The sequence below is a fragment of the Pecten maximus genome, chromosome 5 (genome assembly GCF_902652985.1).
Source record: "Pecten maximus chromosome 5, xPecMax1.1, whole genome shotgun sequence".
In the NCBI taxonomy this organism is placed as follows: domain Eukaryota; kingdom Metazoa; phylum Mollusca; class Bivalvia; order Pectinida; family Pectinidae; genus Pecten; species Pecten maximus.
In genome coordinates, this window is record NC_047019.1 from 43,918,275 (window position 1) to 43,974,845 (window position 56,571).

Here is a 56,571-nt window from a genome sequence, read left to right on the forward strand (position 1 = left end):
CATAGAAGTGTCCTATAATATAGTCATTCACCCGCTATCCAGTATTATCCAACTGAAAACTTGACCCAAATAAGGGGGGAAAGCAGTTTCCAGAAGGTTAATTTAGATAGCTTTTCTTCTGTTACAGAATACACGCCGCTGATTATGAAAAACCAAAAATAAATTATGTTGCAAGCGTGTCCCGGTTAAACCCTAAATTGACTATTTCAGACTCCTGAAGGTTTTATTACATGGGTCGGGGCAGTGTGATACGTCTCTGGTTAGCGGTGTTGACTCGAACCAGATTTTTACTGATAGGAAGAACCATCCTTCCTAGATTTCAGTAATTAGGGCTTTTCACCAATGGTGAAAAGACCTATTGTTTTCGTTATGTTTCTTATTCTTATTATTCTTCTGACGTTTTTGTAGCGTATTAATCTTTTGATTGATAAAGATTAGGCAAATTGTCTTCCACGCATGTTGTTGGCCAAAGTATGAACATATGTCAAAAACTTTTATAAGTAGGTCAAGAATCCAATATGGCCGCTATGACGTAATTCCTTTAAAGTTTAAAATGACCATAACTCAAAAAGTATTTAAGATACAAAGGTAATGTTATAATATTGTGGTACATTACGTCTACGGCTAACTTCTATATAATTACAACTTTAAGGTCAGAGGTCAAATAAAAAAGCTCGCTAGGGGTCAGGTTTGTCTATTTAAAAAAAAAAAAATTAATTTTTAATTTAAAAAAAAAAAAAAAAAAATCATAGTATGATGCCGTAAGTCATTCTGATGATTTTGATATGTTTAATTTTTTTTGGTTATATTTGTCGTTAACGCGGTACGCCATTTTGATATTTTTGTTTTATTTGGTATGCCCACAACTCACATTTTCTTCTCAAATTCCACCAGTGCGATTCAGCGCAAACTTTGACAAAATGACTATGATATGATACTGATCAAGTCTTGTTATCATGGGGGTGGGCCAAAATCCAATATGGTCGCCATGACGTCATGTATTGAAAAATTTAAAATGGCCATAACTCAAAAAGGATTCATTTTACAGAGGTCACGTAATTCTGTTAGTTGTAGATAATGCCTGGCGCTAGCTTTTACTCACCAAAAGTTTTAAGGTCAGAGGTCAGATAAAAAAAATTTAGTTATGAGATCAAAGGTCACCAAATTTCCAACTTTTTGATTTTTAAAATATTTTTACATAGATTAATGCCGTATATCATTCTGATGATTTTGGTATCTTCAGTTTATCTTTATCACTTCCGGTTCAAGTGATACGCCATTTTGAACATTTTCATTATTGGGTAATCGTAAATAAATCTTTAAACGACATCTTCTAAAAAACCAAGAGGCCCAGGGACTTGATATTTGGCCTGTAAAATGCTTGGGTGAATGGCTACCAAGTTTGTTCTAACGAATGACCTTGATCTAAATTCAAGGTCACGGGTGTCAAATTGGCTAAAATCTTGAAACGACTTCTGAATAACCAAGAGGCCCAGGGCGTTGATATTCGGTCTGTACCATGCTTGAATAAAGGCCTAACAAGTTTGTTTAAATGAATGACCTTTATCTACATTCAGGTTCAAAAAGAGTAAAATACAGAGAACAGACTAAACAAGGTTTCTCAGGTTTTTCGCTGTACATTTTACCACAGTATGATAATTGGGTTTGTTGTACATTTTACCACAGTATGATAATTGGGTTTGCTGTACATTTTACCACAGTATGATAATTGTTTTGTTGTTGATTTGTACACGGTATGAACATTTTTTGTTGTTGTTGTACATTTGTACACAGTATAATTGTTTTGATGTTGTATATTTGTACACAGCATCATAACTGTTTTTTGTTGTATATTTGTACACAGTATAACTGTTTTTGTTGTAGATTTGTACACAGTATAATTGTTTTTGTTGTATATTTGTACACAGTATAATTGTTTTTGTTGTATATTTGTACACAGTATGATCTTTGTTTTGATGTACATGTACATTTGTACATGGCATGATGATTATTTTTGTTGTACATGTGTACCCAGTATGACAATTGGTTTTTGTTCATTTGTACACAGTATTATAATTGTTTTGATGTTGTATATTTTTACACAGTACAATAATTGTTTTTTGTACATTTGTACACAGTAAGATAATTGGTTTTCCAGTTTTTTTTATTTTGTGGCAAGCAATGTACAGAAATAGAATACAAAGTGAGCTCGACTCATAAACAGAAGACAGTAACAGAGTTTTATCTTTTTATTTTAAAAAGTTTTATGACAATATCATTATAAGATATCACCTCAACTTTGCACATGTAGTTGTTCCAATAAAAGGAGATAACACAGAACTACGTATTTGTTTAACATTATACATGTACATTATAAAAGTCACTAATTGGACAATTTAAGCTTGCTGACCATACAACATAATTTCCATCTATCTTAAAGTAATATATAACTGTACATATCATTTTTAATAAAACTATATATAAATACCAGTTTTAATTTTTTTTTTCTCCACAAATCTGTTCTTAGGAAGCAATAGGTTTAGCTCAACAAAGCCTGCAATCAATGTCAAGATGCCACAGCACCTATGATTTTGATCATTAAATATAAAAGTATTGTGGCAATAGGACCAAACATAATGTTTTAAACAATGTTTTAAATGGTAGGCTAACAAAAGAACTGCTCCTGAATTTGAAGTCCTGGAAATCTTGTGGGTCAACTAATTGTACCTCAAGAATCTTTCATTTACCTTATATCACCAAATCTAAGTTTTATTTCCATCTGTTAATACCATTTCTTGAGTATTATTTTGATATAAATCTCTGCATTTCTCACACCTATCATCTTGGACACATAGCATGTCGGCCCCCATCTACAGGAATCGAAGCACCTGTCACAAAAGAGGAATTGTCGGAGGCAAGGAATGCAATGATATTGGCGACCTCTTCTGGCTGACCTGGTCTGCCCATGGCATGGGTCTCCCGGGATCGCTCAATGAACTATAATGTATAGATTAAAAAAAACGTGATGAAATATTCCTCTACAACTGTACAGGGGAAATTTTGCAAAATAGATAACATACATTTATTTTACTATGTTTGTTTTTCTTGCCTAGCCTACTTGTGTAGAGTGTGTTTAGTCATGTCTATCATTCTTCTTTGATCCTATTCAAGTCTATAATTATAAGACAGTATATAAATAGTTTGTATGAAATAGCTGGTATACTTCCAAATTCCTATACAGTTTTGTATCATTAAACCTCAAACAATAGACCACTTTCACATTCGAGTGCGCATGTGCGATATCAGTTATCCCCCTTTGCAAAATTTTGCCGAGGGGGCAGCCTGAAGTGTCAAAATACGGTCGTTAACGAGATTGGTAATTCCGCTGCAGTATCGTTCATCCGACGTTGTCAGCCTAAAATTTTAGTGAAAGTTGTAAGAAATATCATCAAGGAAGGTCATTGTTATATTCAGTAATGACATGCTTGAGGGGATACGTATACCTGGAGCTGTCAAAACCGTGCAGAGACGCTGACATGTAAACAGCACCAGCAACAGTAATCCGCCATTGTCATCGTCACATTTTAGTAAGAGTTGAACTATTAATAGTCCAGGATAATCGTATGTATATAGAGACATGTCTTTCTTTCTTCCATTAACGTAAACGATGTCGTTTTTCACTCGAGATTGGTTTGTCAACAAACTGTCGGCAAATACATGGACTACATCATTAAAAAATGTGCCGGAGAAATACTGTCACGAGCAACTTAACGTTTGATAAAGACTCTCTGAGAGCTTTTAAAAGTTTAAAAGCATTTAAGTATTTTAAAGACGGATATGTGCAAAAGTTAAAGACAGCTACTGTAAAAGATGATGCGGTATCACCCGACAGCATATTTCTGTGCAAGGCTCAAGTCATGGCATCAATGGCCCGTAAACATTACACCGTGTTTACATGTATCAGCTCCTCTTCTGGACTTGTTCTTGGCGGATCATGTGAATGTGTCGCCGGGTATGTATAATGAAATAAATAATTTTGTATTCGTAATCGTGTTGACCTTTTCAAATTAAAATGTTACATGCCTGTAGTAACTACTGATAATGTATGTGTATAGATAAGCACTTCCACACACATTGTGACACCTGTCAGGTTGTGTATATGGGCTTGACTTTTTACTCAAATACACTCAAATATACTCAAATACACTCAAATACACAAAAAAATACTCAAATACAAATAAAATTCACTTCTATAACATCAATTTGTATGTGATGTGATTATTGATTTGTAAATATTACGACATAAGGCCTGATAAAAAACAAAACCAAACCAACAACTTTGCAAGGGAGGTAACTCCTTTTCCTATACAACCTACCATACCTATTGAAAACATCAGTCTGGTTTTCTTTAATGTTTTTTAAGGCCTGACTCTTTCCTACAAATATATTTGATTATTATTATTTTTTAAGGATCTTAGTCTGCCTGTCTCTTTCTACTAAATATATAAAATATAACATGTATTATTGTTACTCAATCAAAATACTCTAGATTTCAATACATAAACCATAAAATGCTATGTATGCAAAGAATAATTTACTCATGCACAAATATTTTTTTTAGTTGAGTAAATAGACTTTTTGTCAGGTTATAGTCACTTTCAGCATTAAACAGAATCATCATGGATTAAAGGAAAAGTTTCCGTTCGTCCTTGTCCGTGTCACTATACTCAAAATATAACAATACATGTACTAATGACTGTGTTCAATGCACTATTGTTCACGTGTTTTATTGTATAGATTTTAATTCCCCTTATCTCTCTATATATATCTGTGTAAATTTATTTGTGCTTATCATATCTATTCCGATGCCGATGGCAAAAGATAATCAAATTTCCAGGAGGCATCAGAAGCGAACGGAGAGAGCTAACCATGGCACAGGATGTGATGAACTTTAGAAACAGCAGAGTGTTTTGATAAGTGAAAAGTTTGAACTTCGTCTCTCTCTCTCTCTCTCTCTTTCTCTCTCTCTAATATGTAAATATATGTCATCTTGTAAAAATAAATGTATTATATGTATGTAAAATTATATAGGGAAAGTGTTTAATATAAGTTTGATAACTTGTGCCCAATTCCCATGTATAAATTAAGATACAATAAAATATGTTTAAATCAAAATGTGTTTTATCATTTTCTCTTGCATTAATGACAAGATTTTTATTAGAATGAACGAAAACATTTGTCCAGTCTCATCTATTTTCATGGCATATTGTAGCACAATTTTCCTCTGTAAATTATTTAGATTGAAATTTTCTTCAGATCTGATGGGCAAATTTCCTTCTTCTATTTCAAATTAGTTATAGGTTTTTGTCCAACTTTGGTCTGAGCTGTCTTTGAGCCATGTAAAGCCGCCAATTTAAGGAAATTAATTATGACTTCATATAATGTGTTCTGTGACCTATGGAGCCCTTAGTGTTGAGCCCAATAGGAAAAAATCCTTAAGATTTTCCTTTAATGTAGGAATGACATGGTTTTTCTTAATCAGGTCCATACAGGTGCCCTATAGTAATCACTCTGTCTGTTTGTTTGTTTGTCTGCCCATCCACAATAGTTCCTTAACTTTCATACTTATTGATCATGGCCAACTCCTGACCAAGACAAAGCTAGGTCACTTTGGGTGAGAGGTCAGGGTCATTTGGATCAAAAGGTGAAGGACAATGTAGATCTTTGACAATAATTCTGTCTGTTTGTGGGAAGGAAAAAGCTAACGTGTGTTTTATAGTATACTGTATTTATATTTCCATTAGCACAGAAAACTGTGATTATAACTGATAAAATGAATACTTTAAAGTCCTTCCAGTCAAATCTAAAGCAGGTCAGCATTTTCTAAAGCCTAAGTTGAGTATAGGCTACACGTTCTTCAAATGTATAGTTTCATATAAAATATGAAATTCCAAAAATAGAATGAAACCTTTAAACATTTTTATAATTTTTGTAGAGACCAGTAGTCTTTCCCATATTTTCCAGTCCTTATTAAAGAAGTTCAGATGATTTCCCCTTTTACTGGTTGCAATATCTTGGAGTGTGGTATGTTTCTTTGATGTAATTTTTCAAAGCTGATAAAGACAGACTCTTTTCCTGGCACAGGGCTCGAACTTAAAGGTAGCCCGATAGTCTGGGACTAGTAGATTTTCTACCCGGGCTAGTGGTTTGAAATTCCGGTAGCCAAACGGACTAGTGGAAATCTTGTAGAACTTTATTTGATTAAAATGTTGTGGCATCTTGTGTTATATATGTATTTTCATCAAAATCAAACAATACTTCCCATTTCCTTTTTCCAGTAGATTCTATATTATTTTTACACAGACAGTTATAAAATTAACTTGCTCCTCTTTTCTGTTTGAAAAAAAAATCTAAGTTGGCAGGTATGTAAGATAGTTTTATGAATTCAGTGGAGATATCTTCTTTGGAAAAATTCTTTTTTATAGCACTTTTGACACTTTGATAAGTGAGAAAGTTAGTATGAATATTGAATTTCTCCATTAATTCTGTATAGCTGTAAAATCTACCATTGCTATTTTCTTTGACTATAATTTGTTTTATATAAATCCTTTTCTATACCAATCTATATAAAAAATGCTCTTATTTTTATTGTTACTAAAATAAAAGATTGTAAATGTTTCATTTTCAGATCGCTTTCACTACAATTCTTAATAATTACATCTCTTTTTATCTTGTCTGATGAACTTTTCCATAAGAAATAATAAATTTCTGAATTCAGTCTCTTAATGAATATCACCAGGATTTGGTAAAGTAATAAAAAGATGATTTAACAACTTTATGAACAGATGATTTAACAACTTTATGAACAGATGATTTTTGCAAATATATATACATGTGTATACATGTTATAAGTATATTGAGGCAAAATGCAACCTCTCAAATAAAATTGAATAAAATTCATGTATTGCATTTTTTGTTTTTTTTTGCTTTTAGTTTGTTTTTAGATGATATGCCTACTTCACACAGAAAAAAAATCATCTAAATATATAAATGTACACATATATATTAATATACAATCCTGGTGTATTTCTGTTTTTGATAGGAAATTAAAAGTTAAAACAAAGATATGCGTTAAGCCTTTACCTAATTATGGAAAACGTTAAACATACATGTTTAGTGCACTTGAAGTAGAATCCTTGAAGTTTACTTATAAGAAGTAAAACCATCTTATGGACCATACTATTCAATCATATCATCACAGAGTAAATTTTGAAATTTTGAAGCCCATATGAATCAACACCTGATGGTCTTAACTTATTTCTCCTTGAACTGTTTAAGGGTCTCCATAGAATCTATATGAAATATTTTGCTTGTATTATGCCTCTTTTATCAGTTTAATGTTGTTTTTGTTTCTTTTTTATGTTAACAAATTTTGGGATATTGTGGTATACTATATATAAATTAAGGTTTAAATTATTATGAGTTTATCACATATATTCTTATTTTGGCAAAATGTGCTATAATTGTAGAGAGCATATGTTCTTAACATTGCTCATGTTATATTTTAATGTAATTATGATATATTTGATGTACTTAATATTAATTGCGCGAGGTGCAAAAGAAGAGTAACAAGCTGAGTCCCTGATACAATATTTTTAATTCATACTCATCTTTAAACTTGAGTTTTTATACTGCTGTTAAATGACCAGTTTAAGATAGTTCATTTTATATCTGGTTTAATTAGGTCTTAGGAAATTAAATCTTCAGTATATCTCACAGGTAAAAATTGGAGGTTATAGGACCCCCCTCCCCCTCACCCATCTCTCTCCACCTGCTAACACAGGTGTGACACCCTTTCATTACCTGGACAGTTCAGTTATAGCCTTAGGGGGACTCTTTCAATACACTGGTCAATTAGTGTAAGTTACACAGGCGTGTCAATCATGTCCCCAGGTGTGAAAAATTGCTCTACAAATATTGTAGAAATAACATCCATATCTGTGAAAGTAATGAGGGGGGTGGAGTAATTTATAAAATTTAACTAAAATATGGTAAATTAATATTGTCCAGTAAATAAAACCAAACAATATATCACACAGAAACTTGATCTTATTAAGTAGTAAACCATGGCCATATTATAATGCTCATAATCTAATTACTCATCACCAAGTTAAGGTAATAACATAAATTGAAGTTATACAACACAACTAATATGACTTTCAACATTCTTACATATAATAGTTGTTGTATGTTTTAAGTATTTATTTATATAAAAAATGAAAATCTATATTATGGAATGAAGATTTTTTGCCATCATCAGATGGAAGTACATCAACAATTCCTATTTATCTTTTAGTCTGATCAGGAAAACAAAATGGCTTTAAGCCAGCCAGCCAGCCCACCATCAGTTTCAACAGTTTAATCTGTTATTGATACATTTCCAAAAGTTTTTCTTAAGATCTTAGACTTCAAATTTAGGTTTCCAATATAATCAAATGAATAATAAGTAATAGGGAAAAGAAGGGAAAAGTAGAAAAGAGATCAATCTCAATGGCAGACACCAAGATCCCCTGGAAACTCTTGCTATACAGCTGATGGTTTATGATTATTTCTGATGATTTTTTTTAGAATGGATATTATTCATCAGTCTGATCTTAAACAATGATGAAATCCTGCTAAAGTTACACGGATATGTTGATTTCATTTGGAAGTTAATTCTAATAATCCACCTATTGCTCTTGAGATATAATCTAAATTTGATATCATTCATTCTAAAGTTGGTCACATATCTCTTTATACTACAGGTATTTTACAGTAATAATTATATTCATATGTAATGCTATCCACTCAGTGATTGAGATTACAGTAGACTACACTCGCTTTGTGGATATTGACAACTTGGTTATCATATTAACATACTACATGTAATTTAATTTTAAAGTTATAACTGAAATTTTATGACAGCATGGCACAAAATATCATCTGGAAACTTTTTAACAGTTTATCGAAAAATTATTACGGAAAATATTAATTCATTGCCTTGACTTCAATTTTCAATGAATTAATTACTCAAAGATTGAAATATGGATTTGTGAGGGGGAAAAAAATCAATAAAAATGAATTATTTTACATAATACCACAAATTTGACAACAATTTTATACAGAGAATCAAATACAGTATAGAAATTCTTGTATTAAATATTAATTATAGCTATCTAGTATAAGTATTTTTGCATTTGTGAGTAGATAATCCGGATTTCAGTTTTCCTGCTCCTTTTTATTTTATTCGCGCCCAATGCGTAAACAAAAATTGGGTCGTGAATGGGGTAGGCCTATTTTGATTATCATTTTAAAATACTTCTTGAGAAAATAAATAAAAAATATTTTACATGTGACTTCTATATATACAAAAGAATATTATTTTGGGTCCATTATATCATAAAAATATTCATTTCAGGTCCGTTATCGACCATTTCGACAATTCAACTCTGACGGCAATGGGGTCGTAAATCGGATATTTTGACAATTATTTCAAAATACTTCTAGTGAAAATTAATTTAAGATATTTGACATATGACCTCTACAGACACCAAAGAATACCATATTGAGTCCATTCTCTTATGAAAATATCGATTTCGGGTCCATTATCGGCCATTTCTGTAATTCAACTCGGACGACAATCGGACCGTGAATCGCGAATGATTAAAACATTGATTTAAACTACTTCTCGGTCAAATAAACCACTAATGTTTTGCATATGATACAGTTGAGCATTTCAGAACAAATATTTGGCTCTGTTCTCTGAAAATAATGCTAATTTAAGCCCCATTTCCCAACGTTTTGATAATTCCAAGTCAATTTCAGTAAAGCCTAAATATCCCAACCGATCCGGGTATCATAGTTCGCAAGATCGTAGCCTGATCGCTTATTAACGACCATGTTACGCACAAAATAAGGTTATATGTGTGAAATACATTTGTATTTGAGTATATTTTTGTGTATTTGAGTATATTTTATGTGTATTTGAGTATATTTGAGTGTATTTGAGTAAAAAGTCAAGCCGTGTGTATATATATCCAAATTAGCCTATCACCTGTACACTATACAGGGAGTGTTCCTTTGGCACCTGTGTGATGTTAGTATACACCTAAATTTAACACACACACCCTCCTTCATAAACAAAGGAAAAATTCAGTTAGACTTGAAATGTGAATACCTGTACATTTATTTAATACTAATCATTATATTTTATTTTTATAACAGTTTTGCCACCTAATGCAAATAAGACATTATTTATTATGCATATAAAATAATATATTAAATTAATCATATATTTTTCACTTTCTGATTACATTTTGTTTTCATTATAGGAAAGGAGAAGCCTGTAACCATGTTGCGGCAGTACTGTTCGCCCTTGATGATTTTGTGTCAGAAGGCTTAAATAATGTACCAGATGATGTCACATGTACGGATAGGCTTAAGCAGTGGAACAAACCCTCAGAAAGAGTTGTTCAAGCAAAGACAGTAGCTGATATAAAAGTACATAAGTAAGGAGTTACAATTTTAAATTTTACAATAAAAGTGTGTGAAATGTACACATTTCCACTGTCAGCTGTCAATACTTATGACCACTTGCATTGTGCCCCAGTTGTCCGAGCCTAGAAATCCTTCATGGTTTTTAGTTGTTTTTTGTAAAATTTCAAATTCCACAGGGGGGGGGGGGGGGGGGGGGGGGGTGGGGAGGGGTGGGGTGGGGGGGGGGGGGGGTGGGGGGGGTGAAAAAAACCAACAAATTAAGTGGTGGGGGGGGACCACCAAAAACAAAAACCCAAACCCCCCCCCCCCCCTTCCCCGCCCCCCCCCCCCCCCCCCCCCCCCCCACCACTCCCAGATGTGTTTTGTTTACACATTTGCATAGGAAATATATATAAAGAGCTTTATTTTACAATTATACAAGGATTTTCATAATGTAACCAACATATATTGTTTTACAGGCCCAAGTTTGGCTCTAAGGAGAGACCCAAGATGACAAAAACCGATCCACGACATCCAGCAGACAGAACTGTGAACTCAGAGGCCAGAAAGCAGCTATTTGACAGTATAAAGAAAATCCTGCCTCAATGCGGTTTCGGAAAATATGGTGTTCCAAAGGTTTCTGCTAGCATATTAAGTGAAAGTCCATCAAAAAGTACAATCAGTACACATTTCATTAATGTACATCCTCCAAGTTTGAAAGATATCAAAGACGCATGTGAGGATTTTAAGAAAAAACTGCATGTTTCTGATGAAGACATTAAAGAAATTGATTCCAAAACTATGTCTCAATCAAAATCAGCCTTATGGCACCAGGTCCGATCAGTTAGAATCACTGCATCAAATTTTCATTCTGTGGTTAAAAGGAGGTCGACAACAAATCCAACATGTTTGTTAAAAAAGCTACTTGGTTATGGAAGCTCTGTGAAAAAAGCAGCCATGAAGTTTGGGCTTGATGCCGAAGGTCAGGCTATCGAGCGATATCTCGCAGATTTACAAAACAAAACGGGAAATCGTTGTTTAGCGAAGGAAGTTGGATTTCGAATTCACAAGGAACATCCCTTTTTAGGAGCATCCGCAGACCGCATTCTGGAAGATCCCGTTTGAGGAATGGTAGTAATCGAGCTAAAAAATCCCTTGTCAACATGGGACAAAACTATTCATGAAGCTTGCAAAGTTTTACCGTGCCTGAAATTTGATGAAAATGCACAGGTCACCCTTAATAGGAAACATGCATATTACACACAAGTTATCGGACAAATGGCGGTGTATGGAATATCCCTGTGTGATTTTGTCTTGTGTACAAAGAATGAAATATTTGTGGAAACTGTAGATTTTGATGAAGATCTCTGGATGGAGTATCTTCCAAAACTTGAATATTTCTATAACAATGCTGTCCTTCCAGAAATTGTATATCCTTCAGTGATATATGGCAATGAGCCATTAGTGTTGGAGTAATCAATTTATATTTCTTACATATTCATAGTGTTAGAATGACTTTAACAATCCAGAACTGAGCATATATAGCATATGTTTTGTATTGTAACATGTTCAGTAATATCTCTTTACATGGACTATTTTTCATTATTACTGATGAGAATAGAGGATTTATTTGTGGAAAATGCAGTTTTGTTTCTAAAACCCTTGCTATTTTAAATGAATTGTAAATACTGTAATTATCCATGTAAAGAAAGTTCACTGTACACATGTATAGCAGTCAGATGATTGAAGTGTTTACCAGAAATGTAAATATTAAAAAAACACTTAAGAATTTTATGAATCATTTATAATTCGCAAAGCTTAGTATCAGCAAAACATACAGAGATATAATATAAATATTCAAATTTTGATGAATATTGTAAAGCCTGACCTTGGTTCTCAGTAACTGTAATAGCGACAATCAATATTGACAGAATATGAAATATTATTAGAGTTTATAATGCTGGTAGTACATTTACTGCATATATATATAGAATTTCCTTGTACATGTATATATTGATTATGAACACTAAATATTCACATTAAATATTATTTTGAAGTAACATTTGTGTTTGATTTAGATGTGCAACACACAAATCATGGATCACTTATAATGTCTTCTAGTTTTAACATTTCATCCAAGATTTTCATTTGTTCATTAGATATATAAAAAACATTCCTAAATGAATGAATTCAATCACAACTGGTTTTAATTATGGGAGTTTGAAAAATTGTTAAAATAGCACATGTCAAGAATATGTCTTCTACTAGATCATGGAGAGATAGTGGTATAGTTCCCTGAAGAATCTGGAAAGATTTTATTCTCTGTATAGCCCTTTCCACATGAATTCTAACTTCGGCAATCCTACGAGTTTCTTCAACTTGTTCTGGTGTCAACTGTCCATCCTTTGCGTGGAGAAATGGGGGAATGTTGAGTTGCACTCCTTTAGGATTTAGTAAGTCCGCTATATCAAAGCCACGGTCAGCCATTACACAGTCCCCAGAAACAAGTTCACCGACAATACCACACTCTCTAGTTATCTTTTTGTCAGAAGCACACCCCCCATATAAGTTTGAAAGAAAGCAAACAGTTCCATCTGGAGTTATTCCTACTAGTGCCTTATAGGTGTTGTTATGTTTGTAATTAGACCAAGTCTGTCGCTGAGCTTTCAAAGATGATGGTTTTTCAACATGGATTTCAGTGCAATCAATTATCACTCTAGTATTTGGATACCTAGAAAACTGAGGAGGTAGATTTTGCTGTATCTCACGCAAAGAGGGAAACCGCATTAGTTCTGACAATTCCAATCTGAGGAAGCGAACCCATGTGGAAAATATTTTAGAGAAATGGGCCTCTGATATGCCTAAGCGTTGAGAAATATCCGTAAGGAGAAGTTTTACACGTAATCGCACCAATACAGCAAAAAACTCATTTTCCAAACTTATTTTCCTGTTTTTCCCTGGTTTTACTTTCAAATCACTACTGTTATTTGAAACCGACACATTCCCACGATCATATCTCAAATTCTGAGCTTTCCCTTTTAGGTACTGAAACAGGGAATCAAAAACACCTTTGTTTGGTAGTCCTGTCCAGAACTGCACACTTTTATCATTTGTCAACATGGACTTAGCTGTAAATGATGAGGGTTGATTTACAATCTGGTCCTCAAGCCTGTGTATATGTTTCTTGAGTGTTTGTATATATGAATCTTTCTGCTTAAGTAAAACGGAGTCACTTAATACATTGCTACATGTCTGTGATGATACATCTGATGTCACAATTTTTGGGACTTGTGTTCCAGCTTCACAGATGGTGGATGGGCGTTGTCCATTATAAGGTGCATGTGCACTTGTCCAGCTCGCATTGTATGCATGGTCTTGACTATCAATAAAGTAGGATTCCTCGGGTATTTCGGTCAAGGGAACTGGAAACTGAAAATACAAAAATAAGTTTACCTCAATATGACAGAACAAAGTCTTAAATGTTCAGAAATATACCTTAATAAGTAACAGAAGCCTAGCAGGTTTAATATGTACCACCCCCCACCTTTGCAAACTATAAACAAAATGTGTAAAAGAGGAACGAAGCATTTCAAAAAAATTCTTATGACGACTGTTATAATTGCCCCCCCCCCCCCCCCCCCCCCCCCCCCCCCCCCCCCCCCCCCTTGATAAAAATCCCAAAGTTGCAACCCCACCCCCCTTGATAAAAAAATTTGGATCCACCCCTGCATAGAGATAAAGTGGTAAATTCTTGAACATATGAAACATCTTGATAATTAATTCATTGATGTTAGAATAGTAAGATAAATATTTAAAAATATTATCATTCAACAATTACAAGGCTGTAAGATAGTAGTCATGTTAGTTATGTAACATAAACTATATTAATATAATTGATTGATGGTGTTTAATGGTTCTACTAATTAATATTGTGTGTACTTTGTTAAAATTAAAAGCAACAGAGTGAACATATATATGCCAGCTTTGTAGTCTTTTTTCATAAACAATAACTGGGTGTTGTGAAGTGTAACGTGATTATAATTACCTGTTTTGCGGTCTCGGGTAACGGAATTTGAACTTCACTTCCAATGTCAGGTACCTGGTATGGGGCCAGGCGCCGCCGGCATCTTTTCCCAGGTGTTGTAACATTAGCCGATACACTATGTCCTTTCTCAACTGAAGTCGTCCATTCTGAGATCTTTTTACTGGTAGAAGATGTTCTGCATTTAGCACTTATCTCACGTTTGTGCAGTTTAAGAGTAGGCACAAAGTCAACATGTTTGGAGTCTTTCGACGGTTTACCTGTGACAAAATGGACTGAACACACCTTCGTGTGCTCAGTAATTCTTAAAGTTTTTTCGTCACGCTGACTGGCAACTTTCCACAATCTTCTCCGATGTGCATTTACAGGGAATCTAAAAAACGATACTACTGAATTCTTTGATCTACGGTTACTACATCCATACACAGAACAATGATCATGACCGCCCATTACATAGGCCTGGCCTCTGCCATACTTTTTCGCTTGCCCCCTCAAATGCAAGTAACGGATAGTCACGCGAGATTTCGTTCAGCGTCCCTGTCGTAGTATAGGTTACGGCGCATGCGTACTTTAATGTGAAAGTGGTCTATTCAAATACCATGCTCGGGCAAACAGCCAAAAAATAATCTAATCTTTTTTTTGTATGTGTGTTCTTTTAACAACACAATTTAATGGCACTTTCTAGCTAAGATGATCTTGAAGGTATTCAGCAATCCTGTCAGCTTACTGAACCTTATGTTCAGTAGTTATCGGGGTAATCAGAAACCCTGATCCTGAATATAAGATTATCAGATTTAAACTTTCATATTGTGACAGGGCTGGTGATGCTGTCATATGGCGGCTAGTTATGACACAGCTGTTAGTGATTGTTGTTTTACAATGTAGTATCACATATGACGCTAGTAAAGGAACTGGTAAATGAGTAAACAACTTTCAAAAGTTATGAAGCCCAAGAACAACAATGAAACACAATACACAAGCAGTTTGCATGCATGTGTTTTGACTACAAATGTGACCTTTCGCTGGCCTTGACATACCTTTGCATAAGCCTCCTCGTCTAGGCCACCTCTCTTCTGTAACTCGGTGATAATTACACCAGGACTGAAAAGTCACAGCAATTCAATAAATATTAATGTTGAAATGTATTGCAATATAGAAAAAGAACAAAAAAACAAAAACCCCAAAAAAACAAAAAAAAACAACAGGAAAATAATACCTTGATTAGAAGGTACACTTGAACGATACTGGTAACCTTTGATAGAAAAACAAGCACTAGCATGCACTTCTGATAAGAAAGCATTGTGTGAAGTTTGAGCTTGACATGTTCACTTGAAGTCGATTTATTGTTTGAAAATGATGAACCTACTGGAGGAATCTGTCCAAGGGATCTTGTTACTATTGAGCAAAAACAATCATTTACAGTGACTTTGACCTTCGACCTTTCACATAAAAAAGCAACTCCGAGCAAGATTTGTTGATAATAGCACTGTGTGAAGTCCAAGCTAATTTGATTGTTCCATGGAATCTTTTAGTTAATGAGCAGAGACCAATTTTATATATATAGTAAGTGGCCTTGACTTTTGACCTTTCGAACAAAGAAATCCAAACCAAGCACTCATGACAGCTGCATACAAAGTTTGAGTTTTAGTCGTTAACTTGAACATGAGTTATTGTCTGGGAACCGTTCTTTTTTTAAAATAAGTGTAACCATCACCTTTGACCTTTTGACACTTAATGAAAATCCAAGCATGTAGCGTGTGAAGGTTGAATTTGATTGGTCCACCTGAATTTTGAGTTATTGTCCAGAAATGGTGAAGGGATCGATAGACAGAATGATACAGTGATGGATGGACAGCAACATTACAGTATCTCCTTCACGTCTTCCATCAGGGAATGATAAACATTTCTGTTTTACACATCAATGGTTTACAGAATTGGTTTTACCAACAGTAGATATTTACATTGTATCAATACTTCCCAAGCTACTACATTTGTAATTTATCTTACATAATGTTATTTCCCTAAGACATGTCTTGTCTTCAAACTTACTTGACACTGTTCACTCTTACTTGTTTAGGAGCAAGTTCTGAAATGAAGTGGGTGAAGATTTAAAATAATTTGAATTTACTTGAAATTAAATGACGATAGCAATTGAAAGTAGTCTTCTGCTTGCATGTTTACAATATTTAATATTTTCTTCATGAAATCATTAATATACATTATACATATATTTATAGGTACTATTATTACCATTTTTTTAATTGCATATTAACATAATATTATTATATCTTAACTTATATATCACCAATTATCTTGATTTATAAATGTAATTTTGTATATCATACCAGGATTTATCATAGAATATGGAATATTAGTACATCTTTACAGATTATCATAACAAAACATCAAACTTTTTCATCCTACAACTATATCTTTGGAATTATTACACAGTTACCTAGAGCAACACATCTTGTGAGCTGATCCAGAGCAGTCTTTGACATGTTGTAAGCCAGTACGTTTGGAAACTGAAATATTGGTATATTGATATCAGATGTTTAAATACTTTTTAAAACATTTTATCTAAAAAAAGTCCTCTCTGCCCCTAGGAGGGCACCTGTTCAGTGACAGCTATTTTCAGTAAATAATTCAAGTTTACACAGTACTTACAGAACGAATTCCATTCACACTGGATACATTGACAATATTTCCCTGAGATTTGATCAAGTGGGGAGCAGCAAGCATTGTCATGTAATAGACGGATCTGTATGTAAATGAAAATAAACGTTGAGCAGTTCAAGGGAGATAACTGGCAAATATATTGTATGATTGAACATTTCTGTGACATTGACTTCATGTCATTGTTTTTTTTCAATTAAAATTCGTTTTATTTTTGCATTTTCTTCAAAAAAACTTGGCTTTTATTTTGATCTCATAACAGAGCTACATGTAAACTTTGACAGAGTTTTATTTTGATCTCATAACAGAGTTATATGTAAACATTGACAGAGTTTAATATATGTAAACTTTGCCAGAGTTATGACTCCTATGGGATCATATTTTGGATAGGGATTCCTTTATACATGTATTTGTTTTCATTATATGGGTATCATATACATTGGTATTATCTATTGAAGAACAACATATTTTAGGTGAAACATTTAAATCTTAGTTTGAAACATTTCTATAAGAAATATTTGAAGACAGAATATCCTGAATATATACACAACTACAAGAAATCCAAACTGTAACTAATAAAAAAATCTAAACACTTTCAAAATAAACTATCATTCGGTGAACATTAGCCTTAATTTAGTAAATAATATCCTGTATCAGAATACTGTCAACAATTGATTAAAATAACAAATAACTTTATACAGTTACTTCAATGTGATACATGAAGAAAGGATTTCAAAACTCAAAATTGGTTACCCACCTTACATTTACATTAAAGACCCTATCATACTGTTGAAGGGATGTTGATTCAATACTGCCTAACTCTATGATCCCTGCACAGTTAACCTGGTAAGAATATTAAACGGCACCTAATTATTAATACAAAGTAAAAACATGCATAAATACAAGCAGAGACTTATTCTCCAAATATGTATGGTTGTATACAATATATATGTTATATATCCATGTATACAATGTATGTATGGGCGTATACAATATATGTGGGCCCGGGTAAGGCACACCTGAAATATAACTTGAGCTGACCTATACACAGCTTATTTTGTTCTCTGATATTAGATACATTTGTATATATACATGTATATGATTAATAACGTAATATGTCAAACATTTAAATTTTTAATTTAACCCCACTTAAACATAATGAGTAGGTTAAGAATTGTAAGTTGATTGTTCATGTTAGACAATTTTATTGGAAAGATTCATGTATGAAAGTTTGTAATCAATAACATATAGAATATGTCTGCTAACAGGACATCTCTGCAGGAAATTTATATTTCAATTAATATCATATCAATGAACACATTTAAGGTATCCTGGTGCTATTGTTATTTACTCGGGAATAACATAAAAATATTCTTAACAATTTACAAACCAAAATGTTAAGCTTTCCATAGTGGTCCACGGTTTTATCAAAGATTCTTTTGACATCCTCCTCTTTCGCAAGATCGCCAGGAACAAGGAAAGGCTAAAATATGAAGAAAATGATATACAGTTAATCTTGTTAAAAAAGAGTTAACTAAAAGACAATCCAACCTTCAACCGTTTAACAAATATGGAGTATGTAACCTAGTTTTACCTATTCATAATATTATAAGTTTGTTTTCAAAACTTTTTTGAAATATGATCAAAGCATTGAGAGGCTATATATATATATAGCAACCAAACAGCTACATGTATATTGGAGTATGTTAGGTCAAACAAAGAGGTTTGTGCAAGATTCAGTGAATTTAATTGACAGCAACTTAAATCACAACCATATCTTATTGTACATGATAGACCTGTCCTCCTTATCAAGAGGCTCATTTGTATCCATAAAACTAAGTAAAGATTTCAAAGTCACATAGACTGTTACAGCTCTAGCTTTCATTATTGTAATAAAGTTAGCACAACACTTACTTTATCCCCCTCCAAACATTCCTGTCCAACTTTCTGAAGATTGTCTTCTTTGCGTCCTGTAAGGGCTAATTTTGCTCCAAGTTTTGAAAACAAAACAGCAGTAGCTGCCCCGATACCAGAACTGGCACCTGTGTTGAATTATAAAAAGAAGATGTAATCAATATGAAGACTATATTGAACCATCTTCATATTCATTATCAAAATTGACAACTGCAAATACCCTGAAATTTACAAACTGTGTTGAAGTAGCAGGTAAATAAAAAAGCTTAAATCAATATTTTCAAATTATCATTGTATTTATTATGCAAACAATCGATTAGGAATCCTAAGTTTAGAAAGCCCTCCCAAACTGAGATTACTGGTTTGGTTACTAAAATTTCAATGATTCATTGTTCTGGTGACTAAAATTCTTGTTACAATTTAATGTACTCTGAGGCAGAGAAAATTAAACATGTTTTATTTAAGAAAATCTCTAAGTTAGGACAAAGACATTTGGATTTTTAGGGTTGGTGAAATGAATTAAACATATGAATTATAATATGGAAAATAACTTAAATGTACATTGATAGGTCCCCATTTATTGTTAGACTTCATTCTATCTCTAGTATCAATATTGTATCATATACTTTTATTATAGTACATTGTATTGTTTTGATTATTCAATTTAGTTTTTGTAATAGTTCCCTTTCTGTTCATGTTTGATCAATCATTGATTGTTTGAAAGAGCGTGATCATCTAACTATCATGACATTTAAGGTGTTTCCAATCACTATTAATACCCCATAAACAGCAATAGTGACCACGGGGCCAATGTTACATGTCACTTGCAATAAGATTTTGCATTTAACTTGTCCATATTTCACTTTGTATATCCACACCTTATGTTTGTTACATATAATTTGTAAATTAATAATGTAAATAAAACTAAAACCCTATATACCAAATAGAACTTAATTTTAAATAAGTTGTATTACAGCTTTCTTGGGATATCCTGCAGTATGACATTATGTAGAGCCAATTATAATAGCCATTACAAAACACTAAGTTTTAATCCCTGTGCTAAAGTACTACATGATAATTAATTCCGAACATAATGTGTGATATGTTAAGTTATACCTACTGTAAATATATACTATGTAATTGATATGTGATGTGATTACCTACAAATGTACTGTAAATACATACAATGCCACAGTTATCAGACAATTTATATATAATTATATATAAGATGAAGTGCTGCTATGATGGAAAATCAGTGTCTCTTTTACAGTCAAATCTAAAGTAAACTTTAGCAGTGGCATTTTTGTCAGAATGTGGATCTTAAACATCGGATTGTACTCCAAAAATACAAAGAAATACTTCAAAACAATCATGTATGTACATGTAATTTTCTAGACAATTGGAGCATATGTCCTTTATTATAATTTTACAATTACATACAAGTATCTACTGAATTCATTAAAGTTTGGAACTTGGGGATTTCTCTCTCAACTGCGATTTCCGAAACTGTCTTATCTCATACCAAAATACAGATGTTTTGTACATATTGAATGATATTGTAAGTGTGCATATTATTTATAAATGGCCTCCCGAAAATGTCATTCATGCATGAATACTCGGTAGCTTTTCCAATTCTAAGATAATTGAGAGGACGCGTATACACTATTCATCGGAGTAAATATAAGACATTCTTAATGTTACCTTTTGTTTCTAGGTGGTTCTGAACGTGTTGCAATGGACTACTTGTAACTAATCAAGCTAACAATGCTTTCTCGATAAAATGACCTAATGTGGTTACGCCAAGCCGGTTCAAACAGTTCACTGCTTGAAGAAGCAATAATACCTTACAGATTAAATTTCCATTGTTCCGGAAGTGTGGTTATTTGCTTGACCAGCAGACATTTGCGTGACTTCTTGTTATTCGTTCATACCTGTTATAAGTGCCACTTTCCCCGCGAGACTTCCAACGGAGGCGGCCATTTTGTTCTCCTGCGTGACGCGTTAATACCAAACTAAAATAAGAAACGACAAGGATATCAAATCCGCGAAAAAATGTGAGAGATTGTAGTTGAATTAAAATTCTACATAATTGCAAAATTAATAAAATAATAATATTAAAAAAATAAAAGTTAAGTATATTGCATTTGCGTTGCGTTTCATATTTTAAAATAAATGTGTTGCAACAATATAAAGTATATAATCAATGTACGATGTACATGTACAGATCGACTGTGTATCTGTGTTTTGTTAACTTTATTTTGGTATTTTGTTTTCTTTTGCAATTTCATTTATTTTTATTCTTTAAACACATGTTAACGTACAATTATAATTTAACGGACCATGCAATGCACTATTAATTATATCCTATGTAGTGCGAGTTGTTCCCCTTAGGTATCACCCGTGTCCGAAACCGTGAAAAAACACGTTATAACGGAAATAAAGCCGTTTATTTGCGTTAAAACGTACAAAAAGGCGAAATAACGCGAAAGAAAACACGTTATAACGCGATATGAAACGAATGAACGCCAAATAGACCTGGTAATAACGCGAAAAAACACGTATATTTAAGCATTGAACTGCTTTCATTTTGAAGTTATGGGCTGATGAATGCCAACTGGACAAAGGCAAATTTAATGAAGCGCGCTAGCGCTTCATGGTTCAATTTGCCTTTGTCCAGTTGGCATTCATCAGCCCATAACTTCAAAATGAAAGCAGTTCAATGCTTAAATATACGTGTTTTTTTACGTAAAGGATCAGGACAAGACACCAGAATGGCCTAATCAAAGATAATAATGTCGTTAGAGTACCAAACAACGTATGGAGGTCCCAGCAGTACAGCATTAAGATCAATCTTAAATTGTATCCAGTGGTTTATTTTCCATCCTTATATCTAGTTCAAAATGCTGAAGAATGACAAAGACTGATCTATTAAGACCCTTGGTCAATTGTCAGAATAGGTGTTATTTCTTTTGTACATGTATGAGGATCTAGATGTAAAAGTTATCAGTATGAATATCAGTGTTTTATTAACAGACATATAGTTAACGTTAGCGTAATTGCTGTATTGATATGTACGTGTACATCTAGATATTGAATGTCATGGTTTTCATTTAGGTACAGCTGGTGAATATATATATATGCATGCATAGGCAAGTTGAAAAATTGTATTGTAATAATATATAAAGTGAGGTCCTGAGCACACCTCACATGTCATCACACAATGATATTCTAATATAGTAATACACAATGTAATATGATAAAAAATAGTAATAGACAACTTCTTGCGAAACATATTTATATAAACATATTTATATAAACATATTTATACATTGTATTTCTGTATGCTTTAGGGTCTTTTCGAAATCTGAATAAATACCAGAAATGAGAAATGTGTCCCCTTATTTTTACAACTACTATGTATTTCAATAGCTGGGGGTATAATAACTATATCAATAAATGAGACTACTTTGATAGCTAGGGATGTACGATATATGTATCGATAAGGGAGGCTATTTTGAAATTTGGGAATATGATATTTTATCATTCCATGAATGCTGTGTGAAGTTAGCACAACATACGACATACGACATTCAAAACTTCATATATTGTGTTTTTACCAGCCAACGAGGAAACTTTTGAATGTTCAGCGGCTGAACATACGACATACGACATTCAGATTTTGAATGTTCAGCCGCTGAACATACGACATACGACATTCAGATTTTGAATGTTCAGCCGCTGAACATACGACATAACATGCCTCCATGAATAGCGACTGAGTTGACCTTCAGCCTATTCTCACGCCCTACAGCTAATGTTGAATACCTAGTTCAAACTATGTAAACGAGGTAACTCCTATACTATATCAATACCAGACTGATGGTGGGCGTGTTTGTAAACATTATGTAGTCACTTTGTCAGCAATGTGCTGGATGTGACAAGTTTATAGGATTATAGTAAAACCTGGTTTAAGGATTAACAATACTTACGTGTATGTCAAAATTCCATGTTTTACCTCTCTACTTAGTATTCCGTGGAGGCACCGACTTATAGGAGAAAGATGCGGGCGCATTGTGGTGTTACATTTACATCATAAAATGACACCACCTTTCAAATACAAATGTATAATTTAACCACATTTAAAAGCTGTTATACGTGTTTCTAACACAATACCCTGTGTTATTTAACTCTCAGACCATCAGTTAGCCTAATCATTACAGCTGTTGATTAACAATCTGTTTATACCACACGTGGTATAAACTACCACACGTGGTATAAACTCTGTACGCATTTTGATTGGCTAACACGGTGAACTTTGACCCAAGCTGCAATTGTTATTGACGTCATCAATAATCTAATGACGTCACATCACCGGGTCCCGGACGTCACCGGTACACTTTATTTGCATACGCGAAATTATACTTGGCCGCGTTTCCCTTTGATTCAAGCCGATATTATTGTGGTAGAAACAGGTCACACGACTCGAAATTGTTGGATATGGAATTTATTTCACACTCGTAAGTTATTTTTTTAAAGTTGCAAAAAACACTCGCTAAAGCTCGTGTCTTTTGTAACTTTTAAAAAATAACTTACTCGTGTGAAATAAATTCCATATCCAACAATCACTCGTTATGTAACCTCTATAAACACATACCCAGACAGATATTGTATAATGCAAACTTAATGATACCTTTGAATGTTTAATACGTGATACATCAGACTATTAGGAGTGATATCGTAGATGGCATTAGGATAGAACAGACATTAAGGAGATCTAAAGACGTTGGTGTTGATATCAAGACGACGAATGGGTCAAAAACATGGAACATCTAATTAAATAATGCACGAGGAAATGAAGAATATGAAGTAAAACTTTCCCGTGGTCTCTTATCAATATCTGGAATTAAGCGTGAAATAGAAGGAGTTAAAAAGCAGTTGTCACCGCCCGAGAAGCGAAATATAGCAAATTCTTTAAAATCCTTCTTCTTTTGTAAGAATAAAAGCATTTGGTCCATATTTGGTCTGTTGTATCCTTGGATGAAAAGAATCTATATACATGTATAAATGCTTGGTCTGCCCACCAGGGGCTTCAAATATGGAGTTCAACGGGAAAATATTGCAAAGTCTTTGAAATCCTACCTCTGTACAAATATTCAGTGTATTGCTACAATCATTGCAATATCACCCAGGTGAGAAATACAGGCCCTCTGTGCCTCATGTTACGTTTATTTTTCATTAATCGATAATTTGTAGACGCATAATAGTAAATTACAAAAAAAAAAAAGAAAAAAAAAATACTATACGACGTAGCCGGATCGAATAATAACATTGCACGCGGCGTATTATTTAATAGATGCTTAAATATTTAGTGAAAAACATTATTCCTAATTATGTCCGCGCTTGGACTCTCAGTTATCAACAAAAGAAAACCACTTATTTATTTGTTTACTTATATAGTGTTTTTCATGACATGTGCACTGGAACCTCAAGTGCTAGCTCCAAACGATTATGTGACATTCCGGTTATGTAAAACGAAAATGATTGTGAACGAGTGACGATTCTCCGCGAAGGAGATACGTCTTACTGACAACTCAATTTTAAGTTTGGAGGACGACCAGCTTAAATTTTAATCAATCTTAAAATAGATTATGAAGACCAAGGTACAGTAAAGAAAGATGCGCCGATTGGCTAGCCTAAACGGTTTTACACGTCCATCGACAAAAACAACCTGAATACAAATCGTTATAAGAGCGCAGCTCATCGCGCCTGAATGCAAATGTATTTGGCGAATTTGATTGGCTTGAGATATTTCGTTGATTACCTAAATCAGAACCCGCGCAGTTTCAGTGCAGATCAAAATAGAGCGAGAGTAGAATAAGAGGTTATTTCGCTGCATATGTACATTACGTAAAACAGTTTTTAATTGTATTGTCATTAGATAACAGCATTGTAAGCACAACTTTCCAGGTTACAACCGAAAGCATTGAAATATTATTGAGATGAACACGCCATTCATAATAGTGCTATATTGTCGTCAAGCGTGACGTCACAAGAATTCAACGTCAAAGACCATGCCACTGATTCTCGCGCTTTCTCAGCGTATATATTTTAAGAGTTTTTCGTCTTCTAGATGTGTATGAAATATGTCATAATTAGACATTTCAATATCTTCATGTGTATGAAATATGTCATAATTAGATATTTCAATATCTTCTGTATTTTCTAAGTGGGTATAGACTGTATTGACTGCAGTAGTTGCTGCAATTTTTTTGTCATGAAATACTATCAAAACTTGTATTTAAATAATAAAATGAATTTCATAATTTAAAAATCTTACTGTGTCTACTTCTTTATATACTGACCTTAAATTACTAGATATTATGATTAACAAGGCATTATGAAAACGATAGCACAAGTTATCATTGGAAAGTGTGTATCAAAACATTTATGTGAATAAGGAGATTCCATTCTGTTTGTAGTAGTCTAACTTTCAAAAATCTATGTGATGTTCTACGCTATTACAATGTTTGTTTTTGTTTAACGTCCTGTTAACAGCCAGGGTCATTTAAGGACGTGCCAGGTTTTGGAGGTGGAGGAAAGCCGGAATACCCGGAGAAAAACCACCGGCCTACAGTCAGTACCTGGCAACTGCCCCACGTAGGTTTCGAACTCGCAACCCAGAGGTGGAGGGCTAGTGATAAAGTGTCGGGACACCTTAACCATTCGGCCACCGCGGCCCCACGCTATTACAAACTTCCACATTATAGTTCTCATTGTCTAAGCATACAGGACGTCAAAAAAAAATTCGCAGGAGAAAACAGAGTTTGTTTCTTTATGTGGAAAATGAAGCCCGCTTTTCAAAACTTGACCTAGATGTTTATAATATATCTCAAAAAAAATTCCGTGCTTCAATAAAAAAAAATCCAAAACCAAAACCCAACACATGCTTAAAATCAAAGATAATATAGATATACGTCGCAAGTTTTAATTGTAACTAGTTTATATAGAGATGCTGTTGCCTTCTAGCTCCGCGCTAGTTCCCTTTAGCTCAGTCGGTAAAGCAGCTGCATGTCCAGTAAAGCCGCGGGTCGCGAGTTCGATCCCGGTGGAGGCACAATATGTATATACTTGCTTTCCTGTTCCATTGGTTAACCACTGCTTCTAGTGGGAGAATTTCCCTTTAGCTCAGTCGGTAGAGCTGCGGACCAGTATAAGCAGAGGATCGGGGTTCGACCCCTGTGAAGGCACATTATATTTGCTTTCCTGTTATATATATATCATGCAAATCTTGTTGTATCGTCTGCACTTCTACGTTGTTACGTAGCATATGAAATGTGTCAGTAGAATCATAGGCGGCGCCCCTAAACTTGGGGGGGGGGGGGGGGGGGGGGGTATATTGCATGTTTTGCAGACGCGTTGTGTCATTCTTTTAAATTAATACCCCCTTCCCTCAAAAAAAAAAAAAAAAAAAGAGTAAAAAAAATCTGAAAATGCGGTAGCCTAGTCTAGATGGTGGGTAACTACGTATACTGGTCTAATCTGTACTACGTCATAAAAAACAACACGACACAAACGTCAGTTTGCCAGCTAGTCCGCCGTGCCCTATAGTTTAATCAGTATGAATATCTAAACATATAACATTCATTAATCAACGTTAAATTGTAAATATTCTTCCACCTACATATACATATATGCAAATTGAACTATAAATATACTATCTCGTTTCTCATATCTATTTACGTGTATATGAAAACAAAACGAAGCAAGTGCGATATAGTAAGAATAAGAAGCCGAGCGAGCCACCCAACCTAAAAAATAGCTGGTAAAATCCAGGCAACATCAGGAGGTGTACCAGCCCTAAATGCTCGAAACTGCAAAAATGCTGGGATTACTCTACAATATCCATCCTACGCTTAACCACTGATCCTGCCAAAATGTGATGTATACATGTACGTACATTCGCAAAAAAATTACCAAAAGTTCAATCTAAACATCCGTCGGCTAGAAAGGACCCAGCACAGGTGCCTGACTCGTTTTTATAAAATAATAACATATAGAGTACATATAAATGAGAAAGGTTCTGAACTCCCCCAGGCTTGAAATCTGATGTATTTATTTCTAAGTACCGTAGCTTCGGTTGTATTGGGTGGATTTTTTCGAAGTAGGACTTAAATTGAAGAGAAATGGTCAATCTTTAAAATAAGCCATAACATGTTGTCGATTTCTCGATATTAGTTTACGAAATCGGGCGTGAAACTTCAAAATCCCCTCGATTTTGTTTAGTCGGACAAGTTGACGTAACGGGGTCACCGCACTTTGACTCTATTGGACATAGCTTTAAATACGAAGTCCACGGGTTAATCAAGAGGTATGCTTCATCAGATCACCGAATACAACTATTACATACACTTACTTTATGTATACGAGCACCCTATCGACGGCCCCGGGACTTTTTATGCATACTGATAGCAGATTTTCCACTTGAGTAGCCATGTTGTGTCAGCCGCGGTAAATTTGAACAAGCATTCTGATTGGTTATAGAAAATGTGTTGAACCAATCAGAATGCTTGTTCAAATTTACCGCGGCTGACACTTGGACAACGCCCTCAATGTCGACAGCAAAATCCAGCTAGCTCGTCGTACAACATACTCCTTGATGGGCTCCGGCCTCCATGGCAAGACGGGACTAAACCAACAGGTCAAGGCTAAACTGTGGAATACCTACGTCGTCCCACGACTGCTATATGGTATGGAAATATTCAAAATCAACCAGACCAAGAAGAAACATCTGGAAACATACCAAAACAAAACCATAAAACAGATGCAGCACCTACCTGACAGAACAGCTACGTCCGCAGCATTAGGTCTATTGGGTATTATACCAATTGAAGCCGCTATTGACAAAAACATGATGAACTTATTCTTTAGACTTACTAACAACCCAAACACAGTGGAATTCGATATTGCGCTACGACAGCTTGCAGTACATGATATCGATGCAAACAGCTGGTTCTCGCTGGTTAGAAGAACCCTCCACAAATATGATCTTCCAAGCGCTTACAACATCATGACTGAACACAGGACAGAAGACTCCTGGAAATCACTGCTAAATCAAGCAATATGTAAGAAAATTGAAGCCACCTGGAAAGCAGATATAGAGGCAAAGCAAAGCCTAAAATACCTTAATCCAAATGCAGTGAGCATAAACAAGGTTCACCAGACATACAGATATGTCCATGTCAACAGTCATGATATACACAGAGCAGAGGTCAAAGCAAGGATAGTAACAGGTACTTACAATCTACAGTCAAATAAAGCAGTCTTCAACCAGTACGCCGTTAACCCAATTTGTAAACTCTGTCAACAAGCCCCAGAAACAAGACAACATTTCATAGCAGAATGCCACCAGTATAATCAGCAAAGAGATGCCGTCAAGAACAAACTCCAGCTCCTAGAGCCCATATCGAACTGTCCAAAACTCCTAGGGGATCCAGAGCTCTTTACACAACTCATTATAGACAGCTCTCATGAAGCAATAAGCCATACTGTTGAGCTCAATGACAACGTTACATCAAGTATCGAGCTACACAGCCGGGAGTACTTATTCTCAATCCACCTATGCAGAAGTAAAAAAATCCAGTTGACCAGCTGAATTAGTAGGGGTCTCCACAACCCAATTGGTTCTACTCAAATACTAATACTGATAGAGTTAAGATTAAACTCTTTTTATCCCTTTTAATTATTTTAAATACTTTAAAAAAATTTTTTTTAAACAAACGATCCTCAAACCCTTATCACCACAAAGACTATGAACATTGAATGAACCGTGTGTACATATTGTATATAGTTGCCGCAAACTGCAAGGATATCACTACGCCCTGTAAATAGTGCCTTACTCTACGCTCATCGAAGCGGTGCCTCGGAAAGTCATCGAGGGTATCTACGACACAACAACAACAACATGGCTACTCAAGTGGAAAATCTGCTATCAGTATGCATAAAAAGTCCCGGGGCCGTCGATAGGGTGCTCGTATACATAAAGTAAGTGTATGTAATAGTTGTATTCGGTGATCTGATGAAGCGTACCTCTTGATTAACCCGTGGACTTCGTATTTAAAGCTATGTCCAATAGAGTCAAAGTGCGGTGACCCCGTTACGTCAACTTGTCCGACATTTTGAAGTTTCACGCCCGATTTCGTAAACTAATATCGAGAAATCGACAACATGTTATGGCTTATTTTAAAGATTGACCATTTCTCTTCAATTTAAGTCCTACTTCGAAAAAATCCACCCAATACAACCGAAGCTACGGTACTTAGAAATAAATACATCAGATTTCAAGCCTGGGGGAGTTCAGAACCTTTCTCATTTATATGTACTCTATATGTTATTATTTTATAAAAACAAGTCAGGCACCTGTGGACCCAGGTACCCGATTGGCTCAGAACACTCGGTAATCTCCGTACCGAACCGATAAGATAAACAATTCCCGCTATTCTCTGAACCGCGGGAATATATTATTACCTACTACCGGTTCTGTACAGTGATGATGCTCCGCACATCCGCATATTCTGCGGAGCATCATGGGAGGACGGGAACCATGCTACACTGTACTACTTGTGACGTAACTAATGACGAAGTGACGCGTTATATGACGTCACCAATTCGTCTCGAAGAAGGAGTGAGCCAGTAGAATTTGTTCGTCATCTTCAACAGAAAAAATGGCCCTGCCATGTTCATCTGATACGTATGCATGTTACAATGAAGATTCGCGAAGTTGGAACGAATCGCCAGACATCTTTGATGACGATAGCAACTCAGAAACAGAATCCGAGCCTTCGAAAGGCAATTGCAGAAAAATGGGTAATTTTGTTACTTTGACATATTACCATACAAACCAACAACGCAGTAGCACTGTATAATAGATATGTTGGTGTTATGATCTACAACTGAGATATCGTGATGTACTTGTCAAGATGATATAGATCTACTAACTAGCAATGGAATCACCGCGTGATACATGAACAAGTAGTATTTGTACACACATAGACACATCTACTTAAGAAAAATATAATACTACGTTTTTGAAACATACCAAATAGGAAAGGGGTATCTTGGTTAAAGATAAATCCAATTCGTAGCAATATTGCTATCTGACTGCTAAACACTGTTGCACGGGACTAAAGCTGATCTATTTACCCTTTTTTTTCCAGATTCAGAAACTGGAAGTCGAATAAGGAGTTGTATGAACGCTTTCGTAAACTTCACGAAACAGGTCCGACCTCATTACAAGTCAAAGTACCCAGAGGAGCCTTTCTATGGGATTACGAGACGGTAACGTTTCAGGGCATATTGTGCTCTCTTTGTCATAACTTGTTTTAAACAATAGCATGCCTATTTCATCCTTTGTCAAAGTTTCGACCAATAGCAGGGTTACATCATGGATATTATCAGTGGCGGATACAGAAAGAGAGAGAGAGAGAGAGAGAGAGAGGGGGGGGGGGGGGGGGGGGGGGGGGGGGATGGAGGATGGGTGCTTTGCGGCTTAATATTATGTGTGGGGTCGGGGTGGGGGTGGGGTGTGCTCCCCCGTTTCCATCGTTTGAATTTTCCCCCTTAAAACCCCCCTTTTTTCCCCAAATGAAATTGTTGTGATCACCTTCAGCTGAGACTTGGATCAGTAATGGACTGGTGACGTTTTGGAGGGGGTTGGAGGGAGCGCATTTTATTAAGTCGTTGTGGTTTGCATTGATTCATATCTGGACTAAATATTGTCTGCAAGAAAAAAGAAATATGTACCAGGTACTGTAGTAACTTTATAAGCTGAACAATAATGATATAATTTTATTAATAAAGTACAAGTTTATTCATTATCACACAAGATAATAGACTAGTACAACAATGTAATCACTTGCAAGTTGCAGCGTTGTAAAATACAAATTATTGTCAGATACTGAATTATTTGACAAGGTATTAGACATAGCCTGAGTTTGAAAATCTTTATTGATTTGCAAAATATCAAAGAGAACGTATGCTGGATCAAAAGATCTGTGAAAACTGTATGAATGTCAAGCAAACGCCAATTACAATACCTTGACTTGACCCTCCATTTCTTTTTATATAGATCATTAAAGAACCATTTGATGTGATTCGGTTGAGGAATAGCTATACATTATTGCATTAAGCCAATTATTAGACAATATTGTATGTGCATGTACAATAAACATGTTACTTAAATTCTACAAACATTACCGTTGCAAATTAATTGAATACCAAGCTGTTATCAATTAATTTGATAAGAGATAACCTTAGCCTCGGAGACAGACTGGGTTCCCCATCCCAGCTGGTCACAACAAAAGTACTATCATATGACCTGCTGCCAATCCTTTGTTATTGATAGGCTAACAAAATCAATACATACCTCTGGCCATTGTTTTACGTGGCTAACATTACACGGGGTCATTATTTCACAGTAGATATTTTACCTGGTTGTCTGTAGAAAAATGACCCCCTCCCCCTTTCGATATTTTCCTTTTTTTCTTCCGTGAATACATATAGGGTACCTTAATATAATGAAGTCTGTAGGACCAAAAAAAACTCTTAAAGGGGGCTGAAATATGAATTACATGTTCATGCATCTCACAAACGGTTGAGATGATCAAATATGTAATAGACAAAGTTGTAGGAAAGTATGGCATTATTAATTGCGTTGCGATGCAGTATTCTAGTGTGAGCAAGCAATATATTACCGTACACACACGTATATAAATATATGGCGGTGTGTTTCCCTGCTGTGAGAGGCCGCCGTACAGTTCTGCGGCTGCGGTTTGCAGATCTATGCAAAATCGCTATTGGTCTGAACGCCTGAATATCTGTAAATGTACAACATTCCGACGTAGGATAAAAACGTACATTAGTCCGACGTGGGATATACCTGTACAATAGTCCGACGTAGGATTTACTCCGTACAATAGTCCGACGTAGGATTTACCCCGTACAATAGTGCGACGTGGGATATACCTGTACAATAGTCCGAGATAAAATATACCTGTACAATAGTGCGACGTGGGATATACCTGTACAATAGTCCGACGTGGGATATACCTGTACAGTAGTCCGACGTAGGATTTACCCCGTACAAGAGTCCGACGTGGGATATACCTGTAAAATAGTCCGACGTAAGATATACCTGTACAGTAGTCCGACGTAGGATTTACCCCGTACAATAGTCCGACGTGGGATATACCTGTAAAATAGTCCGACGTAAGACATACCTACACACAGGTACAAAAGCCCGACGTAAGATATACTGTAAATCACTTAAATTTCGCGTGGGATTTATTTTCGTGTTAATTCGCGAGGAGAGTCAAACGCGAATTCAAATCCCTCGCGAATATTTGTATAAGAATGACAAGAATACTAAGTGGCGTCCATTTTGAATCTACCGTAATCTTTAGTTGGTGAGCAAACATCGCCGTTAAAATACTGATAGAATGATAGAATGATAAATTATACACTTATATCAGAGTGTGTTTTTATATTACAAAACACCAAAATTTCACACACACAAAAAAACCCACTGAACACTGATATTGTGGTTGAACTCCGACTTCATTAACTACATGTAAAACGTAGTCTAGAAGTTAATTTAAGTTTAAAAATTACGGTCCCGAGGATCCCAGATGGTCACCCGGAATACGTCGTACGTTATTACCCACGCTGTTGTAAGTTATGTAAGGCTACATGTATACATAACAGTACTTCACATCGCTTGATTCTCAAAAAGATATTTACCATAACAAAGTTGAAATCAAACGAATTATTTATTTAATTCAAACATTCAGAGCAAATAATCGCCTGGAGTATAAATCATTCACAATAGACTGTCCCGAGAACTGTTCATCGGTATCAGTGTATACACACGTACATCAATGTACGTTAATTACAATGTACATGTACGTTAACTCACAACCTATATTGTAGTCCCGTCATCTTCCAGGCATTCTTAATGAGCCGTGGGTTTTGATCAATGTTTGACACCGCCTTTGTAAGCCATTTAGCATGTAAATGTATACAGGTACGGTAAATACAATTCAGATACCTGTACAATAGTCCGACGTAAGATACACCTTTACATTAGTCCGACGTAGGATACACCTACAATAGTCCGACGTGGGATATACCTACAATAGTCCGACGTCGGATACACCTGTACAATAGTCCGACGTACGATAAACATGAAAAATATTATTTTACAACCATTGCGAAACAAATTGTATGCCCGGATTGAAGCCCGCGAGGGGTCTTACTGTGGGAGTAAACCGGAGAATCCGGGGAAAATCCACTTGGTCGGGCAAATGACCCCATACTCTTCCACGTCCGATCACGGAATCGAACCCCGACGTGGGGATACACTGAACACTTGTACAATAGTCATGGGGTACATCTGCAAACAAGTTAGACATGCTTTTCGCTTGTACTTACTAGGCCCTATAGTCCGACAAATGAAAATCTTTCCCTATCTTGACGTCACAAGGGGCCGCAGTGGCCGAGTGGTTAAGGTGTACCGACACTTTATCACTAGCCCTCCACCACTGGGTTGCGAGTTCGAAACCTATGTGGGGCAGTTGCCAGGTACTGACCGTAGGCCGGTGGTTTTTCTCCGGGTACTCCGGCTTTCCTCCACCTCCAAAACCTGGCACGTCCTTAAATGACCCTGGCTGTTAATAGGACGTTAAACAAACGAAATGACGTCACAATCAACGTTTGTTTGGTTTTTATCACATTAAATATTACTCTCTGATGGGTTGTCTATTTGTCGAAGTAAACATGTTAACATTATTTTCGCTGCATCCGTTAAGTATCAGTAGGGAAAAGATAATTATATCAACATCATGAAACTATATGACAAATGGTACAATTTTATTCTAGGATCGCTCACCATTGGTCAACTTTATCTGCGAACGAAAAGGGGAAATATTCGTCGGTGACATCTGAACCAAGATGTTGTAACCGTAATAATGAGTCACTACTGAATGCCGGATCAAGACATGCTGATGTCGGTGTTGAGCCTGGTCTTGATGAATCACTTCCGGGATCCGAGATAAGGCATAGGAACGTTATTTCTGAACCGAATCATTATGTTGCTGAAGTGAAGTCAATGATCAGTACAGATCTAAGGCAGGATACGAATGGTAAGCACAAATTGCTAGGTCAGGCGGAGTCGTTTCTCACTTGATATTTATATCCTCAAAGATGAGTCATAATGCCGAAAAACCCAGCAGAGGACACTTTGCCCGGTCACATTAAGCTGACAACAGGAGAACCAGTCGTACCACTTCCAAAACGCTAAGCAGGCGTAACAACCAATTGTATAGACTCTGGTATGTCTCGACCGCTGACCCAAAGTGCTCGTCACAGAGGGGAACGCCTGACCTTAAAAGGTTGAGCAGTGTCAAGGGACACATAAGGTAGAAACAGTTTGTTTAACGTGAAGAGGAAAGATGTATCCCAATTTTAGTCACCTCTTCTGTGTCAATGCATCTTGTAAGCATTGACACGTCTGGGTCATGTTGTAAGAATTGACACGTTTGGGTCAAGGCATGTTGTAAGTATTGAAACTTCTCGGTCATGTTGTAAGAATTGACACTTTTGAGTCAAGGCATGTTGTAAATATTGAAACTTCGGGGTCAAGGCATGTTGTAAGTATTGAAATTTCTGGGTCAAGGCATGTTGTAAGTAAGTATTGAAACTTCTGGGTCATGTTGTGATAATTGACACTTTTGGCTCAAGGCATGTTGTAATTATTGAAATTTCTGGGTCATGTGATAATTGACACTTTTGGCTCAAGGCATGTTGTAAGTATTAAAATTTCTGTGTCATGTTGTGATAATTGACACTTTTGGCTCAAGGCATGTTGTAAGTAAGTATTGAAACTTCTGGGTCATGTTGTGATAATTGGCACTTTTGGGTCATGGTACAATGTATGTTATAAGCACTGATACTTCTTGGTCATGTTGTAAGTATTGAAACTTCTAGATCATGAGATGTTTTAAGAGTGAAGTAATGGTGGCAGCAATATTATGGATGATTCTAGATTGTCCCTCGTTAGGTCGTTAATTTACTGTATTCGGACAGTTAAAATATGGCTTGCTACCAGTGAATACACAAATCAATAGCCCAGATTACCGGTTGTAAGTTAACAGAGATTCAGAGTTGATCCAAAACATGGTCCTAACAAAACAAAAAAAAAAACAAAAAAAAAAGAAGAAAAAAAAAAAAAAAAACCAGATACAGAAAGCAATTAAAGAAGATAAGTGACATAATAAATTCAAAGTGTTTCCATCTAGGAAGCAAATCAATATTAGTCACAGCAATGCCACACGTACACAAAAAGACACAGAAGAAAATCCCCAATGCAGTAAGAATCTACGATTAGTAGCTTCCTGCGATGGCCATGCAGTATTCTGGAGCTCCCCTATATCTGTAAAAAGAGGAAATCGGAGAAACTACGGTCTTTCATGGCTCCAAGGGGAGTATTACATTGTATGTTGTCTCACACTACATATGCTTAATTGATAATTTGAAAATAGTTCTACTTAACTTCTATCATTGTAATAGATTTCTGCTATTTTCCAGGTAAAATGTTAAGTGTTGAAACTTCTGATATGCATGAATGGATCGGCAAAAGACATTCGTCAAAACCTGCAATCTTAAATCGGGTACGTACATGACACAATCTTAGATAAACACAATAAATGGAAATATGTACTATACATTTTTGCCATATGAAAAAAATCCGTAGTCATTTGACGTCACGGGGAGCAAGGTTATTGAGTTTTTAAAGTGTTTTACACTCTGATTTTATTCTATCATTTGCGAAATACCAGCTTCCGAAATATATATAGTAGCTTACTTCTTGTAATTTATAAGAAAATCAAGAAAGGATCACAGTGGCTTACCACAAGATGTCAAAGGTTGAAGTTGCAGTCGTTTGCACCTGAATATTTAACTGTAATCTTACTTAAGCGCTTTAAGACACTCGGAAACAGTAAGACTGCGCTATATGTAGTTTTGCAATTTCTATTTATGTTCTCTATAATAGATGTGAGTGCACCAAATCGTAGTTACGCTGATATGTTTGAAACCAGTCATATCCTAATCAAATGCTGTGTAACAAAATGATAAGGTTAGTAGTGGTCAGAGCAGCGAGAAGGTTAGGTGGGATGGGGTGTGAGAGAGGACGATGATGTGAGAGAGGACGATGATGTGAGAGTGGACGATGATGTGAGAGGAGACGAGAGTGTGAAAGGGGACGATGATGTGAGAGCGACGAGAGTGTGAGAGAGGATTGGGTGTTATGCCGATAGAACGAATCTAGAATTTGAGGGGTATATTACATCTAACATAATATATAACACAAAGAATGGCTGTGGATATATATAAATGTACATGTATATATATGTACGTCCTATGCTTCTTATCGTTTTCTCAATTTTTGGTTTCTTTTCAGTATTCCACTCCCTCTGAATTATGTAACGAGCGCCTGACTACATCTGTCAGTAATGTGAGGCGGATCCGTCATGAATCGCCAGTTGATAATTCTTTATCACATGATGCTACAAAAGTCGATGTCTTTTCTTGGGCACACGAGAAGATTTTATCTGCTGATCAAAATAGTGTAGACTCTCAGGCTAATTACTTGATAGTAAATTCAACAGACAATTCACCACTACCCTCTTTATCAGATTACGTGGCGTCCTATCATAGTGATTCAACACTCAAAACTGACCGGGCTAGTCATCATGAAAGGTCATTCGATCACAAGGAATGCTTAGAATCAAGAGTTATTTCTTCTGGCATACCCGTTGTCCCAGCATCATCTATCACATCAATTTCTTTAGTTGGAGAGAAAACTGGCGGAACAACTTGTACAAACGCGCAAGTGAGTATCAACACATCTAGTAATAGCGGCTCTGCACATTTGCCACAGTTCCCAAACTCTGAAGACTGCAACTCTAATCACTACCGTGTTACTGCTCCTGATGGTATTAAACAAAAGCAAACTAACTCCAGTGATGAAACCAATGGTTTAAACACAATTGTAACTAATAAACGTAAACGTAAACAGACAGTACATTTTTCGTGTGATGATATCGTTACAAAGAAAAGACTGAACAAATGTAAAACATTCAATAGACAATCAAAGAAAAAAAGGAGAAGAGGAAGAAAAGAAGTAGCGATGTACACATCAAAAGTAAGACATTCGTCACCAAGGTCTTTCAGGGCTCGCTCCGCGCTCGGAACAAGTCAGGAAAGACTAATGACCGGATCGATGATATTCAGGTCAGGGATCACGGTCAGATATAGAAAAATACTGCCGAAAGCCCCCGAGTGTAACACCGACATTATCAACACACTTTAACAAAATTTCAATTGAACCTACCTCAAACAATGGGACAAATTTTACAGAACAACAGTGCAACAAACGATGAAATAGGACAGCATAACCTCGTTATTCTTCCCTGTGAAGAGACGACGTCTCCTGTAAGAGAAAATTTGGCAACTTTGAAAGAGGGCCAGATAAGAAAATTCATGCATTTGTCACGTCCAAAGGACGACGTCTTCTCATCGGCCAAGGGGTATAGGCTCGAGACTGAGAATATTAAAGAGTCCCAGCAAGATCAATTAGCAAACCTTTCTGCCATAGAAGGTCAGGGTCGGATTAGAGAATTCGTGCATTTGTCGCGACCAAAAGACGAAGTCTTCTCGTCGGTCAAGCGGTATAGGTTAGAGACTGAAAATCTTAAATATCAACTAGAAGACCGTGCTGCCACGGAGGTTAACGTTGGATGCAGAAACATTCCGGATACGAGAATAACGAGAAAACGAGAATCGAGCATTAAAGAACATATAAACAAAACTTGTGTTTCGAAAGAAAGCAAATCAACAGTGACTTTGAACGACATAAAGAGAAGCTATAATGTTGTTTTAAACAGGTGGACGGACTGGGAAACACCGCCAATCAAAATGAACGTCCCAAGTACACTTCGGAATAAATCCCCCGTACCAAATCTAGTGTCTGTATTTTCTCTTGTACCAGAAGTTAGCGATCGGAAAGAGGATGGTACAATCGGCAACAGCAGCGACGGTATGTCTAGTGCTGACTGTCTCTGTTTACCAGTATTGCAAAAAAATGTAATTTCTATGTTGAGTTTTTGTTTGTTTTTGTTTTTTTTTCAAATTAAGATATGGGAAAAAAATCACAATCACAATACGCAAATATTGAATTCTTACAAGACATGTTATTTTTGTTGTGTTTATACTGCTCTTTGTATGGTAGATATGGACCTCCTGGCGGGAGGGTGTGACTCCCCGATGTGGTTATCATCAGAAAGCAGTGGAGCAGACAGTCCAACATGTGTTGATGATACAGGTAAGTATATGTGAACCGATATAACCTACTATATATTATGACGAATGGCACACACTCATTTTATGACAAGAGTGTAGGTATATTGATGGTTCCAGTCTTAAGCTGTATACTACACTAATTATAATATTTTCATCGGTTGTCAACCACATTCACATTTGGTCTATCTTCCATCAAATGTCTGGTTCACACGAACTTTCACTTTACTTAAATGTATTGTTCCCTGTGTTAATATTAAAGCCCCGATGTACATAAGTGTAATATATTGCCGTTATTCAGTACCTTTCTCAGAGACTACTTAATCATGGTCACATACACGAGCTTTCAGGAAAAACACCTAAAACGAAATATCAATATAAAGTAGTTGTTGAACAGTGTATCTAGTGAGCTACCACCAACAAAGCAAAGCAATGAAGTTGTAGGGGTCTACCGAAAATATCACGTGATTGATCATCGCCGACATGTTTGATATATATGGTGCCAGAATTTGTCACATGAGCCAGAAAATTCCTTTAGATACACTAACCGATAAGCAAAAGCGATCGCATGAATAAGATGTTATTTTGAATAACAAACTTTATTATGTTTGAATATTTTCTAGGTTTGACGGACAATGCACTTGCAGGCTGCACTGAAGAAGACAGACCTCCAGATAATTTGAAGAAGTGCCGGGAAGAATACGTTACCAGTGTTGATGGGGAATATTTGTCGGACAGATTACATCATCAGCTGAAGACAGGATATCGCAATGGACCGCCATCGGATAACACGATCATCAGAAATGTGTCTAATACTGCCACCAATGGACAAGGGGCATACCTCTTGTCTGATGACGTCATAGCAATGCGACATTTCTATCACTGTTAGTACAGAATACTAGTTACTTAAATTTAAATGTTCAGCATTATTTGGTATCATATTATCTATGAGACTAAAGAACAATAAGAGCTGTTGCTTACATTACAGGTTTACGCAGTACACGTTATTTCTTACAGTTTGAAATGTATCGCTTGTTGGACATATAGCCAGTTGTCTGGAAATAGCGCGCGTACATTGTACGTCTGAAGCTTGTTAGACTCATTACCAGTTCACTAGAAATAGAGCGCGAACCTATCATGTTTTATTAGACGTACAGGTATTGCCTGTTCACTAGAAAAATGCACATACTCACCAAGCTTGTCCGACACACAGAGGTGACAAAATATAGCGCGTTGCCTCTTTAGGTTGGTTGGTTGTACATATTACCAATTCACTATGGAAATAGCGCTCGTATTTTTCGTACAGCGCACGCGTACCTCTCAAGGATTTTGGACGGAGTACCAGTTCACTAGAAATAGAGCACGCATACAGGTACCTTTCATGGTTTGAACATATTACCAGTTCACTAGAAATAGGGCCCGCGTACCTCTTAAGGTTTTATCGACGTATTATGTATCGGTTCATCAGAGATAGCGTGCGCGTGTAATCAGTTCACTAAGTATAGATCATTTGTCTGATTTGGTGTCCAAGATACGGATAACATTAAGAAATTGGATTCATTTTATAAAATCATATTACTTGTTTATGTGTTTTTTTTCCAATTATGGTGAAGCACTTTACCTTAAGGTACTTAAAGCTAGGTTGCTTATATGGGTTTACATATCTAGCAACAAAAACAAGACCTGTGTTTATCCCTATTTTAGTGATTTTCCAAGAAACATCACTAATATGTGTTCATGTCATATCTTTATAAGTTTATATTTATACTTGTCATGTTTTGTCACTATTCAATAATGTATTTGTTTACCATTATTGCATGGAAACATCGACCTTTGAACTTGTGTATGAAAATGTTACAGTATAGACACATGGCATTGTTTATAAACATTTTAACTCTCAAACACAGTGGTCTTTTCCTAATTAGATACAAAATGATATGTTAGATCAGAATAAATGTAATAATGATGATTTCACACGTGAAAACAGAACTATTTGTCACCGTGTAGTTTCAACTTGAAGTGAACAGTTATCATTAGCTGTTCTAAATGCTTTAGTTCCTCCCACCAGTAACCGACATTTACGGGATTAAATGAGAATTGATTAACATAACAAAACACAATAAAAAGTCACATAAGTGTAAATATACTGATTGGATTTCTGTGAAATCCCATCCCTATACACACATAAATGTGTACATATATCCAGATGTTTTATATACATGTTTTGTTCTTATACGCACTTTATACTTTCTATTATAATCTAAACAGTTACTTTGTGATTTAACTACGGCAGAAGTTGATGTTAGCCGGCCCATATCAGATTTTTAAAAGGCCGGTAAAATAAGCAGAAGGTACCATGTTTGTGATGTTGAGATAGACAGGATTGTACTCTTATCGAGATAAAAGGACATATCGCAACGACGCTCTCAATCTAAAATGCCGACTTGTGAAGATATTTGTGTAGATTGTCTGTATCGGATTTGGAACTTGTTACTAGATGCATGATGGAATCGTCCGCAAATAGCTGACATTAGGTTTTATATTGTATGTGATACCATTGATGTAAATAAGAAAGAGACGTCGACCGATTTGATATTCACAGATTCTGATTTATGACGATTAAACTCTCAATCCATGTATTGGCTTTATCATTTACTGCATAGCACAGTGCATGTCTTTAGAGCAAGGCCGATTGTACCCATTGAAAATAGAGTATGTACGTATTGCCTATATAATGATGTTGAACACGACGTTAAATATAGCAGTATGGAGTTTCATTACGATATTCTACCTGAATAGGAACTGACCCTAAGGGGTGTGCTGATCCAGCCACATAGTACACCTCTAGCATCGCCAGTGAGATACTTTAAAGCTAATGATACAATAACATGGGTATTCGGCAAAGCAGGTTCAGTGATGTTTTCCCTATGTTCTCTGATCGTAATGAGGATTGGATGGATTCTTCTTGTCTTCATTACCTTCTTATTGGAATATGGGTCCAGGTTATGATAATTCTTGGAAGAAAGGGGGTCTCTAGATGTCAGTCTTAACTAGCATTTTCTTTTCAAGCTGCCACTGGTTGTTCCACAAGTCCATCCATGTGACTGCCTGATCTTGTGGACGAACATTTCCACACACAACGTTGTTGATGATCTTGTATAACAGAGTGGCCCTACACCTTGTCCTTCTCACGTCTAGAAGTTCTCATCCCTGGTAGCGAAGGTTTGCTACCATCGTCTCTGGACTGTAAAAATTGCTGTCTGCTTTTGCGCCCTTACCGTCATATCAATATGTTGGGTTTGATAGGGGTTCCATATCGCTCCAGCGTTTTCCATTATAGGACGAACAAGGATGGAGTATGCTCTTTCCGTAAATCCCTCTGGGCAGGCGCGGATCCCATCGGAAGAAGCCTTCCGATCTAGCAGCCTTTGATGATGTAACACTAGTAATGAGGCGATTGTGCCAGGAGAGAACATTGCTGATGTTGACACCAAGGTATTGGTGATATTGTACCTCTTCTTATCAGATTCTGTTCAGATGATATCTAGTTCTCTGGTTATTCCCCAGACGCATTATGTATATAATGACGCTTTGTACAGGTTGAAAGACATAGATCTGCCAATCGCATGTTTACTGGTGGAAGGCGTTGAGGTCGCCCTGCAGTAAGTCGTTGTCTATGACAGAATGCACATACACGACACCATTTTGCAAACTGCTACCTGCAGGGGCCCAGATTCCTCAATTATATATGTTGATGAAAGGTCATGTGATAACATAATCAGATGTCGCTGTATGCACTTCTTCTAGTCATCTCGGCGTACTTTTTTCATGTATATTTTCTACCTTCGTTCATTGGCATGTTCTGAAATATTCTCAATTTGATGTAGATTAGTTTTGATTGATAATGCCTACATTGTGCATGTCTTGTTAGGTAAAAGTAAGGGCTTTTATAATCCTATTTATAGCGATTAATACTTTTAAAAGCTTTAGCCTAATATTAATTAGGGTTGTTTTCCTTGTAGACTATATAGGGAATCTGAACAGATTGAGGGAGCAATCTGCAAAATGGTGTTCTGAAGGAGGAATTCGGCGATGTTTTCATGGATTGTTATTTGGATGTAAACAAATATGTGACACTGGATGTTAAAGATGAGTTTTTGATAACGGTTGTATATAGTATGAACCGTGTCAGTTTGTTGAACATACAAATGTATGTATTTTAGTCGGTTGAAGTGAGATGGGTTGCCTTTTCGCACTCATAATGTTTTGAAATTAGCATTTTATATGCAAGTGTCTTTCGTAAAATGCGTCGTCAGCATATAACAGAATGTTATTACCGCTGGTAGGTCACTAATGTACAGTCGATACAGCAAGGATCCGATCACAGTGCCCAGGGATACTCCCGATAATACCTCCTCATCTAATGATGATCTTCTTTCCACATGGAACATCAATTATCAAAACAACATGATGGTTTTAGGAAAGGCAATGAACCTGCTGGAAGTTCTAGAAATCATCATAAAAACTGTGAACGAAAACCCACCGTTAGACGTCATTCATATGGATTTAAAAAAAAAACGTCTGTGATACTGTACCACACAGGCGACTACAAATGTATTGATATAATTAGAAGGATGTTCCATCAAAACAAAACGTTTAAGCTGGATAAAAAACGTCTTGGTAGACAGAGAATCAAACTAGGAGACTAAAGGGTTTAATCCCCAGAGGGGGCGCATTAGGACTAGTCTTATTTCTGGTATCTATTACTGATTTCCTGGAACTTCACCTCAATATAACAGTTAAACTTTTCGTCGACGACGCCAAATTAAAATCATCGGTACAAAGACAAAAAGTTCTGGGCTATGTGAAGTTAGCTCAACATACGATATACGACATTCAAAATTTAAAAAAAATCATATCGTGTGTTTTAACTGTCCAATGAGGGAACTTTTGATTGTTCAGCGGCTCGACATACGACATTAAGATTTTGAATGTTCAGCGGCTCAACATACGACATTCAAATGTCATTCAAATTTTGAATGTCGTATTTCGTATGTCTAGAAGCTGAACATTCAAAATCTGAATGTTGTACATTTTGTATGTCGTATGTCAAGCCGCTGAACATTCAAAATATGAATGTCGTATGTCGTACAGTTGAGTGTAGACTAAAGGTTACACCCAAGTGCACTCCGAGTGCACTCCATTTGGACTTGGAGTGCACTCCGTTTGGACTCCAGGTAAACTTGGAGTGCACTCCAAGTGGACTCCGAGTCTACCTGGAGTCCTATAAGACACCATGCCTACCCCAGTTCTATAATCAGACTATATCATATATATATATTAAATACTTTGATGCTTTTAATATAATTTACATATAAATAAATAGATTTTTACAAATTACTTTTGTTCTGTTAATATTACTATTAACATTTGTTTAGTCTACTAGGAATATTTCTTTTATTGTTAATACATGGTAATAATGCCTACATGTTAAATTTATATTTATTAAGATCCATAAAAGACAGTTATACAATTTATGCTATAATCAGGTTTCTATGAAAGTTAATTGCTTATTATTTCAGATGTAAGTAAATTGTATTTCATTTTATTAAGGAATTGAAAATGATTTCAATTAGAATATTTATTACTGTACATATATCATGACTGTAAGGAAGTTCAGATAATATATCTATATTACGTTATTGATTATTCAAAATATTGAAAGTTTACAGTATTTAATGAATTATGTGTTTTTTTATAGTAATTATAAAATGAACAATCCTTTTAGTTGATATATAATAGGTTATATATTTAGATGTATCATTAGAAAAATATACATTTACAACTGTACATATTCACGAGCATTACCTAGTTAAATTAATGTTCTGACATAACATACACACAAGTATGTAGTTCTGTACTACCCATAATGAATGACAGTATCTGTTTAATTGCTATTATTATTGGCCATGCATGACTGACTCTGGCCTGACACACCTGAGACCTGTGTCAGGTGAGTTTTAGGAGCCAGCTACAGGTACTGTCCTGAGTTCACAGAAATACCTGTGTCAATACTGTCACTGTATGGCTTCAAATGATGAAGCTGTGCAAAGCAGGGTCACAGTGTTATAACCTCAGGCCAATTAACAGAACAGTAAGATTATCTCCTGACTTGAAGGAAAGGATTGTAGCTCTCAATTTGAGAGGCCTTAATCAGACCAAAATTACATGTATAAACTAAATACCAGTGTAATTAAGGTGGAAATATCAAGATAAGTTGTAAAACCATTAACAAATTGGTTAACAGGTTTAAGAAGACAAACTCTATTGAAATGAAGTCATTCTTTACTGAAATTAGAAAGTAAAAATAAGCTGTTTCTTATTACATTGTAACCTGCCTAAACCGTAAGTCCTTGAGACCAAACGTATTGGCTGGTTTATGCAGGTGTCCGGTATGTAGAGGTACAATGTTGAATGATATAAGTTCAAAAAAAATTAATGCAAATCAAATTAAGAAATGATGCAGTTCTTATCTTGTAATATTCAAAATTATAAAGACATTGCTTTAAAAAATTAATTGTAAAGAAACAGATTAAAGTAAAAAAAAATCAAAAAAAATCAGTGTAATTCAAAATGGTATAATGAATGTAAATTCACCATTTCCCAAAAACCAACCTATAGCTTTATACCCGTAATTAGTACACATTGTTCTCATCCAGGAAATAAGATTATAGAGCCTGAGGTAAAATTTGCCTCAGGGCAGTTGGACACGGCAACCTATGTACCATTTACCTGTAAAACTGACCTGTTGGAACTACATCGTTTTCTATCCCATTCTGTCAATAGCTATCATAATATGTGTCACTCATACATTGTATGTAACAGATACAGGTCATGAATGTACAATGGTTGTTCAAGCCAATTATAAAATCATAAAGTTAAATGTTCAAACTTTAAAAAAATAAGGCCCGCTGCAGTTGGTGTATGGAATGTTTGATAAGTATTTACTTAACTCAAACATGAAAATTATATTAATCTATGTTGATTTACATATTGACCTCTAATACTCTATACATGCTTCCATTATAATATCAAAGACATAAAGTAATAGTACCAGTTTGAAATAAAAAAAAATTCAAATATTTTTTTTTCTATAAATGACTTATAACTGTTTTAATAATACTGTAATAGGAATGGACAATCATATAATTTCAAAAGTGTCAGATATCGACCGTCACAAGTATGTACCTTTATTTCTATAAGACCTTGATAAAGGTTAGCCGGAGTTTCCTCTGAACTGACACCATATTACACCAGACATGGTGTGTGTCAGGGCCAGAGGAAACTGGGGCTAGGTAAAGGTAAGGTGTGATGACCAGTTTCCATCTAACAATTAAGGGGTCTTTATCTAGTTAGATGACCGTGTGTACACATGTCCAGATCTTCACACCTTACGAGGTAAACTTGGAGGAAGGGGTCATTATTGGGGTCAGTGTAAGTCTGTCTTTTCTCCACACCCCTGTAATCACGCTTGATATACAGGTAAATATTGACCTGGAAGTTGGGGGGGGGGGGGGGGGGGGGGGGGGGGGGGGGGGGGGGAGGATGTATCTGATATAACTGTTAAAAGAACTCCATGTATAACCTGGATTTAATGAGGCAGGCATAACAAAAAAATAATTGGTTTACCAAATAGAAATGTAAGTCTGATGTTAAACTGTAAATCAAAATTAGACATTAGATCCGGAATATGCTATCCAGGTGATAAAAAAAACAACTTTCTTTTTTATTGTATGTTAAGATAAATATAAACTGTTGGAAGAAAAGTATTTGAAATATATTAAAAACAGTACTTAGTACTTCGAGTACAAGTTATGTCCAGTCTAAATGTATAAGAGTATATATCTATCTATAAACATTATGTATATATGTACTTGGTTACAGGTACATGTGATACATGTGGTCCCAGGTAGGATTGGAGCCTGATAGGACTCCAGGTAAACTTGGAGTGCACTCCGAGTGCACTCCAAGTTTACCTGGAGTCCAAATGGAGTGCACTCCGAGTCCAAACGGAGTGCACTTTGTGTAACCTTTAGTCTACACTCAACTGTATGTCGAGCCGCTGAACTTTCAAAATCTGAATGTCGTATGTCGTATGTCGAGCCGCTGAACATTCAAAATCTGAATTTCGTATGTCGAGAAGCTGAACAATCAAAAGTTCCCTCGTTGGCCAATACAAATGTACGTTTAAAAAGACGTCATAGTAATAGCGAACATTCAAATGAGAGTTTTTAGCATGACAAACATGTCTAATGCACAATTTCCAATAATTATGAAGATTTGATTATTATTGATTTTTTTTTGTACCGATATACATGTATTTTCTTTTAATTTTTGTTTATTACAGAACAACTGCATTACCTAATACGTGGTTTTTCTTTCTATGCAGTGGCAAAATCACTCAAATATGCATTCTGCAGAATAATCTCAAGAACTACGTAATGTTGAGATGGTGTTCATATACACATACATGTACATACATGTATATAGACAATACAGTTACCATTATAATAAAACTAATAAATATGTGATTATCATTTTGTCTATTCCCATTTATCAGAAAAACCATTGATATATTACATAAGTATTACATAACATTATATATGACTAACGCGAAACATTAAGGTATAGCAAGAAATGATAGCCTTGTCTGCACCCAATGAAATTCTTAAATGAATGTCTTGAAGTGTGCGCCAAGACGATAGCATTAATCCTCCACTTTCAAACCTTTAACATGGTAAAATTGTGCATTGGACATGTTTAACATGCTTAAGCAGTTCTTTACCGGTTTTTAATTTTTCTTAATTTATTAACTCTGTAGTTAGAAATATATATATGGAAAGTTTTTAGATAAGTAAAAAACATTGACTGTGATTACATCTATACTAACTCAAGTTGACATTTTAAATTTTTTGAAAAGTTTGCATGTTTTTCTAATTAAATTTATCATTAGTATTTCTTCATGTATATCAATATGACATAATATATTTTTTGATATCAAAATAACAGTAAAGTTATACAATGTAAAAATATGTGTAACAGTCTACCAGAGAAAGTACAGACACTACAAACACGTTCAAGAACAAATTCGATAAATATATTAAAGGTCAAGAAATAATGTATGAAGACTTTAAGGCCAAAGTGAATCATACCGCAAGTGACAGTAAAGTCTTAAAGTCAAATGAGTCTGATGTAGAGTATCCCTAATAGGGAGCCTGAATCAGCATAACGTTAATACACATGTACATTTGTATTGTATACAAAATACTACATTATACTTGTTATGTATGGAAATAAGAAATACGTGTTCCTATATTGGGAAGTTAAATTTCGATAATAATGTGGTTTAGTAGTCAATAACCTTTGATATAAATCAGGTCAATTTACAAATAAAATATTTTCCGTCTTTGCTGAGCGTCGAATCATTTTTTAGCTCGTCGGTTAAACCGGAAGTAGGTGAAAGTGAAAGTACGCGTGATCACATGACAAGGGACAAGGAAGATGAGCCTTGTTTGAGAGAGACTTCACGCATGATGTATAGAAGTATTGTAGATAGATTTATTTTTGTAGCATGTTTTTTTGTTGTTAATTCTGAGAATGGACACGAATATTCCCTTAGATTCCCCTTGGACCTTTCATTGGATTATCTGCAGATACAGTACACAGAACAAAAATATGGATTGGTGATGATTTCGAATGGGTCGGCCCCATACCCCGTTTATGACACCTGTATTGCATACCTTGAAGAATTTGGTATACATGCATCCAGATTTATAAGATGTACAATTGAAAAGGCAAGGCCGTTTCGTTTCTGTGAGGAATGCGTTGTCCACTACAAGCATGCGATGCAGTCGTATGCAGATATAGAAGAGGTAAGAACAGTTTAAAGTCAAGGGTTTATTGGTATCACTCGGTTGATGAACCCTATCCTGATCTACTCAGAATGATTATTGTAAGTCTTGCTGGTACCAGGGCCAAAGGAAACTCGGGCTAAGGTAAGTACAGTTCAGATCAGGGCTCAGTTATTCAAAAGGTGATATTTAGTCTAATCACTTGATAAGTGAAAATCTCATTTCTGCTTTACTTCAAAACCTGAGTGTGTGCATTACTTAAAATGGACAGGTAGGAAGAAACTGGTGAGTGTAGTATTTTTCATAAAATTTTGTAAAGTTACTTTTATCAGCAAAGATTTTATCAGGATTTAGAAATTGTTGTTAAACTGTGATTAGCCTTATGATCTATTCTGAAGGTTGATGTCCCATATCAGATTTTTAAAAGGCAAATAAAACATAAAGAAAAATTTAAAATTCTCATGTGGTTCCTGTATATAAAATTTGATAAAATGGAAAAATGTGATATTAACTTTTTTACTGTACAGGATGATGAAGATAAAAATGGCTGCAAAAGTTTATTGTTAAATGCTGATCGTATCCAAGTCCTGAATGAGATTTACAACAACATAAAACAGATCTGGGAGGAAGCTAACTGCAAAGGTAAATGATTATTAATGAATAAATAAATTGAATATAAATAACAACAATAACAACGATAATTATATATTTTGTATATATTTAGAAATATAATGATATGAATATTTATAACAAAAAGTCTGTGGTACATGTATATTGATGTCTGTTCACTAATGCAAATTTTACAATTTTTTTTATTATTTTTTTAAGTATCAAGGATAAGACACTCTGTGATTTTGACATGTATTTTTACAGAATGTTTCAGTAGTGTGTCTATAGATGTCAATGGTACAGTTGTATTTCAATACAGCAAGGACACAACAGAGTTTATGGACAAATATAAAACAGTGTCATCATGTTTTCGGCATTATTCATTTCCTAGGGTAACTATCGCCATTTTGTTTACAATCATAAATTTACTTCATGTATAAATGGAGAAATTTACTCGCTATAAAATGAATGTGTAAATATCATAGCTCGTAAAATTGCCTTAGAATTTTATCTTTGAATGTGACTATCTGCCAATGCAAGGACGTATTTCCTAATGATAAATGTAATGTTCATCACAATTCCTGTTCTGTAACTGTCAAAGTTAATTGATGTATATATATACATATATAAATTATTTGTAGGTGGGCAAGAACTTTTTCTCAAAATGAATTGTCAACTTATGGGTTCTTGAGTTACTTGAGTATTGTGTTTGCTATTTCTATAAACCTCATCCTACATAACAATTTCACCTTCAAGTTGAGAGAGAAATTTAGCCAGTAAATATCCTTGTTTGTATTTCAGGATGGCAATGATAGTGTATGTCTGGTTTGTCGTGGGAACTACACACAACTTAATTCCTTTTACAAGGAAGTCAGAGCAGCTAAAAAGGACTTAGTGTGTATGGATCTGGTGGACATGGTAAGATAAGTTTGTATGGATCTGGTGGACATGGTAAGATAAGTCTGTATGGATCTGGTGGACATGGTAAGATAAGTTTGTATAGATCTGGTGGACATGGTAAGATAGGTTTGTTTGAATCTGGTGGACATGGTAAGATAAGTTTGTATGGATGATCTGGTGGACATGGTAAGATAAGTTTGTATGGATGATCTGGTGGACATGGTAAGATAAGTTTATATGGATCTGGTGGACATGGTAAGATAAGTTTGTATGGATCTGGTGGACATGGTAAGATAGGTTTGTATGGATCTGGTGGACATGGTAAGATAAGTTTGTATGGATCCGGTGGACATGGTAAGATAAGTTTGTATGGATCTGGTGGACATGGTAAGATAAGTTTGTATGGATCCGGTGGACATGGTAAGATAAGTTTGTATGGATCTGATGGACATGATAAGATAAGTGTGTATGGATCTGGTGGACATGGTAAGATATTGAATGAGTGTACACTGGTTTAAGATAAAAAAGTATAAATTTTCTAATTTGCGGTAATAATAGGACGATGATCAGATAAAATCAATTAACTAATCCTTAAGCGTGAATTGATCTGATAATAGATTAATTAGGATAATTGGTATTTCATTTATTTTCCAGTCTTTTAACATTGACATTTTCACAGCCTTTATTCTATCTATAGTAAAGATACTGATTGTTATCACATTTTATTCTTAGCTTATTTATGTAATTTAATTAGTATTACCACAACTAAGAATGTAATTATTTTATAGGATATTTAAATACAGTCAACTGAATATGTAGTTGATTCACATTATGTGAAGGTCTTTTCAGTAATAATCAATACAGATTGATGGATATGAGACTGTCTCATCACTAGATTTAACATGCGCTGTATGTTACAAGAACAAATAGATAATTTGTCGTTAATTGCCAAAAAATATCTGTGAGTTATCTCCCTTTACCATTATTCACATTTTATTTCAGATGAACTACACAAGGTTGATGTGGGGGCAGCAACTGCACTGCACGAAACACTCCGCTGACGATGCAATAGTGGTCATCATAGGGATCATTTTCCTGACAATGCCAATCCTTTTCTATGTTGGAGCTAGATACTTTGTAGCCAGGACCAAACGGAAACTCATGTTACGTATGTATCCTATAAAGTTTGCTCCTTCCCTGATACTATATCAGAACTGTACAATGTTTCCAGGTAATATGGAATTTGTAAATTTGTCTTATTATACCTCCTGAACAAAGTTTGGGGGTTATACTGGAATTCTGTCTATCCTTTGTCTACATGCAAACTTTGTCTGGACAACTCATGTGAACTTGTGAACCAATTCCTATGAATTTGTGAACCAATTCCTATGAATTTGTGAACCAATTCCTATGAATTTGAGAACCAATTCCTATGAAACTTTACAGTAATGTTAGGAACCATCTGCGGATGTTCATGCAGGTTTTCCCCTTCTGAAATTTGTTTTGCAATCACTATAAGTAAACAGTATATTATAAATAGTTTTTGAGCTTACCTGGTTCAGAACAGGTGAGTGTATGCCATAGTATGCCAACAGTCGTAATCATGCAGTATCTGCATGGTCCACTTTTTCCTTAAACCACTTCTTCTCAGAGACTTAAAGGACTAGAATCAAGATATTTGGCTGGTAGGTTCCTTGGATGGAACCCAACAAAGTTTGCAAAAGAAATGACCTTTAACCTATATTGAAGATCACTGGGCTCAAAATTAAAACACTAAAACAAGTTCTTCTGATTAACAAAAAGGCCTAGAATCAAGATATATGGCTGGTATGTTCCTGTGATGAGGTTCAACAAAGTTTGTGAAAGGAAATTCACTTAACTTAACTTCAAAATTACAGGGGTCAACTTTGTGAAACAAATCAAATGATTTTTTATTAACTGATATGACTAGAATAAAGATATTTGGCCAGTGTATAGTAAGTTCCTTGGATGTGGCAAGACAAAGTTTGCCACCTATATTCAGGGCCTTAGGGGTCAAGTACCAAAACAAAGTTCTATCAATGAACTGACAGAGATTATTAAAGAACTGGATAACAGGTGAGTGATGCATGCAGGGCTCAATGTGGATATTTTAATAGATGGCCTATTTGGCTTCCAAGTCATAAAATCTAGGCGCTAATCGGAAAAGTTAGTTGCCTGGCCAGGTTGTCTTACATTTAAAAATAAAATCATTTTATTCTTTAGTTCAGTGTGAAGATCTCTGTAACTTTTTCAATTATAAACATTATTTTAGAATTGACAGCATGCAACCTTTAAAAGATCATCCAAATCACATATTTTCACAATTTTTTAGTGGCCATGCGTGCGCCTTATAGGTCAATAACTGGTCGCCAGTGGTGAATTTAAGGCGCCATGGCCACTAAAATAGGTACCACTTTGAGCCCTGGCATGCCCATTGGGCCTCTTGTAAATAAATCCTTCTTAACTTGTTTACCAATTTCAACTAAACTTTAATGAAATGTTAGGGACCATAGGTAGATAGACATGCAGCCTTTGTCTCAAAATTTTGACTGCTATGATAACCAGGTCAATATACACTAGTTTTTGTATAATGGCCTCGTATTTATCAGTCCTTAAATCAATTTTATTAAAACTAAAGTAAAAAAGTCAAGTAGACGTAGCTTATCAGTGCTTATATAAAATTTGACACATTAGAAACTATTTCTATGGAAACAGGATGGAAGCTTCTTATTGGTCAAACTAGAGATAATGTTTGATTAAGCTACCATTGAAGGGTATTTGGTTGCCATGGTAACCACAAGAAGACCTACGATTAGACAAATGTTAACTGGACTACTCCTCCTAAACATGTGAAACAATTTCGGTGATACTAAATAAGAATATTACAGACTGCAGCACATGCAGTTTTTTGTGTGGAGATTTTAGTTTCTATGGTAACATTGTCAATATACACATATGTATAGCTCTTCAGTCAAGCACTATTTTTATTCGAATTTGGTTTTCTGGTGTAACTTCAATTATCATAGCCAATAGTTTGAATCATAAGATACATGTTTCCAGAACTGTTCCTACTTTTAAAATAACATAGTCAAAATTGAGGTATTGTCCAATTCAGATGAAAAATTATAGAATGGATGTGAGGAATGGCAAATACATTGATACTATTATCCAAAGAAAACCAAAATTTTGAATGAGTTAATTTAGTCTGCTCTATCCATTACTGATATAATATGATATGCATTGTTATGGTTTTCTATGAACTTTGCAAATGATGAGTAGCTTGGTATCCTAGGGTATTAGCTAGCCATTGGCTTACAGTTCTAGTTTAACCTACTATACCAGGGCATGATTATTTTGTGAAGATTTCAATAATGAATAACACTTTGTCAGGTCATGGCAGTTATGTAATAATTACCTGAAATAATATCAAATACCATACAATGATTATTAATGATGTAGATTATACAATGTAAATAAAAAATGGCTGGTATGGATTCCAGCGTCTAAACTTCTCTGATTAGGTGACAAAAAAATTTACACCAGGTAATGATATAACTGTTGTTTGTTAGGGCTGACAATGGAAGGGAGGTAACTGGGGTAATTCACATATATTACAAAAACACAGGAACCTTTATATGTCGCATGATGTGGCAAAGCCAAATCAGGAAGATACAGATTTCTTTTTTTATGTCTGTTGACTGTAATTAATGGATAACTATGCACATTTTTCTATAGAGACATATAATTGTATTTAATTCTCATTATGTTTTTCTATTTTGTAGAAAAAAGAATGTCACAGATTGCTGCTCGAACATTGTTTGTTTCACTGGCTGATAGCACTAAAGAGGAAGAGGAAACACAGCTTTTATCTTCGTCCTCCTGACAGGGTTGGTTAGCTGACCTAGCAGGATGTGTCCATGTGATGATTTAAACTGTCCAGGAGGATATCTGTGATCAGATTGTCAAGGAGGATATCTGTGATGTGACGGTCCAGGAGGATATCTGTGATGTGACGGTCCAGGAGGATATCCGTACCTGTGATGTGATTCCAAAGTTTATCAAACATCTTTTATTATTATACTGTATCTTACAGGAAATAAGAATCATTGACAGAGAAAATGAGGGGAAGAAAGAGGATCTTGAGAAAAAAAATGCATTTTTGAAAGATTTTGTGAATATTATTGTTGAGTGTAAGAGATATAAAAAGACAGTGTACAAGTTGTATGTTAACGTTATAGTAATTGTCAAATATTTCAAGTGTGTAATCATGACTTGTTAATCAATAAGTGAGTGTTCATTAATGAAATTATAACAGATACATTGTATGTATTAAAGGAAATGACCAGTTTTACAACTGACTGGTAAATGAACTTATATAGAATACACCATCTATCTTTTACTCAGGTGTAAATCTTCTCTGGCCCGGATATACTGGCCAGGTTGTCAGGTCAAGGTCAAGGCCACTGTTACTATTTTTTGAAAGACCTTGTCAGCTAGTACTCTTGCGGCTTCATTCTTTGTGGAATTTTGATCAAACTTCACATAAATGCAAAAGACCATGATATTTCAAGTTGAGGATTTTTGGGTCAAGGTCATGATCACTAACTATTTCTAGGGGTGAGGGGTAGAGAACAATTTAATTGCCATACCTAGTATGCTTGTTTTTTATGACACAATTTTCTCCAGGTTTCTGACTTAAAAATCAGCTAATTTGTTACATGTATGTATACATAAACACCTTGACCATGCAGGGACATTTTTGTATACAGTAGTGTATGCATTGATATGGTAAAGCTTGTGTACATGGGCAGTTGTAGAATGCAAAAAAGTACAGAGTTGAAATTAAACTTACGTTATTTTTCTTAGAAATATTTCATGATTTATACTCATTTAGCTAACAAAAACCATTGTTATATTCCTAAGAAATCCTCTCAGGATGAGCAGTCAAGTGTTTCCCATGCCCTTGCAACGCACTGGACATACATGTACATATGTACATAGCTTCAGGTTGATATATTTATATACTTTCCTAGAATTCCATGTTTTAACAGATTGCTTGAGAATCATGTATGTATAGACACATTAGTGGATGATATCTAATCAGAAGCTGTAGAAGATCTGGATTGAGTACAAAAACCTCAATAATAAATTGGGGTATTTATTATTCTAAATGTATCCATAGATAATAGGTACGTCAGATCAATGTTACAGGGCTTCCCATGAGATTATTACTGAAAAAGTAGGTTATGTCCCTTTCTGGTATAAATACTCCAAAGCTAAACTCATTGGAGGATTTGAAAAGCTGTCTCAGCTGTTCGGTAGTTTTATACTTGTTTGCACATTCACACGTAACAAGGTGATTTTGTCCTATACATCTATTGTCGACCTTAAGGGGTTAAAAGATTGAAGCGTCTTTTTGGAAGGATGGCTGTTTACAACTTGAGTATACATGAGTATATATCGTTTCTTTCAACAAATAAGCATAATAGCTTTAAGCTTTCAACAGTGATCCGCTGGATGTATTAGAGTATACAGTACCGTAATAAAGACACATATAAACCTTTAATTACCTACATAAAAGGGAAAAATCGATTCAATAGTAAAATACCTTTTAATTGTAGCAGTAAACGATGAAATTTATATTTAAGACCTCTGTTTTTGTCCCATGTTGATGCAATTCATCTGAAGGTAAAACAAATTCATTGACTAAGTCACTGCTGGGTTATCATACTGTATAATATCAGTGTACGTGGGATGCCATACTAATGTGTGTGTGGTTCAGTGTGATAGCACTATAAAAGCATTTGTCCATGGCCCATCTTATTTGGTCTTAGTAAGGATTTCAACCCCAAAACAGACAAACTAAAATCTAATCAAATTAAATATTTAGTATCATCTAAGATAAAGAGTGGTGTAAAGGATTTAGAACTAGTAAATTTTGGTAAAATTATTTCAGCTGTCATCACACCACCATGGCCTTTAATGTTTCAGTGACTTACACATGCTAATACATGTATGTACTTTAGTATTTAAAGTGTTTAAATTCAACACTGGTGTTTCTTTTGAGATGTATTTCCTTGACTGTCTATGCATTTACCTGAAGTACAGGATATAAAGGATTACTGTACCTGTATGATGTGGCAATATTATATAACTGTATATTTCATGTATTATATTTTCGTTATTACAAAAGAAATAAAGATGAGTCTATGATATGAAAGTAAACAATGATGAATTTTTTTTATGTTTTATATCTCGAAATATCACTTGAAAGTATCATTCATTATGAAGCAAAAGATTGTGTCGCTGATTTTTCCTCAAACAGAATATTTAAGTTTAGGAAGTGACACAAAGTCCAAACACCAACTGTTCGTATGCATGCACAATATATGTACATTTTGTACATGCATGTTACCACGCAGTTTATTTTGACAATGAGGTTTAATATACAAATATCTGCAGTTTATAATGCAAATATTCGGACCGTGGGGTTAGTAATACAAATATTAGGACCGTGGGGTTTGTAATACAAATATTAGGACCGTGGGGTTTGTAATACAAATATTAGGACCG

General features: G+C 35.2%; 5 protein-coding genes across 5 annotated transcripts; 3 read left to right on the top strand and 2 right to left on the bottom strand.

Annotated features, from left to right (window-relative positions):
* Window positions 1–2,234: 2,234 nt before the first annotated feature.
* On the bottom strand, window positions 2,235–21,159 carry LOC117328133 (3-oxoacyl-[acyl-carrier-protein] reductase FabG-like). Its single transcript, XM_033885521.1, has 9 exons — window positions 21,079–21,159; window positions 19,148–19,275; window positions 18,624–18,716; window positions 17,991–18,076; window positions 17,225–17,318; window positions 17,013–17,082; window positions 16,607–16,643; window positions 15,595–15,658; window positions 2,235–2,997 (listed from the first exon to the last, which is right to left on the bottom strand). The coding sequence occupies exons 1-9, from the start codon at window positions 21,125–21,127 to the stop codon at window positions 2,839–2,841; spliced, it is 780 nt and encodes a 259-aa protein (XP_033741412.1). The 5' UTR covers window positions 21,128–21,159; the 3' UTR covers window positions 2,235–2,838.
* On the top strand, window positions 3,303–12,012 carry LOC117328132. Its single transcript, XM_033885520.1, has 3 exons — window positions 3,303–4,012; window positions 10,371–10,547; window positions 10,995–12,012. The coding sequence occupies exons 1-3, from the start codon at window positions 3,738–3,740 to the stop codon at window positions 11,638–11,640; spliced, it is 1,098 nt and encodes a 365-aa protein (XP_033741411.1). The 5' UTR covers window positions 3,303–3,737; the 3' UTR covers window positions 11,641–12,012.
* LOC117328131 lies at window positions 12,307–15,584 on the bottom strand. The gene is made up of 2 exons (XM_033885519.1): window positions 14,561–15,584; window positions 12,307–13,944 (listed from the first exon to the last, which is right to left on the bottom strand). Exons 1-2 carry the CDS (start codon window positions 15,005–15,007, stop codon window positions 12,706–12,708), a joined length of 1,686 nt encoding a protein of 561 aa, XP_033741410.1. The 5' UTR covers window positions 15,008–15,584; the 3' UTR covers window positions 12,307–12,705.
* A 9,201-nt stretch (window positions 21,160–30,360) lies between the features above and the next one.
* On the top strand, window positions 30,361–41,194 carry LOC117328134. Its single transcript, XM_033885522.1, has 6 exons — window positions 30,361–30,481; window positions 34,079–34,341; window positions 35,786–35,868; window positions 36,660–38,297; window positions 38,490–38,582; window positions 39,181–41,194. Exons 4-6 carry the CDS (start codon window positions 37,601–37,603, stop codon window positions 39,444–39,446), a joined length of 1,056 nt encoding a protein of 351 aa, XP_033741413.1. The 5' UTR covers window positions 30,361–30,481; window positions 34,079–34,341; window positions 35,786–35,868; window positions 36,660–37,600; the 3' UTR covers window positions 39,447–41,194.
* A 6,900-nt stretch (window positions 41,195–48,094) lies between these two features.
* Window positions 48,095–56,226, top strand: LOC117328135 (osteopetrosis-associated transmembrane protein 1-like). Its single transcript, XM_033885523.1, has 6 exons — window positions 48,095–48,489; window positions 48,996–49,110; window positions 49,342–49,469; window positions 49,879–49,995; window positions 50,980–51,145; window positions 53,781–56,226. Exons 1-6 carry the CDS (start codon window positions 48,100–48,102, stop codon window positions 53,879–53,881), a joined length of 1,017 nt encoding a protein of 338 aa, XP_033741414.1. The 5' UTR covers window positions 48,095–48,099; the 3' UTR covers window positions 53,882–56,226.
* The last annotated feature ends 345 nt before the right edge of the window (window positions 56,227–56,571 follow it).

Excerpts from the sequence above, each read along its gene's own strand:
- LOC117328132 (XM_033885520.1), top strand. The coding sequence starts at position 3,738 with ATGTGCCGGAGAAATACTGTCACGAGCAACTTAACGTTTGATAAAGAC. Across the intron at positions 4,013-10,370 it reads TCATGTGAATGTGTCGCCGG|GAAAGGAGAAGCCTGTAACC; the intron begins GTATGTATAATG and ends TTTTCATTATAG. Across the intron at positions 10,548-10,994 it reads GCTGATATAAAAGTACATAA|GCCCAAGTTTGGCTCTAAGG; the intron begins GTAAGGAGTTAC and ends ATTGTTTTACAG.
- LOC117328131 (XM_033885519.1), bottom strand. The coding sequence starts at position 15,007 with ATGGGCGGTCATGATCATTGTTCTGTGTATGGATGTAGTAACCGTAGA. Across the intron at positions 13,945-14,560 it reads TACCCGAGACCGCAAAACAG|TTTCCAGTTCCCTTGACCGA; the intron begins GTAATTATAATC and ends TTGTATTTTCAG.
- LOC117328133 (XM_033885521.1), bottom strand. The coding sequence starts at position 21,127 with ATGGCCGCCTCCGTTGGAAGTCTCGCGGGGAAAGTGGCACTTATAACA. Across the intron at positions 17,319-17,990 it reads GTCTTTAATGTAAATGTAAG|ATCCGTCTATTACATGACAA; the intron begins GTGGGTAACCAA and ends ATTTACATACAG. Across the intron at positions 16,644-17,012 it reads CACAAGATGTGTTGCTCTAG|AACTTGCTCCTAAACAAGTA; the intron begins GTAACTGTGTAA and ends ACTTCATTTCAG.
- LOC117328134 (XM_033885522.1), top strand. The coding sequence starts at position 37,601 with ATGGGACAAATTTTACAGAACAACAGTGCAACAAACGATGAAATAGGA. Across the intron at positions 38,298-38,489 it reads AATCGGCAACAGCAGCGACG|ATATGGACCTCCTGGCGGGA; the intron begins GTATGTCTAGTG and ends TTTGTATGGTAG. Across the intron at positions 38,583-39,180 it reads AACATGTGTTGATGATACAG|GTTTGACGGACAATGCACTT; the intron begins GTAAGTATATGT and ends AATATTTTCTAG.
- LOC117328135 (XM_033885523.1), top strand. The coding sequence starts at position 48,100 with ATGACAAGGGACAAGGAAGATGAGCCTTGTTTGAGAGAGACTTCACGC. Across the intron at positions 48,490-48,995 it reads CGTATGCAGATATAGAAGAG|GATGATGAAGATAAAAATGG; the intron begins GTAAGAACAGTT and ends TTTACTGTACAG. Across the intron at positions 49,470-49,878 it reads GGCATTATTCATTTCCTAGG|GATGGCAATGATAGTGTATG; the intron begins GTAACTATCGCC and ends TTTGTATTTCAG.